This window comes from Mustela nivalis (genome assembly GCF_964662115.1).
Source record: "Mustela nivalis genome assembly, contig: HAP1_SCAFFOLD_1058, whole genome shotgun sequence".
NCBI classification, from domain to species: Eukaryota; Metazoa; Chordata; class Mammalia; order Carnivora; family Mustelidae; genus Mustela; species Mustela nivalis.
This window is the reverse complement of record NW_028135606.1, coordinates 1-72,089: the sequence shown is the minus strand read 5'-3', so window position 1 is coordinate 72,089 and position 72,089 is coordinate 1. Positions and strand designations below refer to the sequence as shown.

At 38.7% G+C, this 72,089-nt stretch overlaps 1 protein-coding gene and 1 pseudogene across 3 annotated transcripts; both read left to right on the top strand.

Annotated features, from left to right (window-relative positions):
- Positions 1-30,320: 30,320 nt before the first annotated feature.
- Positions 30,321-67,581, top strand: LOC309857675 (ankyrin repeat domain-containing protein 26-like). 2 transcript variants are annotated; one of them, XM_082750417.1, is made up of 13 exons: positions 30,321-30,650; positions 32,613-32,727; positions 32,879-33,052; positions 35,606-35,712; positions 37,380-37,517; positions 39,600-39,667; positions 50,145-50,181; positions 55,604-55,679; positions 58,197-58,254; positions 58,362-58,561; positions 63,325-63,448; positions 63,749-63,807; positions 67,201-67,581. In XM_082750417.1, the coding sequence occupies exons 1-13, from the start codon at positions 30,406-30,408 to the stop codon at positions 67,429-67,431; spliced, it is 1,632 nt and encodes a 543-aa protein (XP_082606543.1). In that variant the 5' UTR covers positions 30,321-30,405; the 3' UTR covers positions 67,432-67,581. The 2 variants fall into 2 exon arrangements, with proteins under 2 accessions (XP_082606543.1, XP_082606544.1); XM_082750418.1 differs by lacking the exon at positions 30,321-30,650 and adding an exon at positions 31,119-31,218.
- Positions 50,233-51,617, top strand: LOC309857676 (RAD51-associated protein 1 pseudogene; annotated as a pseudogene). Its single transcript has 2 exons — positions 50,233-50,257; positions 50,524-51,617. The product of its transcript is annotated as an RAD51-associated protein 1 pseudogene (transcript).
- Positions 67,582-72,089: the final 4,508 nt, after the last annotated feature.

The window sequence follows — 72,089 nt, the reverse complement described above, 5'->3', positions numbered from 1 at the left end:
TTTTTAATTTAAAAAAATATGCTTTGATTGATAGCTCAAGTTTGGTCTATAAAAAGATTTGGGAGATAACTGTTCATAAGCATTTCTTAGGCTTATATATTTGGATTTAAATAACCTTCCCTAAAGATCCTGTTTATAACTGTTGCCAAGTATTTAAAATTTATAATAAAAACACAGTATTCTTTTGAAGTAGAATCCCTCCTGTTTTATGGCATCAATTTCTGGCATGAGGCCAACAAATTGCTGTTTGAATATAAATAGATTTCTTCCAATAGCTAAAATTGTCAAAAGTATTTTCATTTTTGGTGGTCTAGCAAATATTATTATATGACAATACTCATAATGTGCCTGATGCTGTAAGATAGTGTAATATTATTCTAACCTATGGAATGAGAGATGAGTTAAACAAGTCTGTAAAATACCATTTGATGTCCTCCAGTGGCCACATGAATTACAACAACATAAGAGATATAATTCTTTTGGCAGAGCATCCTATTTAGTTTCTTTATGGCATGTTATTTTTCCCGGGCCTGATGCAGTTGAGGACAGAACTGAGAACAAGGAAAAGCTAAAGTCTTCACGATACGTATCTGATTGGTTGCTTGAAGAACTCAAACACTGTACATGTGTTGTTACAATCCAGGGCATGGCACAGAGCTGAGTGTACCGCTAATGATCAGAGGATATTAAGGTTGTCTTCTTAATCACAAATGAGAATAATCCATGTAGCTATATTGAAAGCTAAAACATCAATGTGCGATTTAATTTGGGAAATCTTTCTCTTTGTAGATGAGGGACTATATAATTTAATGTGTGCTAACATAAGCCAGAACAAAGTTTCTGGAGGGCTAAGAATATATATATTTTTCTTTTTTCTAACTCACATGTTATTATAAGCAAAGGACCTAATTTTCTCTACTCTGATTCTACATCAAAAAAGTTTTTTTTTAAGTTATATATTTGGATTGCCTTCTATAATCAGTTTGTCTGGCTTTCTTCTTTCCCTCTCATTTCTAGTCCCTCTAGAGAAAAAATAAAGAACACTAAATACAGCCCTCAGGTGCTCCTGTAGTTTTCATGTTTAACTATACAATGCATAAAATTCTATTTTCCCTATGCTGTGGCTTTTATTTCCATGACTTATTTGTTCCATAGCTAGAAGTTTATATCTTCCACTCCCCTTCATACGTTTTTGCCCATCCCTTCACTCCTACTGCCCTGGCAGCCATCAGGTTATTCTCTGTATTTATAGGTCTAATTCTGCATTTTTTCTGTTTATTCATTTGAGATTTTTAGATCCCATATATGTCTTTCTCAGTATGACTTAATTCACTGGGCATATTACCATCCAGGTCCATCCATTTTGTTGTATATGGCAGGATCTCATCCTTTTTAAGGCTGCATAAAATTCCATTTTCTTTCTTTCTTCCTCCCTCCCTTTCTTTCTTCCTCCCTCCCTTCCTTCCTTCTTCTCTTCTTTCCTCCCTCCCTCCCTCCCTCTCTTTCTTTCTTCCTTCCCTCCTTTCTCCCTTCCTTTCTTTTATGTTTTGTTAGTCACCATGCAGTCCATCATTAGTTTCGATTTGGTGTTCCATGATGCACTGTTTGTGTATAACACCCATTGTCCTCCTTAATACCCATCACCATCCCCTCACCCTCCTCTCCTCTAAAACCCTCAGTTTGTTCCATTTTCTATTTCTTCCCTATCCATTTGTCTACTGATAGAAATGTAGGATGCTTTCATATCTTGGCTATTGTCAATAGTGCTGTAATAAATATAGGGATGTATATGTTCAAAATTAGCATTTTCATTTTCTTGGGTAAATAGTCGTGTAATTACTGGGTCATATGGTATTTCTATTTATAATTTTTTGTGGAACCTCCATATTGTTTTCCACAGTGTCTGTAGCAGCGTGCACTCTCACCAACACTGCACAAGAATTCCCTTTTTTTTTTTTTCACATCCTTGCCAACACTTGGTATTGCTTGTGGTTTTGATTATAGCAATTCTGACAAGTATAAGATGATATGTCATTGTTATTTTGATTTGCATTTCCCTGATGATGAGTGATGTTGAGCATCTTTTCATGATCTTTGGTCATCTGTATGTCTTCTTTGAAAAACTGCTTTTCAAGTCTTTTGCCCATTTTGAAACTGGATTTTTTTTAAGTGTTGAGTTATAGAAGTTCAATATGTATTTTAGATATTAACCGTTTATTGGATATGTCTCTTGGAAATATCTTCTCTTATTCTGTAGGTTGTCTTTTTGCTTTGTTTATGGTTTACTTTGCTGTACAAAAGCTCTTTATTTTGATGTAGTCCCATGAGTTTATTTTTGCTTTTGTTTCCCTTGCCCTAGGGAACATATCTAAAACATATCTAAAAAAATGTTGATATGACTGATATCAGAGAAGTAACTGCCTGTGTTTTTTCTAGGATTTTTATGGTTTCAGGTTTCATATCTAGGTCTTTAAGCCATTCTGAGTTTATTTTTGTGTATGGTTTTGGAAGGTGGTCCATTTTTATTCTCTTATATGGCTGTCCTGTTTTCCTATACCATTTATTTAAGAGACTGTCTTTTCCCCATTTTGTAGTCTTGCCTCCTTTAATTGAGCTAATGAGTATAGGCCTATTTCTTAGCTCTCTTCTGTTCCACTGATGTTTTTGTGACAGTACCATAATGTTTTGATTATGGAAATCTGGTATGGTGATATCTCCAGCTTTGTTTTTCTTTCTCAAGATTGCTATGTCTATTTGAGATATTTTTGACCAAGAAAAAAAAGAGAAAGGACCCAAATAAACAAAAACAGAAATGGAAGAGGAAAAGTAACAACTGATACCACATAAATACAAAGTATTATAAGAGAATACTGTGAAAAATAATATGCCAACAATTTGGAAATGGATAAAATCCTAGGAACATATAATCTTCCAAAACTGGATCAGGAAGGAATAGAAGATCATTTCTGATTTTATTTATTTGAGTCTTCTTCTCTTTTCTTCTAATGTAGCTGAAGTTTTGTTTAGATTTTTTATTCTTGTTTTTTTTTTTTGAAAGATTTAACTTATTTTACAGAGAGAGATCAGAAGTATACAGAGATGCAGGCAGAGAGAGAGAGAGGGAAGCAGGCTACATGCCAAGCAGAGAGCCTGATGCTGGACTCGATCCCAGGACCCTGAGATCATGACCTGAGCTGAAGGCAGTGGCCCAACCCACTGAGCCACCCAGGAACCCAGTTTTTTTTTTTTTTTTTTTACAGAGAAAGATGACAAGCAGGCAGAGAGGCAGTCAGAGAGCAGGGGTGGGGGCAGGGGGGACAGGAGCAGACTCCCTGCTGAGCAGAGGGCTGGATGCAAGGCTTGATCCCAGGACCTTAGGATCATGATCTGAGTGGAAGGCAGATGTCTAACCCACTGAGCCACCGAGGTGCCCCTATTTTAGTTTTGTTAATCTTCTTTATTATATTTCTTGTCTCTGTTTTATTTATTTCTGCTCTGGTATTTACTATTGCCCATTTTACCCCAACATTTATTCACTTGTTGGTTTTCTGTCTGGATGGTTTATCTACTATTGAAAATAGGGTATTAAAGTCTTCCACTCTTATGGTATTGTCTGTTTCTCTCTTCAGACTTTTTAAAAAAGATTTATTTATTTTTTTAAGATTTTATTTACTTATTTATTTCACAGACAGAGATTACAAGTAGGCAGAGAGGCAGACAGAGAGAGGAGGAAGCAGGCTCCCTGCTGAGCAGACAGCCTGATGCGAGGCTCTATCCCAGGACCTGAGATCATGACCTGAGTTGAAGGCAGAGGCTTTAACCCACTGAGTCACCCAGGTGCCCCAAGATTTATTTATTTTAGAGAGATTGCATGGGGTAGGGGCAAAGGCAGAGGGGACGGGGGTCTTAAGCAGGCTCTGCATTGAGTACAGATCCTGATGCGGGGCTCCATCTCATGACCCTGATCATGACCTATGCCAAAACCCAAATCTGGATGCTCTACCAACTGTGCCAGCCAGGTGCCCCTCTCTTCAGATCTAGTAGTATTTGCTTAATATATTTCAGTGCTCTCATGTTGGATGCATATATGTATTTATGATTGTTGTATCTTCTTGATCAGTAGATTCTTGCATCATTCTATGATGGCCTTCTTTGTCTTTTGTTACTATTTTTGGCTTAAAGTCTCTTTTGACTAATGTAAGTAAAGCTACTCCTGCTCTCTTTTGGTTTCCACTTGCATGGAATATCTTTTTCCATCCATTCACTTTTAGCGTATGTGTATTAAAGCTGAGGTGAGTCTTTTGTAGGAAGCATATATGTGGTTCTTATATATTTTATCTGTTCAGCCACTCTGTGTTTTGTTCCTGGAAGAATTCAGTGCATTTTCATTTACAGTAATTATTGATAGGTAAAGACTTACTTATGCCATCTCATTGTTTCCTAGCTGTTTTATAGTTCCCTTATACTTTCCTTTGTCTTTGACTTCCTTCCTTTCTGAATTGATAATTTTCTATAGTGGAAGCTTTTTTTTTAAGATTTTTATTTATTTATTTGATAGACAGAGAGAGATCACAAGTAGGCAGAGAGGCAGGCAGAGAGAGAGGGGGAAGCAGGCTCCCCGCTGAGCAGAGAGTCCGATGTGGGGCTTGATCCCAGGACCCTGAGATCATGACCTGAGCCGAAGGCAGAGGCTTAAACCACTGTACCACCAGGCGCCCCAATAGTGGAAGCTTTGATTCTCTTTTACGTATCATTTGTGAATTTATCATAGGTTTCTGCTTTTTGCTTACCATTGGGCTTACAAGAAACTTCTATATGTATAGCAGTCTATTTCATACTGATAACAATTAAACTTCAATCACATGTGAAAACTCTACACTTTTGCTCCCCTTTTGTATTTTTAAGGTCACAGTTTACTTCTTTTTATATTGTGTATCCATTAATAAATCATTGTAGCTGTAGTTTTTAATTTCATTTCATTTTATTTTTTTAGTGTCCCAAAATTCATGGTTTATGCACCATACCCAGTGCTCCAGGCAATACGTAGCTCTAGTTATTTTTAAAAACTTTTGTCCTTTAACTGTTAAACTAGAGTTAAATGGTTAACATACCAGTGTTGTGTATTTATGTGCTTTCATGCTACTAATGATCATACATTCACTTCAGTTTCAAGTACTCCTTTCAGCATTTCTTCTAAGGCAGTTCTAGTGGTAGTGAGCTCCATCAGCTTTTGTTTTTTAGGCTAAGTCTTCATTTTGCCTTCCTTTCTGAAGGCAACTTTGCCAGGTTAAGTATTATTGGTTAGCAGTTTCTTTCTCACAGGATTTTGAATATATCATCCCATTCTCTCCTGGCCTGCAAGGTCCCTGCTCAGAAATCTGCTGTAGCCTTATGCGGCTTACCATGTATGATAGAGTTTTTTCCTCTTCTTGCTTTTGAAATTTCTTTCTTTGTCTTTGATTTAGTGAGTTACATTATAACACATCTTGTAGATCATTTTGGGTTGAAATTTTGTGGTGACTTATTATTACCTTCATTAACTTGGATCTCCAAATCTCTCCTCCCAGGTTTGGGAAGTTCTCAGCCATTATTTCTTTAACTAAGCTCTTTACCACATTTCTCTCTCCTCCTTCTGGGACTCCAGTGATCCTTACATTGTTTTTTGCTTTGTTTTGTTTTGATGGTGCCCCATAATTTTCATAGGTTTTCTTTATTCTTTTTCATTCTTTTCCTTTTTGCTCCCCTATTTGGATAATTTCAGTTAATCTCTCTTTTATGTCACTGATTCCTTATGCTGCTTTGTCAAGTCTGATATTGTAGCTCTCTATTGAACTATTCAGTTACTGTATTCTTCAGGTCCAAAATTTCTCCTTGGTGTTTTTAAAAAATGTTTTCTCGTTTCTGAGCTTTCCATTTTTTTCTTGTATTGTCTTCCCAATTTTGTTGTTTATATGTGTTTTTTTTTAATAGTTTCCTGAACATCTTTAGAACAACTGTTTTGAATTATTTGTTGTGCAATTCTTGGATCTCCATTTCTTTGGGACCGGTTACAGGACATTTACTCTATTCCTTTGGTGGAGTCATGTTTTCCTAATTTTTTGTGATTTCAATAGCCTTTTGAAGTAGTCACCTGAACTTTATGGCCTGACTTGGGTAATATAGGACTTTGACCTCAGAGGGGGGCATGCTGATGCAGGGCACCAAGTTGGGGTGTGGGTGGTATGGTTCTCTTTGGCTAAGGCCACGAGGGTCCACAGCATTGACAACACTGTTGTCCTTGGTAAGCCTTGAAGGGATCCATAGTGGTTTCAAGGGCACCTGGGGTCCTCAGTGACACTTCCTGGTACAATGGTTAGGGACCAGGCATGTAGTGGTGGTGGCCAGAACTTGTGGTGGCATACTTGGCTGCAGAGTCCAGATGCAGGTGCCTGTGTCATGTCATGTATCAGTTGGGCATGTCATGCAGTGGTGAGGTCATGGAAGGCAGCAAAGGACAGGCCCAGCTACAGGCTCACTGGCATGCACTACTGTGGCTGTTGGGTATTACCATGGGTGTACAGCAATGTAGACTCTTGACAGGATTCAAACCTGGGATGTGTGGGTGCACAGCTGGTGGGGCTAGTGACAGAAGACAGGGCCTAATCCAGGCCCACAAGCAATTATAGAATCCCTGGCTTTTGGTGTGCACCCCTATGCCTCCACAATCATACTCCAAGGCCTGAAAACGTCAGCAGAGGCCAGTGACAATTATCAGGCTTGTCAGGGTTGCAGTGTGCAAGTGCACAGCTAGATAGGCTGGCCCTAAGTGCACACATGTTGGTGGGGTCAGTGTCGGGGGTCTAGACTGGCATCTTACACTTGTGCAACAACAGAGGCCTGGGCTGCCTGCTGGTGCAGTTTCCAGGCTCTTTTCACAGCCAAAGAGGAGAATTAATGGGAAGAGACATTACTTCCATGGAGGCTAAGCTGGCAATTGATTTTTTCACTGGCTAAACCTGCCTGGCTTCTCTGCAGTGGGTCCTGCTATGTGGCTGCTATTAGTAGCTACTGTGTTTTTTCTTGTTCCTAGTCAGCTCTGTATATCTTACTTTTGTTGGTCTCTGGGTGGGGTAAAACTGAATCGGGATCTTTGTGTAGTACCCTGAAAGCCTGGAGAAGCTGGTCACTCACTCTGCTTTTCCTTTTTTGGTAAGTGGAACTCTCTCTGGCTGGGGCCCTTGGCACTGAGCAGTTCCAACTTGAGGGGTGAGATGATGCAGGCAAAATGAAACGTTCTTCTTTTCTTGTGTAATTTTCTCAAGTGTTTTTGCTTTACTGTGTTACTAAAATTTCTTAAGAGGACTCCTGAGCTCTCCCAGAGCCATTTATATTCATGGATAGCTTTCTGATTATTGATCTTTGTGCAGGGATGGAGGTCTCCTACATTGATATTTTGGTGATGTCACTCCCAACTTTCCCAGATTTTTAAATTCAGTCCAAAATTTGTGAATCATTGTGCTACATAGTAACAGAGGGAGAAGTCAAGAACGATGTTTTATTGATCCATAGTTAGCACAATTCCTTATATTGACAGTCATTAAAAATTTACATTATTTACTTATTATCACTGTTACCATTATAATTAATTTTGGAAATTAAAGCTATACTATTTTTATTATTTCCTTTATCAAGCTCTAGAAGGCCATACCACAGTCTGAGGAGTCATCAGTGGCATCGCTGTCCATCAAAGTCAGCTAGCTTATCACCAGACCATCTCAGAAGAGCAAGAGAGGCCCCTGCAGAGCATCTATTTGACTCATGTTGACCCATTAAGAGTACAGTACAAGACTCACAGCATGGGGATGTCTGCTGGAGATCCCACTAAAGTGGAGACCTTGGCAAACACCATTGGAAGAAATAAGCAACAGGGGACTCCTGTTCTGAAGGTGGGTCAGTGAAAGGCAGCAGTGGCCACACCGAATCTGCATTGGGAATAGTGGGCCTCATTAAGCTACACTATTTAAAGATCCTTCCATATTTGCACTATTTAGACAGTGCCAGCAGCATAAACACTAAGAGTTTGAATCTGTCCATTCCAGCAAGACTGGAGGCTTGCAAAGAGTCCCAAGAATTTATCAGGGGAGCTAGGGTTAACAATTTTAGATTTGGGGGGAACCAATGTTCATGTTGTCATTAGATGGTTGAAGCAGTAATCTTACGAAGCTAAATGAAACATTTCTACCATCTATAGGTTCAAGGAAGTCCCCATAGCTCCCAATGGAAGACATGGCCAAAGAATTTGGATAGATCCTTAATTGGACATACTTTTATGAAGGTTTGAAAACAACTCCCATAGGTTATCTAAAGTATTGGTTTGGTCAAAAGAATCTCAAGACTTATTTAAAAATTCTTCAGTTGTAGCACAAAAGTAAAAGGGGAAAGTGCAAAGATCTGAGGTAACAAAGAAATATATTTAAAAAAATCAAATATATGGATATATAGTAGAAAATGAAATTGTAAACTAGATCATATAGGGTGCTTTGTAGACTATCTTTAAAAATTTGTGTTTTAAGTATGATAGGACATCACTCAAAGATTATTTTAAGATTTTATTTATTTATTTGAGAGGGAGAGAGAGAGAGAGATCATGAGAGCACAAGCAGAAAGGAGAGTGAGAAGCAGGAAGCCAGAAGTGTGGCTCCATCCCAGGACCCTGGGATCATGACTTGAGCTGAAGTTACACTCTTAATTGACTAAGCCACCCAGTCGCCTGTCATTGAAAGATTTTAAGCAATAGAGTGGCATTATATGAATTTATGTTTTCAAACTTTGCCTTTTGGAACATAAGGAGGCCAGAATGTAAAGTGAAAGATCTTTTAGAAGACAATTGGAATTTTCCAGGTAAGGTATGTTGATAGCTTGGACTAGGGTAGAGATAAGATATCTTTTCAGGTCTGAGTCAACTAGACAGTGCTAGATTGGACTGGGAGGCCCAGGAAAGGGGGAATCAAAGATGACTCCTAGGTTGGGGCTTGAATAGCTGAATATGTAATGGTATCATTTGCTGAGGTGGTGAGGAATAGAAAGGAACATATTGAAATGGGAAAGGGAAAAAGAAAGGGAGTGTTCCATTAGGGACGTAGGAAATTTGAAATGCTCGATAGACAGCCAGTTGGGGGTGTTGAGTAGTTTGGTCCATGAGACTGGAACTTGGATGAAAGTCTGACCCAGAAATATAAGTCAGCGTCTGTATATGGTCTTCCAAGCTATGCAACTAGATGAAGTCATTTGCAGAGAATTTGTATAGGGAAGAGGACCCGACCTGAGCCCTGAATCCCTGAAGCCCCGAAACATTCATTGTTTCAGCAGTAGGGAAGCCAGCCAAGGAGCCAGGAAGAAATTTTCCAAAAGGGAGGAGGAAACCAGGACTATGTGGTGGCAGAAAGACAGTGGGGTCAACATTGAATACAGTTGAGGGCAAGAAAGTCCCCATTGAATCTGGTAACCAGGAGGGTAAAAGCAGTTTCAGTGGCTTGTTGGGGAAAGCTAAGGAGCGACAAGGGAGATGAAGAAGAGACAGTGGGGTTGGAGGCAGGCCCGTGCCTCTCTCCTCTCCTTCAGGACGCTTACAGAAGAGGGAGGGCTGGTTTACCCATCAGTGGAGGGAAGGGAATTTCAAATTATTACTTCAACTGCTTTTCTTACTAGGTGATGGGGAGATGACTCAATTTTTTTTTTAATCCATACATTGATAAACATTGAATGGGGCTGTGTATGTGCATATACGGCATGTTGTACATCATGCTGAGTTTGATTTAGTTTGACCAAATATTCTTTTAACTTTAAAATGTATCTTTATAGACTTCACCATGACAGTAAACATCTATTTAGTGCCTGCTGAGATTTCTTCTAGTTCAGCTAATGCTCTAAATTGAAATTGATCATAGCCCCATCTTGTGAACTTGTTTAGCGAGTGAAGGTACAACTGTGTCCTGTTCTCTGTTCTCTATCACTCTCTCTGGAAGACAGTCAAGGCTTTAGTGAGCTTACTGGCTATCTGGTAAATGAAGACAAATCCAAACATTTGGCCACTTTGCTTTATTTTTGTTTGGCTTATAATTTCAGTGATTCTATGTTAAACCCATAATTTTGTGGGAGAAATAGAGACTCCTGAGCTAACAGTGATACAGTGTGAAATCCAGACTCATTCCAATGTCAGGAGGCTGTAGCAGTTTCTAGGAAGTGTCAGAATTCTAATCATCCCTTGGTTTCTGAAGGTAGAAGCAGGAGGTGTGGCCCTTCCATGACACAGTCAGTTAGGGAATTTTCTGATTGTGTAAATGATTGAAACTTTTATAGAAAAATTTTAGAGATTAAAATTAGAAAATAGAAATCATTCACCATCCAATCACTTGAAGACAGTTGTTATTATCATTTTTGTATATTCTGTTTTGGAGCATAGGATTTTGGTGCTTATTTTTAAAGCCATTGAGATCATTATATAGAGAGAGCTATGTGTTTGATTAAGGTTTGAGGGCTTTGAGGTTATGTAGGAAGTTAGAGATAATCTATCCATTTCTGTTTGTGAATCAGGAACACAATGATATTCAGACTGGTTTCTCTAAAGCCAGGCCATGAGGATTCATATCCTTAGGAGTTTGCAGTGGCCTATTTTGTGCAGTGAGATTGTAATAAGTTTTTGCTTTCTAACTTCTCATGGACCCTGGCAAACACTTAAAGTCTTAGGCAACCTGAGATTTTGACTTTGATGAGTCACTGTGATTTATGGCCACTCTGACCACAGGGAAGTGGTTGTTTTAGATGTTGGTCTTGAACTAACTGGTGGGTGGTCATGGTGCCTAGCAGGGGCTGGCTTTAGAATTTGAATTATGACAGCTTTATTTTGAATGACACTGGTATTTAATAGCTTTACATGGTCTCACTGCCTGCAGACAGGGGGCCATCAGAACCTCAGTAACAAGTGCATCTGAGGCAAGGATTCACTCAAAAGGACAAGAGCATCTTGATTGGGGATAATTATTTGCTGCTTTTACAATCTGATCTTCAACCAGGACCACAGGCCAAGAATTTAATGCAGCTAATCAAGTGTATGAGCTTGATAACTAGCAAGCAAAGGGCTTGTGCAGGTGTGGGTTGGCTGCTCTCCTTTTGTGCTTTTTTTCCCCCTTTAGATTGTATTTGCTAAGATTTTATTTATCTGACAGATGGAGAGCACAAGCAGGTGGAGCTGCAGGCAGAGGGGAAGGGACGGGGAGAAGCTGGCCCTCAGCTGAGCAGGGACTCAAGCTCAGGACCCTGGGATCCTGACCTGAGCCAAAGGCAAAATGCATAACCAACTGAGCCACCCAGGCGCCCCAGTTAATAGTGTTTGAACTGAATTCAGAGCCAAGGGAGGAATCTATGGAGGGACTAAGCCATGGATATGCATGGTTTATAAAAGCCTTTAAGATTCATTCCCCACTTTGACATCCAGAGCCTGTAACATCTCAAACCCTAGAATGCGGGGTCTCCCGTAGAAATGACACAGGGATTTGTCCCACAAGGCCTCTAGAGGCACACTTCACCAATAGCCCCTTTATTTCAGGAACTTGCTGAAAGTGGTTCTCCTGCTGAAATAGTTCTGGCCATGAACATTCCCTGGGAAGCTGAGTTCACAGACCTAAGATGTTCCATACCAAGGGGCAGTCTCCACTGTGGCTCGGGACTAAAAACACCGGTTCCTGGGAGAGAGTGCAGGCCCTGTCACCACGTGGGAGCCCACACTGATGCAGAAAGATGGCCCTCAAGGGAAAGTGGAAACTGAACGGGAAGAGCTGCTTCTCAGGGTCTGATGCCAACTGCTTCCCTTGCCAGTTTAAAGGAAAAAGAGAGAGAGAGAGAGGATTATCTCAAATGACAATCCCTGAGAAAAGAAATGAGTGACTCCCAGCCCCTACCACATCCTTGTCCCACAAAAGTGGTAAATCTCATAGTATCAAATCTAACCTCTTTTGAGATATTCTCTCAAGAGTTTTAAAAATTGAGATATAAAAGGACTCGTTTACAAAAACCAGGCTCTGAACTGTAGAGAGCAGATGGTTACCAGAGGGGGGATGGGTGGGGGCATGGGTGAAATAGATGAAGGGGATACGAATACATTTATAAAATTAAAACAAAAAAAGAAAAGAGAGAGTGCACTTATGATGAGCACTGAGTAATGTATGGAAGTGTTGAATCATTATCTTATACACCTGAAACTAATTTAACACTATGTTAATTACACTGGAATTAAAATTAAAACAATAAAATGATTGAAATTAAAAATGACTGCGCCCCAATTAAAAATGAATGAATGAATAAATAAATAAATATAAATAAAATTCATGGTTTAAAAATGCACATATCAGTAATTTTTAGTATATTAACTATCACTATTGCCAGTTTACCATTAACTAAAACCAGTAACAAATTCCAGAATATTTCCATCACACCAAAAAGAAACCCCACATCTATTAGCAGTCCGTCATATTTCTCTCTACCTCCACCACCTGGTAATCATTAGTCTACTTTTTATCTCTACAGATTTGCCAATTCTGGATAGTTCATATAAAAGGAATCATATAGGGTGTAGCCTTTGTGACTGACTTCTTTCACTTCAGCATAATGTTTTCAAAGTTCATCCATACTGTAACATGTAGCAACTCCCATTGGTTTTTAGAAGAATAATTTTTCGTTGCATAGATGAGCCACATTTGTTTATCCATTCATCAGTCGATGGCATTGGATTCTTTACATTTATTTTTAGACATTTATTTATTTATTTATTTATTTATTTATTTGAGAAAAAGAGAGACTGCAGTGGGGAGGTACAGAGGGCAAAGGGGAAGGAGAGAAGCAGACTCCCTGCTGAGCACTGAGCCTAGCTGAGCTCAGTGTAGTGACCCTGAGACCAGGACCTTAGGTGAAAGCAAGAGTTGGGTACTCAACTGAGCCACCCAGGTACCCCTGGATTGTTTTTGTTAATGTGTAGGTATGAAAAACAATTGCTGTGTAATTTTATATGCTTTAGATCCTTCATAGTGAGGCTGCTGAGCTGTGTGGCAAGCAAACAGACACAAAATCTGAGGTCCTGAAGTGCAGCCAGTCTAGAGAAGGACAGTCCAGGCTGCAGCGGCTTAAAGAATGAAGACATGGAAAATTCATCTAACCGAAATTGAGCAAATGAGCAGTTAAAGAGAATGATTACTTAGACTTTAAACTGAAATTGGGGACTTTAATTTTTGGATTCGTAATGCACATGGACAGCAGAATTTTTTCACACTTTACCCCTTTGGGACTTCAACTAAAAGATTTTGGATTTTAATATTTTAAGATTTATATCTTTTAATTATATCACTGTGAAATTAACAATGGGAGGTTTTTTTTAATTGAATTTAGGAGTATCATGGTATGTTGATATATGATTTTTGGAATATTTTAATTCAATTTGGAATATTTGATTTCATTTTAATGTTTTAGTGCTGTTATCTGACCTCATTGCAGAAACTCTGAGAGGCTACGTTGGACCATATAGCTGGGCAAAATTTGGAATGGGAAATAGAAAAGAAGTGAACATTCATGTTTAAATTCAGAACAGCCACTGAGATCATTCAATTAATATACCATTCTGTCCCATTTCAGAGCCTAGAGAAAAATCCAATTCTATTAGCAGTAAGAAAGGTCCTAGAAAGTCCCAGAGAGATCCACAAATGAGTATGGAAGGGCAGTTATTTTCTTATAACAAAGATTTTCTTCACTATGATAACTGCGTATTAGTTCTATGCTAATAATAACTCATTGACTAATTTTTAGAAGAAATCTAAAAAAAAAAAACAACAGAGAACTACATTTAGAATACAATTTTTAAAAAACACAGCGAAGTTAACTCTTCTATCCAAAGGTAAAGGAAAACTACAAGGAATGATGATTGTATTATCACTTACTCTTCCATCTGGGAAATGGAAAATTTCTTTTGCTGTAGTTTTTTAAGCAGTTAGATTACAGAGACATTCAAATGTGAAAAAAATAGTTCTGGATTTTCCTCTCCTAGCTGAATCACTGCTACTTCCACTGCCAGGAGTGTAAAAACAGTGATTGGACTTTGGCCCTTCAGTTTTTTCTCCTTGGGCCAAAGTGGAAGGTAAATTTGGCCATTCTTACAAGCATAGGCCTTGAGCCCTTTCCTGCCAGCATGGGAAAGAGGATGGAAACCAGCTATGCTCTTTCTGCCCCTGAGCTTTAGCACTGTGGGTTTTCCAGAATTTACCCATTTACTGCTCCTTTGCATACTCTTCTCTGGAAAGGAAGTCAGTTTTCCATTCCTGACATTATATCTTAATTTGGTGCAAGGTTGTGGTATAAGATTGGACCTTTTGTTTGTTTGTTTGTTTCATCATGAAAGACCTGTTCTTTACTGTTTTTATTTTTTAACTTCATGTCATTCACTTTTGAGAGTGATTTCAAAAGGGATTTCAAGAAGGGCACCTGGGTGGCTCAGCTGGTTAAGCATCTGACTCTTGATTTCGGCTCAGGTGGTCATCACATGGGTCATGATCTCATGGGTTGTGGAATTGGACCCCATGTCAGGCTCCATGCTCAGTGGGAAGTCTTCTTGAGATTCACTCTCTCCTTCCCTCTCCTTCTCCCCCCCCCCCTTGCATGCCTGCTTGCTCTCTCTCTATTTATTATTAAATAAATAAATTTTAAAGAAAGAGAGAGATTTCAAAAATGTATGCGTATATGGCCATTTTATCCTGAACTTAGGACACTTAAAAATGTTTCAAATCTCCTTTAAAAAAAGTCTGGAATATTTGTTTAGTTAATGTATGGACACCATGCAAGGTTCTGAAGCAGAATGTCATATACATTAAAAGCCATCTCTGGAATTTTGAAGTTAGAGAAAAATTCTGCAAAATATCCCACGTAGCTGTCTAATTCAAGTAGTGTTAGGAAGCTCACCTACTTTTTTTTTTCTTTTTCAAAGATGATTAAATATAACACAGTCAGAATTTCACATTCTACCTGGCATATGGTGAGTGTTCAACAAATGTTGGCTTTTATTGTTACTACTCTTTAATTTGCTCAGACACATGTGATCATCACACAACAATTTTACCCTATGCTTATGTAATACTTTTTTGCTTTGCTTCACTCTCCCCAACCTGGCTCTTTCATTCTTCACTTTTTTTCTTTTCTTCTTGCTCTGGTCAGTTCCACAATCATCCTCTAAGTCTGCTACTATTTCTATTCTCATTGTTCCTGTCAATAACTCCCATCAGGCAAATAGTGCAGATTTGTGTGTTTACTTAAAAAAAAGATTCTATTTATTTATTTGAGAGAGAGAAAGAGAGCACATGAGTGGTGGGGGTTGGTTCAAGGGAGAGGGAGAAGCAGGCTCCTGTACTTTATAGAAGCTAGTCCTATAACGTAAAAATGTGTTTCTTCTTTTTTTTTTTTTTTTAAGATTTTATTTATTTATTTATTTGACGGAGAGAGACAGCAAGAGCAGGAACACAAGCAGGCAAAGTAGGAGAGGGAGAAGCAGGCTTCCCAAAGAGCAGGGAGCCCTAAGAGGGACTCCATTCCAGGACCCTGGATTCATGACCTGAGCCAAAGGCAGATGCTTAATGACTGAGCCACCCGGGCACCCACGAACATGTTGAGGTATATTATTAAATTTAAACATGAACTATTTAAATTACTGTATCAACTTATACTAGGAGGTCCTATAAGTTTAAATGCAGACCACCCAAATATTATTGCTTATGGGCATATCCCTTTAGTCTTCATGGACAGATGTGAAGTAGCAGAATGCCTTTACAATGCAAAAGGTCTGCTTCTGCTTTCCATGGCACATTTTGTATTCAAAGTAAGGATGCTTGTTAGTTAGCTCATGGCATTTTCCTTTAGTCTATAAGATGTGCAGCATTTGGGAGGACGTCTTAGCTCATGCTCATCTTATGCCTTTGGTCAACCCAGACATTTCTGGGAAGAAGGATTTTAACACTTTTTATAGCATTACGTTTTCTGGAAGTCAACCTATACTTTCATGGACTCTTAAAAAATCCAGTCATGTGTTGTTTCCAGTGCTTGGAATCATCTCTCAAAGACATTTGCTGATTACCATTTTAATGCCTAAAAAATGTCGTAGAGTAGAATCATGGAAACTATTTTTTCAGGAAATTAGATTTTCCTGGCTGAGATAGCAATAAGTCTGATTGACAAGGAAAACTCTCCACATGAACAATATTCTAAAGGAGGAGTATGAGGTTTTATCTGGGAATTTCAGAACACTGAGAGAAATGATTGTTTAAGGTGGGTCTGATTTTGGCAATGCTTCTTTAATATATTGAAAAAGTGAGATAAAATTTTTATTTTTACTTCTTTGTAACCACAAGATGGCACCAGTTTTCTATTTTTAAACGCTTGGCATTGCTATTTTTCATTTTTTTTTTTTTTTTACATTTTTTAAAGATTACAAGCTGTTTAGGGACATTTGGTTATAACTTTCCCTCAAATACGGGCTCATAGACTATAAGGCTAAAGTTACGGTATTAAATAAGAATTTGTAGGTAGAATAAGGTTTATAATATGCATCGCATATGCATGGGATTGATTGGTTTAAATGGTTGAAATCTCAGCCCAAGGGAAAGGAGTTTCTCTGGGGGTTTTGTAAGTGAAAGGGCATTGGGCAACTTAAACTGGGTTACACCACGAGAAGTCAGATGTAAAGTGGTCTTGGCCAGGAGTTCCCTGTCTGATCCAAGGGTATGAGCTGGCAGAGAATATAGGCAGGAGGAGAAGGAGGCTAAGAATGTCAGCTGTGCTGAGAGTTGAACTCTCCTAGAAATGATATTTTGAAGTGAGGGGAGTACTGAGGTTGTGTTTGAGGAAGAAGAAGGAAGAGATCAGTGTGCCTAAGCGTGCCTAAAGCAGAAGCAAAAAGTAGAAGGCAATTCCACTCACTTTTCAGCTCTGACCTAACTCTGTTAACATATTCTGGTTTAGCAAATTGTCCTGGGCCTACAAAAGACAAATGAAGGGAACCAATGGGGAACCAGCTACCTTCCTGTCATAAATGCTGTTGTAAGGCTGTTGTCTAGCTATAGTTCTAAGACCTTCCTGTCCTCACCGTCCCTTCATTCCCTGTTTTCCTTCTCTTCATCAGTCCAATTTCTTTTGGATATAAGTCGTAGAAACCCAGTGCAAAGTAGCTTAAACACAAGGGAATTTATCCACACATGAGACTTAAAAGTTCAGGGTTTGAATAACTTCCAACAGCTGCATGTAGATGTTCCACTGTTGGTTCTGTTGTTGTTGTTTATCCCCTGTTGTCTTCATTCTTCCTCACATCTGTCCAGGTTACAGGATAGACTGCCCCAACTGCACTAGACGTTCACGATTTTCATAGCCATCAATCTCAGAAGCCATTAGTTTTTCTCCCAGTATTCCTACAAAGACCCTCATTGATGGGTCTGGGTTGTGTGTCCACTTAGCACAAGAATTATATGGACCACACAAGGTGCAATACTCAAAAGAAAAGGTTTATGGACAGATTATAAATGTAACCCATGCCCATTATATCGTCCTAAGAAAGTATCTGGATAGGTACATGGCCCCAGGCCAATGTTCCCAATGTAGTAAGAACTAATCTACTAAATGCAGGGAAAACGCACAGCTTATAATTATGGATAAGGACTAGATCTAAGTTTGGAGATCTTCAACCTAGGAGGAAAGTCTCTTAGAGAGAATTAAAGGTTTGATCTGTTGTTACCCTCTAGTATTTCCTGTTCTTTTTAGTCATTTACTTCTCTGGTAAGTGTAACGGTGGGCAGGTTGACTTGAGAAGAATTTCTGGTCTCAGAGTCTCCTGAACTAAAATCAGTCTTTTCCCCTCTCCCTCCTTCTATCCCTCCCTCTGTACCTTCCCACCCCATCACCAAATGTGACTGGATTTCCTTTGACCCATTGTATGTAGGACTCGTTCGGAATCCTGGAATGAGACATCCAACAGAAATCTTGGGACTAAAATTTTTGTGTTCAAAGCAGGGAATTGGAGATGTTTCCTTATGCTGATGTGTGGTCATTGTGTCAATAATGAAAGCTCTAGATGTAGTTACTTTCATTAATTTCTATCTCACAAAGTTGTGTAGTAAGTGTTCTGTAGTGAGTGTCTGGGAAGATGGCTCCTGCCAAATCTGGAGAATATAAGAAAAGAAGTGTTCTTCTGGGTAAACATTCTTAGTGCCGGGTATTAGAAGCTTTTGTAGAGCTCAACAGAATACTTAGACGTTTAATTATATAGTCATATATTTTAGGTTAATTTTATTTTATAATGGGTTGACCCATTATATTAACATGATGACTGTGTTTTCTTGTGGAAAACTTGGAAACAGACTTATAATAAAATGTCCCCCTGCCTCCCCCTCACTATGAAAACTAGATTGCTTAGTTTGAAAGAATTGATCATAGTCTTACAATGATAGTTTCTACACTATTTTACACAGCATTCTCAGAGTATTTAACATTTACTCTGACAGCAAAGCTGTGGAAAGCTTCTATCTGAGTGGTATGAACCAAAAAGCAGGTAAGAAGCCTGACTTTAAGGACTAATTTCTACCCTGTTAATTGTCCTATTGGTCTTAAGGAAATGAGATAGACAATCATCCATTTTTAGTGGACTAAGAAGGCACAATGTCTGAAAAGTTGGCATGTATATTAGAAATTCCTTCATTAGGAATGATGTCCAACATCTTTTCAAGTACCTGTTGGCCATCTGTATGTCTTCTTTGGAAAAATGCCTATTCAGAGCCTCTACTCATTGTAAAATCAGACTGTGTTTTGTTTTGTTTGTCTATTGAGTTGTATGAGATCTTCATGTATTTTTGATATCCGCTCTACTCCAAGTCCTGTTTCTATGTTCCCTTTTCATTGACTGGCACCACCATTCATTTGGACAGGCTAGTTTTTCACTCATCCTATCGACGACTTAATTATATAATTTTTACTTTCGAAACATCTTTGGAATTCTTCTGTCAGTTTCTACCATAGTCTGAATAACAATTTTTTTTAATGTGGAATACTGCATTATTAGCCTTAAAAATGGCTTTCTTGGATGCAATCTGACCTTCACCCTGGCAGAATAACCCTTTCAAATATGAATCTGTTGATACCACCGCTTAGAATTTCCCCTTTACATTGAAGATAAAGACTCAGTTTCTAAACATAAGTCACCAGTGCCTATATGATCTGGCCCCTCCCTTACACTCTGGCTTTCTCCGGCACCACCTCCCTCACTCCTCTATGCTCCAACCTCTCTGGCCATGCTCTCTCTTCCCAGAGAGTCTTCTCATATGAGGCTTTTCTGTCTGGATCACTCTTCTACCTCTCCACTACTTACCAGGTGGATTCCTATCTTCCGTGATATAAGCTCAAGCTTTAGCTCCTCAAGTCTGCCTTTGTGGACTTGCCTTGCAGCTCTTTCTTGGTGCTTATCACTGATAATTTTACATTTGCTTCTATTATTGTTGTTGGCCAATAATGCCTGTCTTCCCTACTCAATTCAAGCTCTACAAGGTCATGACTTATGTCTGCCAATCATTAATTCCATAGTCCCAGGCAAGAGAATGTAATAGGAGCTCAATAAATAGTTAGATGAAAAATTTCTTATATTGCTTTACACTTACTTTTCTATCTAAAAGAAAGCAGTGTGTGATTACTGTTAGGTTTGGGCTGTCTTGAGCATTGTTGTGAAGTGGTCAGCAGAACCTTCAATGGCATACATGAAAGGGATGTAGCAGGCTACTGGGTATGTTCTTCCAGAAGAGGTTGTGGGCAGAGTAGCCCAATTTCTCAGAAGAAATAGATGTTGCTCCCACCTTATTTCCTCTCTAGCCATGTAAAAAGCAGACTAAATGGAGCAAGTTAATTTAGCATAGTTTTAGATGAAGCCTCACACTATTCCTGGGATGGGATAGCATTATAGGATAGTCAAGGTGGTCTGAGATTGGCTGTGGACAGTTGCAATTAGTGTTCTTTCCATACACATTGGGAAGCATGTCGAAGTTTCCAGAAGTGTTACCCAAAATAAAAATCTTGTTTGCCTACTTAAAAGCTGTTCCCACCTTTTCTGGGGATGTAGAGCCTTTATTGCATTCCAGTGTGTAACCCTAACTCATGTGCCTTGAGAAAGATACAGTATCCAGATCCCAGCAAGAAATTCTAATCGATCTAAGCCAGTCACTGTGACCCGGTTTCCTTGTGAGTTATTGAATCTGATGCGGGCATGCCACTGCATGTGAGAGGCCTTCGTGTTCTTGGAGAAAAGGCTCTTCACTTGTTATCAGAGGCACCTGGATAAGCAGTCCCCCTCCTTCTGCTCAATGCTGTTGTGTGTGAATGGGGTCCTGAGAAGGCTACATCCAGCTTGTGACGTGGGAAATAGTCTGCAGATGAGAGACATGCTGAGCATGGCAGAGAGGCAGGGTAAAAAGCTCTGAGCTGCAGCCTAGTTCTCCAGACTCCAGCCTCCAGACTGCCACCAACCCACCATCTGTCTAAAATGTTTTAATGTAATAATTGTATTCTTCTGCTTTCTTTTTCTTTTTTATTTTTTATAAACATATAATATATTTTTATCCCCAGGGGTACAGGTCTGTGAATCGCCAGGTTTACACACTTCACAGCACTCACCATAGCACATACCTCCCTAATATTCATAACCTCACTTCCCTTCTCCCAACTCCCCTCCCCCCAAAGCAAAGGAGTTTGTTTTGTGAGATTATGAGTCACTTGTGTTTTGTCTCCCTCCCAATCCCATCTTGTTTCATTTATTCTTCTCCTAGCCCCTTTCCTGCTTTCTTGTCAGTTTCTTGCTGTAGTATCCAGTTGGCCTCTGCCAACCATTTTTCTGTTCTCATCTTTAAATATGGCACCCCCTCTGATCCTCTGCTCCGCTTGTTTCTTGGCATTTAAAGTCCTGTCATACAAGATCGCTTGCCATTCCTGACTGCTAAGGCCTGTTATTTCATGACTCTGTCACAGTGTTTATGCTTTGTGTTCCCTGTGGTTTAGAAATCCTATTCTCTGTGATGCCTCTCTTGACTTCTGAGGTAGCATTTACTTTACCACCAGACCTAGAACCTCTTTTTTCTTTTCTTTTTAAGATCTTCTTTACTTGAGAGAGGGAATGCATGCAATCAGAGGAGGAGCAAAGTGGGGGAGGGAAAGAGAGGGGAAAGAATCTTCAGCAGACTCCTTGCTGAGAGCTCAGAGCCTAATGTTGGGCTTGACCCCATGACTCTTAGATGATGACCTGACCTAAAACCAAAAGTCGAATGCTTAACTGACTGAGCCACCCAGGTGCTCCCAGACCTAGAATTTCTTTTCTTCTCTTTTCTTTTTTTTTTCTGTTTTTTAGACCTTGAATTTCTAACATAATATCAAAATGATTTCAAAAAATTAGTTATTTGTTTATCTCTCCCCAGTAGACTGAAAACATTCTGATCATTGGTTATTTATCTTTACATTTTCACAACCTATACAAGTCCAAGTTTGTAAAAGGTACTCAATAAACATTTAATAAATTAATGAGGCTTTTCCTCTAGTAGAGATAAAGGAGTGTGAACATCAAACCATTGGAACCCTGAGTCCACAGGTGACCTATTGTTTTCAATATCGTTTTCTTACAGAGAGTTTCTTTCTTAATTGACTGATGGAAGGGTAAGTTCCAGGGTTAGTTTCCTTGCCGTTGATTAGGTAATTTATTTTTAACTCTTAGTGTAATTCTTCTGATGGTCAACAAAAACTAGAAATTCTAGATTTTTTGAAGGGATTTTTATTGCAAGTGATCATTATATTATAGGGCAGTGTTATTTATATAGTAAGTCAGTACTGATGCCTTGTTTGTGTATTTAGGGGTTCCTACTGTTGGACAGGGGATCAGGTGTTGAAAGTTTGGACAAACTCATGAAAACCAAAAATATACCTGAAGCTCACCAAGATGCATTTAAAACTGGTTTTGCAGAGGGTTTTCTGAAAGCTCAAGCCCTAAGGAAAAAACCAATGGTAAGTTGATTAGACACCATCCATATTGGGGAAGAATACCTAAAAGGAAGTCAGAGTCCTACCTTTAAATGGTTACACATACTTTTTCCAACACATATGTACCTTTTCATTGGTTATATTCCATTATATTTGTAACTTAAGCTGTGTCAAAATGGAAACCTGTTGACACTCTCCCTTTTCTCAAATGAGAACCAGAGTCAAGGACAGAAGCATGAGTTCCTTCATGAGGTTTTTGATAACAGGGTGCTGAAAGGAAATCATGGCAACTATATAAAAGAATGTCAGGTTCCAAAATTGCATATGATGGAATATGATTACCATCAATAACCATATTCTTGCTTTTCGTCAAGGTGTCATTTGTCATTGTTGTTATTTGATTTAATTTTTTTTTTCTTTTCCTCCTCCAGATTCTCTGAGATGAACTCATCCGATTCTCTTCGTTCTGCTGCTGTTTGGCATTTATGGACTCTTAAAAAATCCATTTTTATCTGGTAAAGTCTCTTTTTATTTATCTGACTTTTATTTTTAATCTTTTAAATACTCAACATTTTTTTTTTCATTTTCTGCCTGAGACAGGAGAGAAGAAGTATTTTCTGTTTTGTTTTTGTTTTTTAAAGATTTTATTTATTTATTTGACAAAGAGAGAGAAAGATCACAAGTAGTCAGAGAGGCAGGCAGAGGTAGCGGGGAAAGCAGTCTCCCTGCTAAGCGGAGAGCCTGATAGCCTTGATCTCAGAGCCCTGAGACCATGACTTGAGCCTGATGTGGGGCTTGATCCCAGGACCCTGAAATCATGACTTGAGCTGAAGGCAAAGGCTTCAGGTGTCCCAGCACCTGGGTGCCCCAACATTTACTGTTCTGGTGCCACCCGTGTGCCCCAGCATTTACTGTTCTGGTGTCTAGGCCTTTCTTTCCTAAGTCAACACTTCACAGATTGGTTCAAATTGAGGTGATTTTTGCATTGAAGTAGAAAAGTTTTAATCTGTTATGGTTACATGCCAAGTGCATTATTAGGGCTCATTATACAAGAAAAGTTCCTTTAGACACTGTACGAATTTCAAGTTTTATTTTGAGAAAATAATTAATATTTTGTTAATGTTCCAAGGATTATGTTAGAGCAAAAATGTTAGCTTAGTGGTTGGTTTTCCAGACTTCTAGAAAGTTAAACCTGTCCAATTATAAAACTTAAAAACATGTAGAATAATTGTATAATAAGAATACAAAGACATACTAATAAATTTATGAAAAATTTATATATAATACATAAGTATATAAAAATTTGGGGCTCCTCGGTGGCTCTGTTGGTTAAGCATCTGCCTTCAGTTCAGGTCATGATCTCAGGGTCTTGGATCGAGATGTCTGCACCTTCCCCCACTTGTGTGCTTTCTCTCTCCCCATCTCAAATAAAATCTTAAAAAAAAATATGTATCTATATATATACACACACACACATATATAAATTTAGTATATAATTAAGAATTGCCTCAAGTGATTCTCCTAGTTCTCACTTTACCAGTCTAAAATGAAGTAATAATGCCCATCCGAAGTAGTTCCTGTTGCTTTCTCAGCTATTCAGTTTTTACCTCGTGTTTTCTATGTTCTTTATGATTGGTTACCTTGAGAGAAAAAACTGATAACAATTAAAGAATAACAGTTGGTCTGGATCAGGACTTCATCCCAGAACTTGCATGTTACCCCAGATATTTTAAGTTTTTGTGGCATCAAAACTTAGATGAGATTTTAACATCCAGGAATATTCTTTTTTTTTCTTAAGATTTTATTTATTTGACAGAGAGTGAGTGCAAACATGGGGAGCACCAGGAACAGGGAGAAGCAGGATCCCTATTGAGCAGGGAGCCGGATGTGGGGCTCAGTTTCAGGATCCTGAGGTCATGCTTAACCGACTGAGCCATCCAGGCACCCCAAGAATATTCTTTTCATAGCTAGTCACCTTTTGTCTCCTCATTTTCAAAACACAACCAGTGTAGGGACACCATATGATCGATATTGGAGGGGTGGGGTTAGTTCTGGCTATTGTTTTATGTTTCTTAATATCTTATATTAAATCAAAATATATATCAAAATATGAAGTGCACTGCCTTATAATTTCTTATAAGGTTCACGTGGTTTGGCTATAAATTTAATTTGCATAACTTATAAAGTCTCACTGTGTAGATCCTTAAATAAACAATGTAGTGGGCTAAAACTGTTAGTGTCCAGTGTATATTTGCTCTGACAACTTGTGTAATTTTGGTATGTTAAGTGTTTTCAGCAAAACTCTAGTTTTGCTTACTGATCTTTTTTTTTTTTTTTTTTTTGCATCTAAATTTCTGTCTTAAAGACAATATTTTTGTCTTTTTCTCAGGAAATTAGAAATTGCTCTATTTACTCACTTACATCTGTTCAGTAGGGAAGTTTAACCAAAGGGGAGAGGTTTTAAGATAGTTTTGTAATAGTTCCCTGTAGTTGATCTGAAGTGTTTTACTGTCTTTCCAAGTTTTCACTGTCATTCTTAATGATATTATTACTGATATATATCATCTGAGGGCAAGTAATAACAGTTGCTAGAGGAGGAGGCTGCATGAAAAGTGAAATAATCTTTTAAGGTATACACTTAAAAAAATATGCTAGTGCTAGCTTTTATATTGGGTTTAAGGCAGTGTATCTCGTGGTGTACATCCCTGACCAGTTGTATCAGGATAATTTAGGGTGACGGTTAAAAATGCAAACAGTCCTGGACCTTTTTCTAGAACTACAAACCAGAATTCTAGGCCATGGCCTGGGAACTTGCATTTATACATTTCTCAAGTGATTTTTATGCAGAGTTGAGTCTGAGAATGATTGGTTTAAATTTCTCTTGTTAGATATGATGAGGGAAGAGGGAAATAATTTTTCATTTTAAAATATTTATTTATTTGACAGAGAGAGAGAAATAACAAGTAGACAGAGAGGCAGGCAGAGGGGGAGGGGAGGCAGGCTCCCTTTCTGGGCAGAGAGCCTGATGCGGGTCTCAATCCTAGGACCCTGAGATCATGACCTGAGCCGAAGGCAGAGGCTTAACCCACTGAGCCACACAGGTGCCTCAAATTTTTGATTGGAAGGTGTAAAGATGTTATTTAAGGGGTCCCTGGGTGGCTCAGTTGTTAAGTGTCTGCCTTCAGCTCAGGTCATGATCCCAGAGTCCTGGGATGGAGCCCGCATCAGAAGCCCTGCTTGGCGGAAGCCTGTTTCTCCTCTCCCACTCCCCCTACTTGTGTTCTCTCTCTTGCTGTGTCTCTCTCTGTCAAATAAATAAAATCTTAAAAAAAAAGATGTAACTTTAATGTGAGTCATTTGTTCCTTCAACATGGTCTAGAAATCTGGAAGATGTAGTTTCTTTTCTTCACTATGAATTAATGTATGTAAACTTAGATATAATTTTCTGTACTTTCTTACATCTGAATAATAGGGTGGTTGAAATTTTAGGAAACTAACAAATATATAAAGAATTACTTTTGTTCTCTTTAGTCTGCTTCTGGATAACAGGGATTGATTCTGCAGTAGATCCCGTCCACATGAAAAATGTCACCTTTGAACATATTAAAGGAGTCAGTTAAAATGTTTACCCTGCACTCTTCAAATATTATCTAATTATATAAGACCAATATTTGATTTTAAAGGTATAAAATAGAAAATATATTTATTGGTCTCTACCTCCAGTTTGAGGCACTAAAACTCTTGTTATTCCCTAAATGACAAGAGTACTAAGTGCATCTTTGCTTCTGCAGTTTGGTCTTTGATGCTGATGTCTGACACAGGGCTTCCTGGGTGATGGCAGTGTCATTTGTATGAGGCCACTCTGGTGGACTCCTGGGTAGGGCTGGACCCTAGAAAAAATGAAGCCGTGATTAGAACCTTGGAAGTTTTAGCTTCGCTGCATATACTCCAGCCCTCTTTTAGGTATTGGGGCAGAAGAAATAAGTCTCTGCTGTCATTTATAACAGAAACTAAACCATGATATTGCATATGAGGAAATAATAATAGAGTGTGCTCAAATGTGATGAAGCATTATAGGAAAAATATGGAGCAGCATGAAGAAGACTGGGAGTTTTGAGGGAAAGATCACAATTTTATTTTTATTTATTTATTTTTAAATATTTTATTTATTAGAAATGCAGCTTGCATTTTCATGGTCTTTTTGTTTGTTTGTTTTAAACACCATCATTCTTACTAATGAACTTTATTTCAGAGCAGCAAATATTTTGTTAAATAAAAAGTGAGTCACTTCAAAATCTGAATAACTATAAAAGTATGCTTAGTATTAAAAGAAAGATTAACCCCAAATCTCAATCCTTTCAAAGTGAACTTTGAATTACCCTCCTGGTTATGGAAAGTCATATTTGCTTTTCATTCAGATTTTGTGAATATGAACATGTTGTTACAGGATTTACAGATGACTTTATTTAACTGAAGAGAATTATTTTAGAGCTCATTGTATTGGCCTTACAACCAGATTATATTCTTGAAGTGATTTTATTAAAATTACCTACAGTTTTCTAATAACTTTTAAGCTGTATATGGTCTTCATTGAAGAAGTTGATAGAGGGAGTTTGCTATACCGTATCTTGCCTCTTTTTTTGGGGGGGGGTAGCTTTAAATCTTGATCTAATTTCAAACTTGATCTAAATTCCAAACTTTGGTCCAGATTCATTATCCCATTTTTTAATTGGCCACTTCCCTTTCCCCTTTCTCTCCTCTTTCATCCTTCCCTGTCCCTCTCTCCTTCCTTCCTTCTCCCTGTGTGTATACATGTCTTTGTGTGGATGCATGTTTTTATTTTTCCTAGACAGACTTCTCAGGTAGAAATTGCTGGGTCATGTAGTAAGTTTCTGTTTACCTTTTTACGGACCTGATGAAATGCATCATTCTCCGTATCTTCTACAGCATATTCTTAGAGTCATTTTGGTAAAAATGTCATTCTTAGAGTCATTCTGGTGTGAATGAAATAATATCTCATGGATTAACATACGGTTATCTACACTAGTGATATCCTCTCCTGTTTTATTGGCCGTGTGTATATTTTCTTTGGAGAAACATCCACTCAGAGCACCCTCACTGTCCCTTTTGGGTTGCCTTTTTTTTTTTTTGAAAATTATAAACATATATTTTTATCCCCAGGGGTACAGGTCTGTGAATCACCAGGTTTACACACTTCACAGCACTCACCAAAACACATACCTTTTGGGTTGTCTTATTATGTGGTGTGAGAGATCATATATTCTGAACACAAGTTCTTTATCAATCTTGGTTTTTTTTAAATCCAATTGACAATCTCTGTTGAGTGGAGTGTTTAGTTAATCAGATTTAGTTTTGATATACTTGTTTCTACACTTCCCATTTTGCTTTTTCTTTCCTGTTTTTCTCATATCTCAAGAGATCCTTCTGTTCCTCCTTTTTTGAGTTACGTCTTAGTGATTGATCTAGGTATGACTGTGTGCATCTTGTCAGTCTACTCTAATTCTGGTCAAATGTAGGAACTTTGTTTCAGTAGATCTCATTTTCTTCTCTGTGCTCCTAGTGCCATATGTTATATCTGTGCATGTTACAGCAGCTCAACAATACAGTGACATAACTAGTGCTTTATAGACTCTTATTTCCACAGTCTTTCTCTGGAAATGTCATTTATTTTTGCCTTTGTTTTTTTAAGAATAGTTTTACTGGATATAGAATACATGGTTACCTTTTTAAAATCTTTAATCATTTAGATTATGTTATCCCATAGACTCCTAGCTTCCATTATTTTTTTAAATTTTGATTTATGTTATCCCATAGACTCCTAGCTCCCCTTATTTTTTGTAAGAAGTCAGCTGTTAATCATAATTTTGGTCTCCTTTTGTGATAGATTGGTTTTTTTCTCTTGCAGATTTCAAGGTTTTGTTTTTGTTTACTTATCCTTGATTTTAGCAGTTTGAACCCATGATGACATGTTTAGGTGTGGATGTGCTTTTCTATTTCCTAGTTCAGATTTACTGGGCTTCAAGGATCTGCAAATTAGATTTTCATCAAATTTAAGCAATTTTTGGCAATTACTTCTTCAAATATATTAATCCTTTTCTGTCTTCCTTCTGGGGGTCTCCTTACATATGTGTTGGTACACTTATCGTTGATCTGGTCTCAGGCTTTGTTCATTTTATTCATTGTTTTTTACCTCCCTCTCTGCTTGAGATTAATTTCTGATTCTTCAAGTTCACTGATTCTTCTGTCATCTCAAATCAGTTGAATTTTTGATTGCAGGTGCTGTATTTTTCAGCTATAATTCCCATTCAATTCTTTACTTTGTATTTTATTTTTTTATAACTTTTTTTTTATTTGACAGAAAGATCATAAGTAGGCATATAAACAGGCAGAGAGAGAGGGGGAAGCAGGCTCCCTGCGGAGCAGGAGGCTGAATGTGGGCCTGGATCCCAGGATCCTGAGATCATGACCTGAGCTGAAGGCAGAGGCTTAACCCACTGAGCCACCCAGGCACCCCTGTATATCTTTTTATTGAGACTCTTCATGTGTTGTGTCATTTTCATCATGGTTTTCAAACTATTTCCATTAGTCTTTGACCATGTCCATGTAGCTGCTTTTCAATCTTTTAAATCTTTGCTGAATCTACCATCTGGAAATACTTAGATGGGTTTCTCCTTAATGCTTTTTGTAGGAAGGGCCACCTTTCTTGTCTTTTTATAATCTTGTTAAATTTCAGGTGATGTAGCAATTAGGGGTTCTGATTTCCACCCCAGGGGGTTGTCTTGTTTTGCTTAATAACTTGCCTCCAGGAAATTTATGAAGTCTGTCTCTCCTGCAGTGTGCAGCCATTGATGTCTCTGTTCATTTCTTAAATTTTTAAGTCTTGCTTCCTACATGTTGCTGCTGTGCCTGCATCCTTTCACATTTAGCCAAAGATTGGGCAGATGTTGTTTGCACACCCCATTATTCATGCTTTCTCCTCTGCTGATGGATCTGTGTGGGCTTCTAAGTCCATTCAACATTTGGGTCATTTTCAAGGCTCCCTGGTTTTTGCTTACTAACAAGCTTTTTGCTTCTTTGTGTGTATGCGCATGGCTTGGCAACCATGGGTATGTGGGTGGCTTGAACCAGCTTCAGTTTCCACTGCATGCCCTGGGTAAACCTGGAGCTTCTGTCAAGTGCTTATCACATTCAGATGGCTCTCTGACCTCTCAGAGCTTACAGTTAAGTACCTTGCTACTCTTACCTTGTTTTCCCCAAACAGCATTGCAACCTCAGGCTAGAGAACCCTGTCTGCTTAGCATGGAGGCCACCTCTTTGACTTACTCTGCCTCAGGTCAGGAAAGTCCCTTCTCTAAGTGACAGGTTTCTGGCATGGGAACTGAGAGCGCAGCACAGACTCACAAAACTCTAATCAAACTTCAATAATTTTCATGAATAAACACTTCTTAGTTTGTTGTAGGTGTTCAGAGTCTTTAAAATATTATTATCCAGATTTATAGCCCCTGAGCGGCGAGCCGAGCGGCGGCACCGCCGCCCCAAGCGGCGAGCCCAGCGGCGGCCCCGGCGCCCCTAGCGGCGAGCCGAGCGGCGGCCCCGCCGCCCCAAGCGGCGAGCCCAGCGGCGGCCCCGGCGCCCCAAGCGGCGAGCCCAGCGGCGGCCCCGGCGCCCCTAGCGGCGAGCCGAGCGGCGGCCCCGCCGCCCCTAGCGGCGAGCCGAGCGGCGGCCCCGCCGCCCCTAGCGGCGAGCCGAGCGGCGGCCCCGCCGCCCCTAGCGGCGAGCCGAGCGGCGGCCCCGCCGCCCCTAGCGGCGAGCCGAGCGGCGGCCCCGCCGCCCCTAGCCGCGAGCCGGGCGGCGGCCCCGCCGCCCCTAGCCGCGAGCCGGGCGGCGGCCCCGCCGCCCCTAGCGGCGAGCCGGGCGGCGGCCCCGCCGCCCCTAGCGGCGAGCCGTGCGGAGGCCCCGCCGCCCCAAGCCGCGAGCCGGGCGGAGGCCCCGCCGCCCCTAGCCGCGAGCCGGGCGGAGGCCCCGCCGCCCCTAGCCGCGAGCCAAGCGGAGGCCCTGCCACTATGTGATCTTAGAGGCTTGGGCTTCGCACATGCGCTTTGGGCACCTTTAGGCGCTGCCCTTTATGCGCAGGCGCAGACACGCGGGATTCAGAGGTGCGCAAGCGCATTTGTGCTTGGCGTCATGGTTACGGTTGTTAGGTGCTCCAAGATTCCTAACTGTTGCTCCCTACGTTTGGCTTATCTCTAGCACTGGTGCTGGTGTCTAGAAGCGGCGAAGAGCCGAGCGGAAAGTGGAGTGTTGGTTAAGCCTGTAGGCTTTGCAATGAAGAAGTTTTTTGGTTTCCGGACTGCGAAGGTGCGTTCATCCCCGACCTTAGACATGGAGCTGATGAATGACTTGAGGGCATCGGTTCACAAGGAGGAAGTCACGGAGACCCAGCCCCGGTATAACATCCGCGTGAAAGAGCTCAAAAAGATCCACAAAGTTGCTGTCATGGACAACATATTCAAAATGCAGCGGTTGCTCTTGCGTGGGAAGAATGTGAATAAAAGAGACAAGAGGAAAAGGTAATAGGCATTAAGGGCCTGCTTAGCCAGAGGGAGTCATTTTGTGTTTATGTAGTGAACTTAGATTGACCCCGCCCCTCCCAGAGGAAATTACTTGCAAAGGCTAGATAAAGGGGCAGGTCTGGCCAGGTGAAGACATCCAATCAGTAGGGTGCGCATATATCTACTAGGGTAAATTGAAATTCAGTTGGTCATCCATATATCTACTAGGGTAAATTGAAATTCAGTTGGCCATCCGTATATTTACTAGGGTAAATTGAAATTCAATTGGTCACACATAGAAAGCCCGGGCAGTTTTCTCTGTGTGTGGCAGACCTAGCATGATTGTTCAGTTTTCTCTGTGTATCACAATCTCATTGGTCACCTGTGTATAGCCCGGCTAAACGATCTCTAGAAAAGTCTGTCAGGCTGGGAGGGGTCTTCTCTTTGCAAGAGATAGCCCTGAGCGGTCAGTTTGATCCTGTCTATCTGGTTGTGGAGCTCCAGGGTATGGCCCACCGGGGAGAAGCTGGAGCAGCCACGCTCCCCAGGGCTAGAGTGGATGCGGGGACGCCCCTTCCCTCCACTGGTAGGTCGCCAGGGGGTTTGTGTCCCCATAGGCAGCCAGGGGGTTTGAGTCCCCCTAGGTGTCCAGGGGCTTCAAGTCCCCCTAGAAAATCCCCACCTGTGTCAGGACCACAGGCCTGCAGTTGTCTTTGTCTTGTTTTGTTGTTGTTGTTGCAGTAGCAGAAATATCTGCTATTTATTTATTTATTTATAATGGTATTAAATACTAATATTGATAATTGGTAATTCTTGATTTTCATATGATCTATAAATCTAAATATCTAATAAAATGAAAAATAATTTCGTTTATTATTTAATATAATGTATATGAAAATATGTCATATATAAATATATATTTATGTATAAGATATATAAAATATATATTATTTCATATATAAAATATATATAAAATACATAGTGTACAAAAATAAAACTGTTCCTGTTTATTTGAATCCTGAGCTTCCTTTGGCTTAAAGTTTCTTGAACATCAGATTGTAGATTTACTTAAAAAGAATTCTTCGTTATTTTAGTCCTCTTTTCCCATAGTGCTTTCAAGAACTAAAATTTATTTAAATGCCAACCATGTGACTAGAACTGCAGTAGAGCTGTTGTATGTATATACCATTATTTCATTTAACGTAAGGCACATTGATTGTGTGATGCCCCACCATATTGTATACCAATAAGAAATCTTTAAAAATTCTGCCAATTATAGTTGTAAGACAGTTTGAATTATAAATCCCATTCCAGTGTCAGAGATACTAAAAGGCGACAAAATGAGCCTCCTAGAATCATTGATATATAGTATTCTTGTGAATATTTAAAACATACCTGAGAAATAGGCATAATTGTATCACTTTACCTAATGGGAGTGTTGTCTTTGTACAATAGTAGCAATAGTAACAGTCATAAAAATAATATGAAACAAACTTTGCATAGATCCTCATTTAAGCATGGTGATGAGGTCTTGTGAGATAACTATCCTTTACTTTATTTTTATTAGTTTTTAGTAATCTCTGTAGCCAACGTGAGGCTTGAATTCATGACCCTTGAGGTCAAGAGTCACATGACCTTCAAACTGAGCAAGGCAGGGAACATGAGATAACTGTTTTTCTCTCCACTATTTTGATGAGGAAATTGAGGATAAGGCTGAGCCATAACTATTAAGTTTAAATCCTATTAAACCCAGGTTGAGCTGAATCCTGAGGTCAAGCTCTACCTCGTCAGATAGCCTGCTCTTTTATTAGTATGGTGAATGATCACTAATAAATACTGTACTTTCTTCAAAAGAAAATGAAATCTTTGTTTTTGAGTCAAAGGAATAAGATGCTACTTAAAGTTTACAATTACATGAATTAATTGCATGTTTTGAAATCGTGCACTATAATTTCCTAAAACATTCTTTCACTCTCATAGGACGCCTCTCCATCTGGCCTGTACCATCGGCCATGCTGACATGGTAGATTTTCTTGTAGAGAGGAAATGCAAGCTTGACCTCTATGATGGAGACTGTAGGACTCCTCTAATGAAGGTGTGTGGTAGCAGCTGTGTCTGCCTGAGATGGATTTGATTTAATTACTTAGTATGAAAATCTATTGCAATTAAGTGTAACTAATTGTTTGTAGCATGCTTGCTTTAAATTCCCAGAATTTACACTCTGTTTCTTGGGATACTACTGACAGGCTATACAATACCAGGAAGAGGCATGTGTAACTATTCTTTTAGAACATGGTGCTAATCCACATCTTACGGATAAGTTTGGCAATACTGCCCTCCACTATGCTGTTGCTGGTGAGAACACATCAATAGTAGAGAAGCTGATTTTATTCCATGCAAATATTGAAGCAAGAAACAAGGTACATCAACATTATTTATAAAGTATTTGAAATTTTAAAACATATATATATAAATTTTTTAGCTACAAAACATTTATTTACATATTTATTCGTATATGTAATAAATAATAAATACTGAATTCTATACATCAAGTCCTGTACCAGGGAAACAACTCCAAAGCCAGGGCAGGGAGGACTAGAGAACGATGAAGCCCACGGAAAGGGCAGAGTTCTGTTTCCCAGCCGCCCTTCCACCCCAGGAGGAGAATCTTCCCATTAGTGCTTGGGAGTGGATGGTGGGCTCAGAGCCCACAAAGGCTTGAAGGCCTGATGGGGAATGAGATGATGATGGAGGCTGGGTGCTGTGCAGGGGCTTAGGAAATGGGTGCTGCTGGGAAGGGGTGGGAGACCATGACCTAGTGGGGTAACTTGGGTGAGTGCGAGTGGGAGGAGAAAGCAGCAGGTTGCAATCCCCGGGCACTCCAGGCCCCAAGGTTCTGAAGATGAGAGCACGGGGATCGGGTCCTGACATCCTCCAGGGGCATCTACTTGTGCTCATAGCCACTCTGCCTGCCATGTCCCGCACTGGGGTCTCCCATTTCACAGAGTAGTTCCTGCTCAGCATTGTGTAGGTTTTCAGGGTTAGTAGCTGTGCATGGGGAGTCGAGGGGGACCACACTCACTCTTCCATTTGTTATTTCTTTGACATGCCTTACCTCCTACCACTGCCCTTAAGGAAGCACTGTTGGTTGACATAGGGTCAATTTTTCATACGTACAAGCTCAAGCATTCCCTCAATGAAAATATTTTGAAATAACTTCATTGTCTAAGATTTCACTTTATTTTTATTTTTTGATTTTTTTTTCTCGAGTGCACTTTTTGGAAATACATTTTTGTAGGGACTGTAAAGAAAGAAAGCAGGAAGAAAGCACATATACAGACTTATAAGAAGAGAAGCATGTTCTTCACATAGCAAGAATTTTTATGCCTCTATGCTTCTAACTCAAGTAGTAATTCTGAGTAATTTTACATGGAATATGCCTTATTCTGCTCTAAGACTATGATCTAGTTATAGGGATAGAGAAGTGATCTATGTTTCTATCATTCAGTTGATATTCATACTAGTCTTTGATACATTTTCATTCTTAAATGCAGCAATTATCTACAATTGATTATAGTTATTAAGTTTTTGTTGACCCAAGTGTTGGTTTTCTTCAAGTTTTGAAAGAGGCCGGCTTTGGCTAACAGTGCTGTAAACTGTCAGTCAATTATTCGAAGTTTTAAGATTTCACTTTAACGAACTTTTTTTTAAAGAAAGATTTTATGTATTTGAGAGAGAGCATGAGAGCAAACACACATGAGTAGGGAGGAAGGGCATAGGGAGAGGGAAAAGTAGGGGAGCCTGATGCAGCGCTGGATCCCAGAACCCCAAGAACATGACCTGAGCCAAAGGCAGATGCTTAACTGACTGATCCACCCAGATGCCCAAGAGCTGCTCTTTTAATTTAGAGCCCATCTCCTTAGTGACCCATTTGGAGCAAGAGAGCCTTATGTTGACATCTGGGATCCTGATACCATTGATAGAAGAGAATCAAGCATGTTGGTATAACCTGGAAAAAAGCTTCACCTTTATTGGAAAGCTCTCGACACTGTATCCCTGAAACTAATTTCTGAAATGTTAATGTTTGCCATGAAAGTATTGTCAAATGGGGATAAGCAAATTTAAACCGGTTTCTTTTGCACTAGAGATAATGTGCAGTTCTGTAATATTTCTCAAACATAAAGGAACATTGAATCTTTCTATTGAGGCACAATCCTCACCTTCCTGCAAAGTATATGTTCTTTGGAATATAATTTAAGAAACACTACACCAGAGATAATCATTTAGGCTGTTAACTCAGTAAAAATACTTTAAGCTTTTACAGCTATGTTTTAGAGTTTGGAGATATAGAGATAAAAAATAGTCCCTTCCTTCAATAAGCTCTTGGTTTCGATGGGTGCAATAAAATAAGTAGTGTATACAGTGATAAATACTGTGAGAGAAGCCGAGATTCTTGGAACCGGTCAATGTTTGAAGTAAGATTTGGAGAATGACTACAGTTAATCTGTTGAAGAGGTAGAGGAGGACTATTTAACTGAATTTATTTTATTTTTCTCAAAAATATTTATTTATTTGAAAGAGTGAGAGTGGGAGAGAGAAGTGAGCATAGGGGTGGGGCAGAGGGAGAAGGAGAAGCTGACTCCCCACTGAACAGGGAGCCTGACGTGAGGCTGGATCCCAGAACCCTGGGCTCATGACCTGACCTGAAGGCAGACCCTCAGATTGAGCCACCCAGGTCCCCTGTGGAGGGCTATTGCAAAGAGAAGGAGCAGCTGATGAAAGGGGGTGGTGAGGGGTGGGGGGGGAGGGTAGGGGTAGTCGCAGGGGGTGGGGAAGATGGAGGGCTGGGGAAGGTGGGGGGTTGAGAGTACTTATATATGTGTTTAAGGTTAGAGGATACTTTATAGGTTTTAAAATTCAGTATGGAAGTATGTAATTTTGTAAATTACAAATTGTTTTTTTCACTTTTACAGGTCGAATTCACACCATTTTTACTTGCTGTAATTGAAAACAATCATGAAATGGTGGAATTGTTAATTAGAAAAAAAGCAGATGTACATGTGGTTGATAAGTTTAAAAGGTACAGTAGTTGTGTTTTTTTTTTTAACCGTATATTGTCCTAGGGTGGTATAATTAAGTCAGAAAGAGTAACATAATAAGAAGAGGATTAATTTATAATTATATAGTGAAAATGTCAACATGTCATCAGTTAGGCAGAAAGCAATTATTCTGATGGGGCAACATGAAGAACAGTATACACAGAATTTATATTCCTTCCTATTATTGACTGATGTGATCTGTAGTCCTTTTTTTTCTGCCATATGATTTTATGTTACCTAAAAGGGTTTCATATTAGTTTTATTATAAAGTGTGCACTCCTTTTATTTTATGACACAATATTAAACTTCTTAACCCTTTTATAGTATTTTTTAGAAACTTCTACTTAATATAAATTCTCCTTAAAAGATGCATATTAAACATAAATAGGAGTTGTTTTATCTTTTGGATGACTCCTTGCTTTAAATTTTTTTTTTAAAGAATACTGATGTTAGGTGATCCCTAAGTGATTATTAATTACTATTACCAGATAGGGTGGGCTTATCATCCTTTTTCATGTCATATATATATATATATACAGAGAGAGAGAGAGAGAGAGTTTTCATTGGTAAGGGTAGAAGGATGAAAGATAACTTTCATCAAATAGATTTTTCTTTTTGTGAGTACAAATCATAGGTTGATGATAAAGAGAAAAGAGATGGACTTTAGATAGACACAAGACTAGGTTTAATTCCTTTCCTACTTGCTGGATATGTGACTCTGATACGTTCTCTGATATGAAAAGAAGGATAATATATCCTTCAAGGGTTGTGTGTAAATAATATTTTATATATATAGTATTTAATTTACTGCCTAACCATGCTTATTTTAGTACCATTAACTGCAACTATGACTCTTTTATTACTGTTAGTATGAATGCTGTTATTTTAAGCCTTCAAGTAGCGTTTTTGTTTTTTTTTATTTTTAAAGATTTTTTTTTTTTGAGAGAGAGAGAGATAATATGAGCAGGGGAAGGGGTTAGAGCAGGGAGCCAGACATGGGGCTCACTTCTAGGACCCCAAGTTCATGACTGAGCTGAAGGCAGACGTTTAAATGACTGAACCACCCAATCACCCCTGCATATAACTTTTTTTAAAAAAGATTTTATTTATTTATCTGACAGGCAGGGATCATAGGTAGCCAGAGAGGCAGGCAGAGAGGGAGGGAAAGCAGGCTCCACACTGAGCAGAGAGGCCAATGTGGGGCTCGATCCCAGGACCCTAAGATCATGACCTGAACTGAAGGCAGAGGCTTAACCCACTGAGCCACCCAGGCACCCCTGCAAATAACTTTTTATACAGACCTGTCCTCTAGAAGACTTGGAAATACACCGAATCAGCTTAAGGAAAAAAAATGGGGAATTCTTTTTTAAAATCTTCACTCGTTCAGTTAAGTGACCTCAGCATAGTTTCTTGTTCATCAAATGACTTTAAACTAGCAACTTCTACTGTCATACCCAGGTGGGACAAGAGGCTTCTCTTTTGCCTTTTAATTTTAGCCATGGAGGTAATTTACAAAGATAAACACTTGAAGTTGTTAATGGTCAATTCTGTACTGACAGGAAAGATATTAACCTGGTAAAGTATATGAAATTTGCTGTTTAGATAACCCTAAGTTCCTAAGGGTGAAGTTATGTCTCTGTTATTTTAGAACAGCCCTCATGCTTGCTGCACCCTCTACATCTCCAGATGTAGTCAGGCTTCTTCTTCAGCAAGGTGTTAATACCTCTTCTCGAGATGAACGTGGATGGACGGCAGGAGACTATGCTCTTTTTAGTGGATTTGATGGGTAAGTGTTTACATTAAAATGTTAGTTATTATTAAAGTGAAGTTTAAAATAATTGAACTCTTAGTTCTTATGTAACAGATGAGCGTTCGTAGTTTGATTCCGGCAATTTGGGGACTGTAGTGAGTTAGCCCATGTCACTTGCCAGAAACCAAGACAAAGGCTAGACTAGTCAGCATTAAAAATGAGTGTGGGATTTTTTTTTTTTTAATCTCAGGACTATCGAGACCTTTATCTTTAGGGACCCTAACTGTATCTGTTTCATTCCAAGGATAACTGTTATGCATGGGGTACAAAGAATGTTACATTTGTGTGTTTACTCCTTCCTGCCTCCCTCCCTTCCTCCCTCTCCTCCCTCCCTCTCCTCCTTTCCTTTCTTTGTAGATTTCAGTTATAATTATTTCAGAGAGGGGCAGAGTAGGGACAGAGGAAGAAGCAGATTTCCTGCTGAGCAGGGAGCCTGATGTGGGTCTCAATCCCAGGACCCCAAGACTGTGACCCGAGCTGAATGCAAATGCTTAACCAAGTGCCAAGTGAGCCACCTAGGTACCCCAACATCACGCCCCCCCAACTAGTTACTTGGGTCCTGAGATGCTCAGTTTAGTAGAAAGCCCTATCCTTTTCCTTGAGGGTTATCTCCTATTCTTTCCCCTTTGAATTTTCCAAGAACCTAAAGAGTTCCCAAAGACCAAAGAGACCATCCTCTTTCTTCAAGTCATTTGGAGGGAAAAAAGGACATTCTTATCATTGCCTTGTTTCCTTTGATTCTATTGCTGCAATATTGCTGTGTGGTGCCTTCTTGACTCAGTTGGTTAAGCGACTGTCTTTGGCTCAGGTCATGATCCTGAAGTCCCAGGATTGAGTCCCCCCAGGTGGGCTCCCTGCTCAGAGGGGAGTCTGCTTCTCCTCCTGACCCTCCCCCCTCTCATCTTCTCTCTCTCCCTCTCTCATTTTCTCTCTCAAATAAATAAATAAATATCTTAAAAAAAGAAAGAAAGAAAAATATAGAATTAATTATTTGTGAGAGAGAGAGAACAAGAGCATGAGCATGAGCAGGGGGAGAGGTTGAGTAGGGAGCCAGATGTGGGGCTCAATTCCAGGACCCCAAGATCATGATGGAGCTGAAGGCAGACACTTAAATGACTGAGCCACCCTGGCACCCCTGCAAATAACTTTTTATACAGACCTGTTCTCTAGAAGGCAATTTTTTCCACCTGCAGTCTGGTTATGATTGACCTTTGCTCCCAGGAAGCCCTTGCTGATCCACATTCCCCAGTCTCCATGGTGACCCACAATGAGACTTCAAAGTCACAACATTTTTTAGTTTACGACATATGCTTATATGCTCAGCTGTTATTCCAAGGCACCAGCACCCTGTTCTGGCTGCCGGGCTCCCTGGCTTTAGCCACAAATACCCTTCCCTTCACACTCAAAAGTCTTACGTGAAGCCCATATGTTTGTGCTGACCTTCATAATGAAGTACCACTTGAGGATTTTGCTTGTCTATCCTGCTAGCAGATGATAGTTGGGACCCTTCTAAGCTGTTAAAGAGGTTCAAATAATGCTACAGGAAGAGCCTGGGCTTTCCTTTCTCCTTTGTTACTAGGCCTGTATCTCAAGCCTGATTTAAATCCTGCAGAGCGCCTTTTCTTATGAGGTGATGAAAGGTGTCATACTGACCTTCTTGGAGTGGTGGGCATCATCTTTCCCAAGAGGCCATGTTTTGGGTAAAATATTTCATTAAATCCTCTTAACAACATTGTGAAATAAGGCAGTAAGATGCCTGTTTTATAGAGGAAGACTTGAGATAGAGAGAAGTGGCTCCTCCAAGAGCAAATAGCTGTGGTTAGAGAGTTAGGACCACTGAGTTCAAAACACGTTCCATTATGGCAAGCTAACACTACTAATTGCTAAATTACTACTTCATGACTAGTTCACCTTACTTTGAAGTATATGGGGTATTTTAAGTTTTGATATTAGCTCTGATATTATTTCAAATACACTTATGAATTTGATATATTTGGTAAATATTTTTCATATCAGTATTAAAATAGTAACGTTGTCTATCACCCTTTTTATATGTAGCAATCACCAAACAATTGCCAAACATACAGAAGAAAGACTTAAAAATTTTTCGCAAAATAACAACCCAGGTAAGACTTTTCAGAGTGAAGTACTTTTGGTGGTCACATAGATGAAGTCAGAGTAAAAAAGTTTTGATAAAGAAAGAACAGTGGGGGAAAAAAAAAAAAACCTGAATGTGTAAATTGTATAAGTTCACTTTCTTGCTTTCTTTCTCTTTCTCTCCCTCACCTCTCAATTTTACTTATTTGACAGAGAGAGAGAAAAGTGAGAGAGCACAGGCAGAGGGACAGGGAGAAGCAGGTTTCCCACTGAGCAGGGAGCGCAATGGGGGGCTCAATCCCAGGGTCCAGGGATTTTGACCTGAGCTGAAGGAGGATGCTTACCCAACTGAGCCACCCAGGAGCCCCTATTTTTTTTTTCTTTCTTAATATCTTTCTATTGTTTTTTAAATTTCTTTTCAGTGTAACAGAATTCATTGTGTATGCACTCTACCCAGTGCTTCATGTAATACGTGCCTTCTATAATACCCACCACCTGGATCCCCCAACCTCCTACTCCCCACCCCTTCAAAAGCCTCAGATTGTTTTTCAGAGTCCATAGTCTCTCATGGTTCATTTCCCCCTCCAATTTCCCTCAACTCCCTTCTCCTCTCTGTATCCCCATGTCTTCCATGTTATTTGTTATGCTCTAGAAATAAGTGAAACCATATGATAATTGACTCTCTCTGCTTGACTTATTTCACTTAGCATAATCTCTTCTAGTCCGGTCCATGTTGCTACAAAAGGTGGGTATTCATCCTTTCTGATGGAGGCATAATACTCCATAGTGAATATGGACCGCTTCTTCTTTATCCATTCATCCATTGAAGGGCATCTTGGTTGTTTCCAGTGTTTGGTGACTGTGGCCATTTGTGCTATGAACATTGGGGTATAGATGGCCCTTCTTTTCACTACACCTATATCTTTGGGGTAAATACCCAGGAGTGCAATTGCAGGGTCATGGGGAGGCTCTATTTTTGATTTCTTAAGTAAACTCCACACCATTTTCCAAAGTGGCTGCACCTACTTGCATTCCCACCAACAGTGTAAGAAGGTTCCCCTTCCTCCACATGCTCTCCAACACATGTTGTTTCTTGTCTTGCTAATTTTGGCCATTCTAACTGGTGTAAGGTGGTATCACAATGTGGTTTTAATTTGCATCTCCCTGATGGCTAGTGCTGATGAATATTTTTTCATGTGTATGATAGCCATCTGTATGTCTTCATCGGAGAAGTGTCTGTTTATATCTTCTGCACATTTTTTGACATGGTTATCTGTTTTGTCTGTGCTGAGTTTGAGAAGTTCTTTATAGATCCTGGGTACTGTCATTTGCAAATATCTTCTCCCATTCCATGGGTTGCCTCTCTGTTTTGTTGACTCTTTTCTTTGCTGTGCAGAAGCTTTTGATCTTGATGAAGTCCCAAAATTTCATTTGCACTTTTGTTTCCTTTGCCTTTGGAGACATCTTGAAAGAAGTTGCTGTGGCCAATGTTGAAGACATTACTGCTTATGTTCTCCTCTAGGATTCTGATGGATTCCTGTCTCATGTTGAGGTCTTTTGTCCACTTTGAGTTTATCTTTGTGTACGATGTAAGAGAATGGTTGAGTTTCATTCTTCTACATATAGCTGTCCAATTTTCCCAGCACCATTTATTGAAGAGACTGTCTCTAAGCCAGCATTAACCAGATCCCCAAAGCCAGCAAAGACCCCACCAAAAAGGAGAATTTCAGACTGATATCACTGATGATTATGGGTGCTAAGATTCTCAACAAGATCCTAGCAAATAGGATCCAACAGCACATTAAAAAGATTATCTACCATGACCAGGTGGGATTCATCCCTGGGTTGGAAGGATGATTCATCATTTGCAAATCAATCAATGTGATAGAGCAAATCAATAATAGAAGAGGTCCTCACAGTTGATGCAGGAAAAAGCATTTGAAAAAACTCAGCATCCATTCCTGATTAAGATGCTTAAAGTATAGGGAGAGAGGGAACATTCCTCAACTTCATAAAATCTGTCTATGGAAAACCCACAGTAGATATCATCCTCAATGGGAAAAAGCTTGCAGCCTTCCCGTTGAGATCAGGAACATGAAAAGGAGGCCCACTCTCCCCACTCATGTACAACATAGTATTAGAAGTCCTAGCAACAGCAATCAGACAACAAAGAGAAATAAAAGGTATCCAAATTGGCAGTGAGGAAGTCAAACTCTCTCTCTTCGCAGATGACATAATACTTTATATGGAAAACCCAAAAGACTCCATCCCCAAACTACTAGAACTCATTCGGCAATTCTGTAACATGGCAGGATACAAAGTTAATGTACAGAAATCAGGGGCTTTCTTATACACTAACAATGAAAACACAGAAAGGGAAATTAGAGAATCAATTGCATTTACTATAGCACCAAGAACCATAAGATACCTGGGAATAAACCTAACCAAAAAGGCAAAGGATCTGTACTCAAGGAACTGCAGAACACTCATGAAAGAACTCGAAGACACAGAAAGATGGAAGACCATTCCATGCTCTTGGATCAGAAGAATAAACATTGTTAAAATGTGTATACTGTCTAGAGCAATCAGAAGGCCATTCTGATCAAAATTCCATCAGTATTTTTCAAAGAGCTGAAGCAAATAATCCTAAAATTTGTATGGAATCAGAAGAGACCCCAAATTGCTAAGGAAATGTTGAAAAAGAAAAACAAAACTGGCTGCATCACATTTGATTTCAAGCTTTACTACAAAGCTGTGATCACCAAGGCAGCATGGTACTGGCATAAAAACAGACACATAGACCAGTAGAACAGAGTAGAGAGCCCAGATATGGACCCTCAACTCTATGGTCAATTAATCTTCGACAAAGCAGGAAAAAATACACAGTGGAAAAAAGACACTCTTTTTTTTAAAAATTTTTTTAGTTTATTTTCAGAAAAACAGTATTCATTATTTTTTCACCACATCCAGTGTTCCATGTAATCCGTGCCCTCTATAATACCCACCACCTGGTACCCCAACCTCCCACCTCCTTAATATCTTTCTTAATAATCCAGTATTCAGAATTATTTAAGAATTTAAATACTGTCATGAACAATAAGAACAAATCCATGAGAGAGACTGGACTCCAGGAAATAAACTGAGGGTTACGGAAGGGAGGGGATTGGGGTATGCGGGTACTGGGTGATGAGTATTAAGGAGGGCACGTATCGTGATGAGCACTGGGTGTTATACGCAGCTAATTAATCATTGAACACTACATCCGAAACTTACGATGTAGTATATGCTGGCTACTGAACATAATTTTTTTAAAAAGTACCTCAGTGTGGACAACAACAAAAAAGGAAGTTAACTTTAGGCAATTTAAAATACAAGACATTATTGTTTGAAAAGAAATTCATTATTATAGTCATGACCCCTAAAATCCCTTATATCTTTGTGTCAATAAGAGAAAGATTTTTAAGTTAGTATGTTTTATACTTCCTCTTTAGGCATATTAAAACAAATTGAACTTGTTATGTAAATGGATCTTTTAATTTTTTCAAGTGGATTACATTTAGTAAATATTATTACATAGTGATTTGTCTCATTAAAAAAGGAGCTATCCTTAAAAACTGGGAACTCTACAATACATTCGTGGTACCATAAACAAATGGCAAAAAATATGAACTGGAAAACTTAGCTAGTATGCAGCAATACCAGGATCCTGGAATCATGACCCGAGCCGAAGGCAGAGGCTTTAACCCACTGAGCCACCCAGGCACCCCGGGATAGTGTAATTTTGTTAGAACATGATACTCTGTTGCCATTAGTAAAGAGATTATCATAATAAAAATTCAAATGGGGCAGCTGAGGCTCAACAGATTATACTAAAAGCAGAAAAATGATTCACAATAACAAAAATGCTACCATTTGTCCCTAAAAATGGCACCTAGTGTTGTACAATCTGAAATGCATGAAGAAACATTTAATTTAGTAGACTTTTATCAAAGAAAATCTGTAGGTTGGTTCGGTTTTGCAATTTACTCATTTTCATTTGTTCACTTAGCAAATAACTATCAAGTGTATTTTAGCTACTGTCACTCTGATGTAGAATACAGACATTCAAAAAACACAATCCTTGCCCTCCAGGAGTTTGTTATTATCATTGTCATTTTTATTATCTACTCCATTTTTACTACTTTATTTTAATTATTTAGTTTATTCCGTGCTTACTATGTGCCAGAGCCCCTTCGTGTTTATAATTCTCATTGTTAGGTTTTTATTCGTATTTAATATGTAAGTCAATAGTATGCAGACTGAGTAGTAAGTTTGCCAGGTAAATAAGCAGAAGAACCATGTTTAACAGGAGGAACGTCCATCAAGATTACATGTTTTGCAGAGGGAACAGCAGTGCAGACGCTCAGATGTATGAGTGAACTTTGGAGCACTTATGAGCAGTTCAGTTTTGCTGGTGCAAAAAGTGTGCTATGGGAATGGTTGGAATGAGTGAATACTTAGCTAAGGCAAGCTAATGAAAGTTTTTCAGTACCATAGAAAGGTGTAGATCTTACCATGTAGACCTTGGGAAATTTATCAGGTTGAATGCTTTAAGCTGCAAATAACAGGTGACTTATAATAGTGACTAAAACAGGGCCACCTGGATGGCTTAGTCAGTTACACGTTGACTCTTAGTTTTAGCTCAGGTCACAGTCTCATGGGTCATGAGATCAAGCCCCACATCCCACAGGGCTCCATGCTCAGCATGGAGTCTGCTTGACGATTCTCTTCCTCTGCCATTCCTCCCATTTGTGCACTCTCTCTTGCATGCGTTCACTCTCTGTCAAATAAACAAATCTAAAAAAAGCAAACCTAACCAAACAGTGACTAAAACGGTCAGAACCAGAATTCTTTTGATGGTTCAGTGATGTCTCCAGGATGCCAGTTGTCTCTTTTTAGCTTTTAGGTTGGCATTATTTTATATGTCCTTTCCTGATTGGCTAATTAGCAACAATATCCAGTGACTGGAAGGACTGTTTTTCTTTATATGTTTCTTTTCTTTTTTTTTTTAAGATTTTTTTTATTTATTTGACAGAGAGAGACAGACAGAGAGGGAATACAAGCAGGGGGAAGTCGCAGAGGGAGAAGCAGGCCTCTTTCTGAGCAGGGAGCCTGATGTGGGGCTGGATCCCAGGACCCTGAAATCATGACCCGAGCTGAAGGCTGACACTTAACAACTGAACCACCCAGGCTCCGCTATATGTTTCTTAAAATAGGAAGAAAACTCCGAGGCTTGCAGCAACTTTCCTCTAACATCTTATAAGCTAGGTTATATCACATGCTTGTTCCTAAACCAGCCACTGGTAAACCAGGTACAGTGATTAGCTTAGAATAATCTTTTTTTCTTTTGAAGCTACGGTATGGCGGCTTCGTGTTTGGGACAATAAATATCCAAATAAAGTTGTGGTTTTCCAGCAAGAATGAAGACTATGGCATGGTTATTGGGGAGGGAGCCAGCAGTACTTGATGGAGCAGTACTTCACTGGAGAATGTGAAGCAGAAGGGTAACAAGATTAGATTTGAATTAGGGTCTTCTGGTTGTGGCACAAAATAGTGATCACCAAGATTTTTCTCTAAAGGGCCAGATAGTGAATATTTTAGGCCCTGTGGTTTTTCAACTACAACTACCACTATAGTGTGAAAGCAGCTGTAGCAACACGTAGGTGAATAGCAAGAGCCAACCATCTGGTTCTGTAAATAAAGTTTTATGGGGGCACAGGCACATGACTGGTCTGACTTGGCCTGTGGCCATAGTTTGGTCAACCCTCATGTGGAGGATAGATTGGAAAAAAACCATGTAAAGAGACTGGAAGATAAAGGACGCTTATATTTCCTTAGTCTAGTATCAGTCCATTATGAAATGTTCACTCCTCTATACTCAAAAAGTCAGGAGGCTCAATTTATTCAATTTACAATGTTGTTCTTTTCTAGGCCTTATATCTTTCTCATTTTTTAAAAATTTAAAACTTTTCAAAAGATTTTATTTATTTGAGAGAGAGCACAAGTGGGGCAGAGGGGCAGAGGGAGAGGGAGAAGCAGACTCCCCATTGAGCAGGGAGCCTGGAATGGGACTTGATCCCAGGACCCTGAGACCGTGACTTGAGGGGAAGGCAGATGCTTAACTGAGTCACCCAGGTGCTGCCTTTCCCATTTGTTTTGCTTAAAAACTTTTTATTCATTTAATAAATAGCAATACTAGTTGGTGGGGTTATTTTTTTTCCCCTTCTGGAAGTCCTCAATTAAGAGCTCATGTTTGTGTAGGGCAGTGGCAGGGGAAATATAAAGCAATGTTAGAAAAGAAGTATAGTTAATACAGTTTCATGATTATTGAATGTAGAAAGAGGAGAGAGGGGGATGCCTGGGTGGCTCAGTCATTAAGTAGCTGCCTTCAGCTCAGGTCATGATCCCAAGGTCCTGGGATGAAGCCCCACATTGGGGTCCCTGTTCCATGGGAAACTTGCTTCTCCCTCTCCCACTCCCCCTGCTTGTGTTCCCCCTCTCGCTGTCTCTCTGTCAAATAAAATCTTAAAAAAGGGGAGGGGGAAGAAGAAATCGTAGAAGAGTCATATCTTTCCAGGTTGTGCACTAACATTTAAACTTGCCCATGAAAAATGAGTAGGACTTTATCGGAGTGCAGTGGGAATAGGGAAGACCAGGGATTTTCTGTATATGTTGAATTTGATGGACTATCCATGTAGAATATTTTTAGTAACTGGATAATTGAATACTAGGAGTTTCTAGCTGGAGACAGAGCCTCAAGTTTGTAGGTGCTGATTTGAAATAAATTGATTAGAATTATTAGGCTAAGTCATAGCTTGGACAAAGATTGAGCTTGTCCATGATGGAAAACATATAGAAATAGACGAAGGCCAGTGAACAAAGCCTGGCAATACCAGTATATAAAGTGTGGATGGAGGTGTAAGACTTGGTAGAGAAGACTGGGAAGTGGCTGGGGAAACTTAGGAGAGGAATTAGAGGAAATGTTGTTGAAAAATTTGAAAAAAAATATTTCATGGAGTATTAATTGTATCAAAATCACTAAAAAAAGTTGGATTTAACTTTTAAAAGTTCTTTGGTGGTAACCTTTTCAAAAGAACCATTTTTGAGTTGTAAGGTCTGTTATTTATGTGACTGGACTATTCTGTGTTCAAATATGGAAAAATAACACAACAAGTGTTATTTTTTCTAACTGCAGTATCTACCTGGACAGGGTCAAGGGGATATGGTCTGGCCTGGTGAGTAGACTGGCCAACATTTTTCCATAATTGTCAAAACCTAGGGGTCAAGTGTGAGGAAAAGTGTTCTCTTTCTTACCTGTTTTGTGTAGAGATACTTGAGCTTTTCTTCAAGTCCCTGATACACTCTCGTGGATGAATACTAGGACAAAAATCTGGAAGCAATAGGCAGGAAGCCGCTGTCAGGCCCTATCTCTGAAATGGAATCACGATGCAGCTGTCTTTTGACAGTTTTAAATTTGATCAGAAATACTTTATACAGACCTGCAGTTTGGGAGAAACTGACCTCTGTTAAGTATTTTATTGCAGAAAACTAGTATAATATCAAGGAGGAAATATAAGGTGATATGCTGAATATACCAGTTGTCACTTGCTAGGGATTCTGTGTCAGTAAAAAACGTCAGTACTGGACTATTTTTGTTAGTGCTGTCTCTCTCCATCCTCTTTAATTTGCCTTCCTCTTATATCTTTACTTTTACTGCTTCTTTCTGAATTTCATCTGTAAAGAAAGCACTAAGGAAAACTGTCTTGGAATCTATCACTATTGGAACACATTTCTACTATATGTATATTTCCTCCTAAGGTAACAGGCTACCCCATCTAAAATGTATTTCATATTTTGTTGTTTCTTGTGCTTAACTTCTTTGTACCTGTACCACAGTGACAGAGTTAGTGATGATGTTTAGCCAAGATTGAAAGCATTTTCTGGATTATCGGAAATTTTTACCTGATAACAGTTTTAATGTGACATGCTTTTGTACTTTTTCAGAAATTGGTAAACTATGGCTTAACAAGAATATGTGGCCAAATAGATTGACAAGTTTTTAACCATCTATGTATATAAGATAACTCACTTTGTTTTCCCCCAAATGAATTCTGTTGATCTCTAACGATCAAATCCACTATTTTCAGGCTGGAGTGGATAACTCATCCTACATTTCGAATGTAGTATTTCTGAGTTTTTGAGCAGATTGTCAACAACTGCCTTTAATAGGTGAACTGTTTCTAATTCTATAATAAATTAATAAAATGAGTGGAAACAAAAAACCTCTAGAACCAATAGTGTGTTATTATACTGTGTATGATATTTTTCTATATATTTTTATATATTTTATATATATATAATATATATATTTTTTTCTATAATTATCCCTTATCGATTCATAACTACAATAGAAGTGAATTAAGCCCTATTTAGTTGCAGAAAATTTATGTGACCTTTTAGTTTTTTTATAGGAACTTTTATACTGTAGGACATATTGGTAATCAGCAGAATTCTCTTTTTTTCCCCAATTAAAATACGATTGTTGCTTGTTTCATATTATTTTCTGACATTATTTCATCTATTCCTTTTATGCCTTTATTCAAATGGATATAGAAATACAGTAGTCCCCCAGGCAAATTCTAAGAAAAACAGATTCAAGGAAAGGTATTCTGTGAAATAACCTTCTAACTGTAATCGTGTCTTAAAACATCAACCTTAATCATAAAAATTGCATATGATGCATTGGTATTAGAGGCTCCCAAAATGACACCCAGGTTTGGTTATTCACTGGAGGAACTCGCACGTCTCAATATATTTGTACGCATGCCTGCGGTTATTACAGTGAAATGATACAAAGCAAAATCAGCAGAGAAAAGGTGCATGGAGTGAAGTCTAGAGGAAGCCAAGTGCAGGCTTCTAAGAATCCTCGGCCTATGGGTGTGCTTAATTCCTCCAGCATTAAATCACGACAACTCGTGTGAGATGTCGTCTGCCAATACAAGAATCTTATAGATACTCAGTGCCTTCAGTTTTCTTTAAGTGATAATCATGTAGGCATCTTCTCCCTAGCATATATCAAAATTATGGTTCCCGGAAGGAAATCAAATAGTAAATGCTTGATAAATCACCTGGTTTGTACCAACACTTAACAGTCTCAATGGATACCTTTTGTTTTTTTCCTTCACAGTAAATAGACCTTATTTTTTACAGCATTTTCAAGTCCATTGCAAAATATCGCAGAAAGTACAGAGAGTTTCCATTTACCGCATGTTCCTCTACACGCGTAGCCTTCTTGTTGTCAACATCCTGAACCACAGTGGTACATTGTTATATTTATATTAGCTCATCTTTATCATCCACAGTCCATAATTTACATCAGGGTTCATTCTTGGTGTTGTACATTCTATGGGTTTTAACAAATGTGTGATGACATGTATCTACCATGTGGTATCACATAGAATAGTTTCACTGCCTTAAAAGTTCTCTGTGCTGTGCCTGTTCCCCTTGTCACAACCCTTGTCTCCTAACTTAAAAAGTTTTACTTTTACCAGAATGTCATATAGTTGCAATCATACAGTGGATATCTTCTCGAATGTTTAAAAAATTAAAATTCCGAGGTAATTGAATATAGTGATTCAAGATAATCTTTGTCCTTTGTTATGTTCATCAGTGTAGGATCTGATGACATATGCCTTACAGACTGAAAAAGTGTGATTTCTACAGATGTTTGTCACATAGTGGGGAAGGTTGAGAACAATGACATCATATCCTGCTACCTAGCACTAATCTTTGGTACCATTCTGGTCTAAGAGTTGGATCCAGATAGACTCTCCAGCAATGAAAGTAGGTCGACTCAAGAGGTTATACTTTATAGAACCAGAATCACTAAAATCACTAAAAGCTTTCATACTTACCTTGCAATTGGAAATAAGGCCAGAGAGAGTCTGTTTGCTATGTTTTGCCATGCTGCAAAGTAGAGTGTCTGTAGACCAAACTTTGTGATGAGGTGTTTCACCCTAAACTTAACAGCCCCTGCTGGAGATCTGGAGAAGTTCTGTTGTGTTACAGCAAAATAATTATAGTCTCTTTTAACTGTACCTCATAGTGAAAGTCCTGAAGAATCCAGAAGAATCCTGACTTTGTCAGTCTATGAGGATGATTCTGCTAATGACACCATTTTCTGTTAGTCTCAAGGGTTTGGTTAAAATTGTGGTCATTATAAACATCCACTTGTAGGTATCAAATTCCAATAAATACCATTCTTTTCTTCCATTTGGTAAATGTGGAGGAGAAAGTAACATTTTTTAGCGAGTTTACTGCCTACCAATAGTATAATTAATATTCACTCCAGTGTGGTTGCCAGGTTTGGTCCCGAAGAATACTTTTTAATACAACATCAGTCTCACAATTTGAATATTCTGTATTTTTCTGTTGTTGATTTAAAATGTACTTTGCTTTTTTCTTTAGTGGCGAATAAGACTTCTGAAGAAGACTCTTTAAGCAGGTAGGATTTTTGTGGATTTTTTTTTTTAACAAATTCTGTGTTAACAAGGGAATGCAGAGAAAAGCATTTGTTGAGAGTCCTACTGTGTGTTAGGCACTATATTATGTGCTTGACATTTATTATTATATAGTCATTACAATAGCATCACAAAGTAGATGTGCTGTTACAGCCTATTTTTTTATTATTTAGTCAGCTGTGGTTCAGGAACATTGATTAATTGACCTATGATTCTATAGTTAAAGAGTAGCAGACCCAGAAACCGCCACTGCTGCTAACAAGAGCTTGAACACTGTGAATTTTTGGTCTTGGAGGGGGCCATGGTGCCCCCCCATGAGGCCTAAGAAACTAGTCAGTTACTCAGTTTGAAAATTCTTCAAATTTTCAAATGTGATGATGACTTTGTTTCTGCAACCACACCTTTGAATTAGAAGCCCAGAACAATACCAAAAGAGTTAATACTAGAAACAAGAAAACCTAAACTGAAGAATGTCCAGAAAGAAGATATCCCACTACAAGAGAAAACACCTAAAAAAGGATGGCTTTAGGTGACGAACTTTACCAGCGAGACTTAGAAGTGGCGCTAGCTTTATCAGTGAAGGAACTTCCAGGGGTCACCATTGATGTGGGAGAGGCTCGAGATACAAGCACCAAAAAATGTGGCAGCAGCGAAATTGGGATAATGACTAAGGCTCCCCATCTCTCCGATTGCAGTGTAGCCAGTGATGATTTAGATTGAGATAAGCTTACCGAGGGAGATGATGTGTGCGGTGCTCAAGGGAAAAGAAAAGCAGCATCAAAAGCTGTGGTACAGCAGAGGAAGAGTCTTTAGGAAGGCAGTCATGGCGGTAGTGCTGACGACTCTGAACCAACCCCCTGGTGGAGAGTCTGAGGATGAGTCTGATTTTAGGGAGAGTGAAGATGATGATGCAAACTTCACTGTGGGAGAAAATAAAGTGGAAGAAATTAAAAAGAAAGAAGTGAAAGTAAAATCCCCACTTGAAAAAAAGGAGAAGAAACCTCAATCCAAACATGATCCAAAGTCACTTTGGAAGTGACTTCAAGAGACTGTGCTCCAGTTGCCCTGAAATCAGAATCTCAGCCTTCACCAAAAAAGGCTTTATCAGTGAAGAGGCCACTCGGAAACCATTACAAATATGCAAACCTTCAGCTGGAAGCAGAAAACCTAAGTAGATGCCACCAGCGCTGTCTGGAAGTAGCAACAGCAGCAGCAACAGCAGCAGGAGCCCACTGGCAGGGGTGTCTGTTAAGTCTCCAAATCAGAGTCTCTGCTTTGGCTTGTCTAGATTAAAACAAGTGAAACCTTTGCATCCAAATGCTGCTAGTAGCTAAGTGTGGTAGTCAACAAAGGTTTGATTAAGAGAATAAGAGTTTTACAAGTGTGTTTATATTTGAATTGTGTTTCTGTTGAAGAAGTATCATAACATTTCTGCAAAGAAGACATCCAGATGGCCAACAGACACATGAAAAAGGGCTCCATATCACTCGGCATCAGGGAAATACAAATCAAAACCACAATGCGATATCACCTCACACCAGTCAGAATGGCTAAAATAAACAAGTCAGGAAATGATAGATGCTGGCGAGGATGCAGAGAAAGGGGAACACTCCTACACTGTTGGTGGGAATGCAAGCTGGTGCAGCCACTCTGGAAAACAGCATGGAGGTTCCTCAAAATGTTGAAAATAGAACTGCCCTATGACCCAGCAATTGCACTATTGGGTATTTACCCTAAAGATACAAACGTAGTGATCCAAAGGGGCACGTTCACCCGAATGTTTATAGCAGCAATGTCCACAATAGCCAAACTATGGAAAGAACCTAGATGTCCATCAACAGATGAATGGATCAAGAAGAAGTGGTATATATACACAATGGAATACTATGCAGCCATCAAAAGAAATGAAATCTTGCCATTTGCGACAACATGGATGGAACTAGAGCGTATCATGCTTAGCGAAATAAGTCAAGCAGAGAAAGACAACTATCATATGATCTCGCTGATATGAGGAAGTGGTGATGCAACATGGGGGCTTAAGTGGGTAGGAGAAGAATCAATGAAACAAGATGGGATTGGGAGGGAGACAAACCATAAGTGACTCTTAATCTCACAAAACAAACTGAGGGTTGCTGGGGGGGGGGGTTGGGAGAAGGGGGTAGGATTATGGACATTGGGGAGGGTATGTGCTTTGGTGAGTGCTGTGAAGTGTGTAAACCTGGTGATTCACAGACCTGTACCCCTGGGGATAAAAATATATGTTTATAAAAAATAAAAAATTAAAAAAAAATAAAAAAATTAAAAAATAAAAAAGCAAACAAACAAAAAAGAAGTATCATAATATAAACAAATCATTTAATGTTAAAAAAAAAAAGAGTAGTAGACCCACGAATTGACTGTCAGCCTGCATGACTCCCACATCAATTCTTTTGTCCCTCAGCAGCACTGAGGTTAAGGAACAGATCCCAGTCAGATCAGCTCAGAAAGTCAGATTTAGTTATGTGTTTGCTGATTTAGAGTTTTCCTAAGAAACCAGGTTAGTCCAAGCATTTGTTCTATTATATTTGACAACTAGTGATAACTAGGGGTAATTAGTGCAGTGGCAACTAGTCTCTTGTTTTTACTGTCCAAGATTTTAGAATGGCTCTCATTACCTATGGCCATAGTACATAGCTTTTACATAAGCATGACCTAATCAGGCAAGTTCTTAGATAAAGAGATGTCTGCTCTCCTTGAGATGAATGCTTTTTCCAGAAGTGATGGATATGTAATCTAGGTGTAGGCCATGATACGTTAATTAATTTTATCATCTATTTAGAGGATATTTCTAAATGATTCCTGTTTACTGACTTCCCCGTCTAGTTTTCCCTTTAGACTAGTCCCTTGACCAGTTCCTTGAAGCCTTTTCTTTTTTTGTAGATTTTTTTCCTTTTCTCTCTTGACTTTTCTATAATCTTTTCTTGTATTTTTCTTTTTTCTTTCTTCTCTGCTTTTCTTGGTGTTTCTTTTATTCCATTAATTTTTTCCCTTTCTGCCAGCTAAGTATTCTCTGTTTTTCTGTAGACAAAATCAAAAGCACATAGAATTTCATGATTTTAGGGCATCTTAGAGATGAATTAATCAAAATACCCTCTGGTTCTACAACCTGTGTTTAACATCCTCACCAAGTGATTATTTAAATGGAGAATTTGAAATGCAGAAGAGACTAAAGTGACTTACTTGGATATGATAAGTGACAGAAATGATATTTACATTCAGGTTTTTTCCTTTTTTCCTCATCTTAATAGGTGAATGTTTTAATAATAGAAAGATGGGGAGTGGGTCTAGTGAACACAGTGAAGGTGCGTAAGGAAGGAATTGGCAGGAGAGCTCGAGTTTCAAGAATAACGACACTGGGTTGGATGGGAATAAGAGTTTTAGAAAAGATGTCAGAATATTTGGGCTTATAAGTTAGATCAAGATGGCTTACAGAAATGAGGGACACACACACACAGAAAGGAATGAAGGATATGGGATATTGGGAGTTTAGAAAAGCACATTAAAATAGAGGGTTCAAGAGAGTCATGAGCAGTTTTTTTGTTGGTTGGTTGAATTGAATGAACTAGCATACTTCAGGTTTTCTGTTGAGAGGTATTAAAATCATTTGAGCCACAGGGAAGGCTTTTTACAGCATATAGGAATGCTGTACTAGTACTACTTCCAGCCCAATCTTGGATTAGATCCTCTCGAGTAATGGGGGAATGGAGATTCTGAAGCACACAGATATATGGCCCAAGGTAGGGGTCTCCTCACTCCACCTCTTTTTCTAATACTCTGATGTCCTTCCCATGTACTTGTACAGTTTGGTGGGCTAAGACTGGCTGTCAAATCAGTAACAGAGCTTCATTTGGGTAGTTGGTAACATGTCTACATTGCGATGATTACAAGGATGACTTTCAGTTTAGCAGGAAATGGCTTCTACTCTTGATCATTTGATGCTGTGCTTGTTTTGGGAATCTGCTTTCATAGGCTAAAGATTTAAAAGTTTGGAGGGTACCACTGAGCCCTGCACTTGTTGTAGGGCTATGCTGTACTTGTATCCCTGTGACTTACTGTAACTGGAATCCTGAACCTTCCATTCCCCTTTACCCATTTTGTCCATCTTCCCACCCCATTCTCTTCTGGTGATACAGAATTCTCTGTATTTCTGGGTCTGTTTCTGTTTATTTTTGCTTTTACTGCTCTTGCCTCAGGAGCAGTAAAAGCAAAGCAAACTGTGGGGACTACATCAAAATCAAAAGCTTTTACACAGTGAAGGGATCAGTCCACACAATGAAAAGGCAACCTATGGAATAGGAGCAGATATTTGCCAATGACATAGCCAATAAAGGGTTAGTATACAAATAAAAAGAACTGATAGAACTCAGCACCAAAAACACAACCCAATTTAAAAATTATCAGAAGACATGAACAGACATTTTTCCAAAGAAAACACACAATGACCAACAGGCACCTAAGAAGATTCTCAGCATCACTCAGCATCAGGGAAATGGAAATCAAAACTACAACGAGATAGCACTGCCTACCTGTCAGAATGGCTAAAATAAAAAACATAAATAACAATGTTGGCATGCATGTGGAGAAAAAGTTATCCCCTTGGATTATCGGTGCGAATGCAAACTAATGCAGCCACTGTGGAAACAGTATGGCGTTTCCTCCAAAAGGTAAAAACTGAACTACCCTACAATCCAGTAATCACACTATTGGGTATTTATGCCCCAAAATAGGAAAATACCAATTTGAATGGATACATGTACCCCTATGGTTACTACAGCATTAGTTATAATAGTCAGCCTGAGTGTCCATTGAGAGATGAATGGATAAAGAAGTGGCACATATATATACAATGGAATATTCAGCCATAGAAAAGAATGAAGTTTTGCCATTTCAGTGAAATAGAGGGAACTAGAGAGTATTGTGCTAAGTGGAGTTAAGTCAGAGAAAGACAAATACCATATGATTTTACTCATATGTGGAATTTAAGAAACAATAGAAATGAGCAAAGAAAAATAAAACAACAAAAAGCGAGAGACAGACAACGAAGAAACTGACTCTTAACCATAGTGAACAAGTTGATGGTTACCAGAGGGGAGATGGGTAGGGCAACAGGTGAAATAGGAGCTAAGGGTTAAGGAATGCACTTGTCGTGCTGAGCGCTGGGTGATGGAATTACCAAATCATTATATTGTATACATGAAACTAATACAGCACTGTGTGATACTGGAATTAAAATAAAAACTTAATAACAAAAACAGAGGCTAAAGTTCAATTACATCAAGAAACTTTATTCAATAAATAAATAGATGACCTTTCACTTGATTTTTCTTTTTCATTAACTTGTTTTTGTTGTATATTTTTGCTCTAAAGTATTTCTGTTAAACCTGGTGATGATAATGCTTCATGGCCTACATCAGATGATGAAGACTTAAGTTTCAATATGAAGGTAATATACTCTCTTGTGAAATTAATTTTTCTGCTCTGAATTTAGTTTTGTGTATTATTTTCTCTTAAAACTTAGCAGTGGCCTGCCTATCATCATTTTATGTTTGAAGTGGAAAGTTGGTCAGGACAAACCACTTTATAGAAATATGACAAGTTGAATTTTTTTTAACTCTGTTAAATATCAAAGTTAGAAAAAATGGGCTGGAAATATATAATGACAGGAAAATTATATTGGGAAAAGCTTTCCCATGATGGAGGAAATATGACATTTGGTCAAGGATAAGGATTCTTACTGTGAGTTTTAAATTATCTTATCATGACTTTTCTTTCTTTTCCTTTCTCTTTTTCTCTTTATCTCTCTTTCTCTTTTCTTCTAACATGACTTTTATAATACTCATTCCTAAATGAATCTTTAGTGGACCCAGTTATTTATTACAGATAGTTTTTTCTTGGACATTTTTTATTTTGGTAGCATACAGTTTTATGAAAGGTTTTTTTTTTTTTTTTTTTTTTTTTTTTTTTTTTTTTTGCTATTTCTTTCCCTTGTTCTACATTTAGACCAAAATAAGATTGGAAATTGTGGAAATTTAGAAATTTAAATTCTACTTAACACATTCTACTGTGTTTTCAAAATAATTCCATAAAGAGTTTAGTTAAAACTCTTTATCTAAGTGAAGAATACACGTTTTGCCTAAAAAAATAATTAACACTAGAAGCAGAGGCTTTTCATACCCATATGGTAAAATGTCTAATTTCAGAAATCTTTTATATTACAGTTTTTCAAAAATATCTACTCATAATCTTTGTATCAGATTCTAAGATTCAAACTTTTAGTCACTTTATATTTATTTAAATATTCATGATAAAGCTCCTGCATCATGGGACACCTGGGTGGCTCAGTTGGTTAAGCAGCTGCTTTCAGCTCAGGTCATGATCCCAGCGTCCTGGGATCGAGTCCCACATCGGGCTCCTTGCTCTGCAGGGAGCCTGCTTCTCCCTCTGACTCTGCCTGCCACGCTGTCTTCCTGTGCTCGCTCTCGCCCTCTCTCTCTCTCTGACAAATAAATAAATAAAATCTTTAAAATAAAATAAAATAAAATAAAAAGCTCCTGCATCATTATAAGCTATTGGATTTTAGGAAACATAATTGTGCATCTCCTGGAACACCTAGAGTAAAAGCTTGCTTGAAGAATTAATTTTAATATTTTTTGAATGTGAATTAATGAGCAGACAGATGGAATTCTGTATAATGGAATGTTATATAAATAATGTAATGTGCATAATATGTCATAATTAAATATAAAAAATTTTTCAAATACATAATTTAAAAATTTATATTCCCTCTTCATGTTTAGGATTTATAAGTGCAAATGAATTATGTTGGGGAAATAAATGAGAAAGAAGGTTACAATCTATTTTTTACTATTCTTTAATTGTGAGCTTAGAATTTTAGATAGAGAGTCTTTTTTCTCCTGTATTTTTTTTTCCTGCTTTGTTGAAGATTATTTGACCATAGAGTCGAGGGTCCATATATGGACTCTATTCTGTTCCACTGGTCTATGTGTCTCTTTTTGTGCCAGTTCCATGTGTTCATCATCATTAGACATCAGAGAGATTCAAAGCAAAAACACATTGAGATACCACCTTCCACCAGTTAGAATGGCCAAAATCAAGAAGACAGTAAACAACAAGTGTTGGAGAAGATGTGGAGAAAGGGGAAACTTCTTACAGTGTTGGTGGGAATGCAAGTTGGTGCAGCCACATTGGAAAACTGTGCTACCCGATGACCCTGCAGTTGCACTGCTGGATATTTACCCCAAAGATACAGATGTAGTGAACAGAAGGGCCATCTGTACCCCAATGTTCATAGCAGCAATGGCCACAGTCGCCAAACTGTGGAAAGAACCAAGATGCCCTTCAACGGTTGAATGGATAAAGAAGATGTGGTCCATATACAAGATGGAGTATTATGCCTCCATCAGAAAGGATGTGTACCCAACTTTTGTATGAACATGGATGGGACTAGAGGAGATTATTCTGCATGAAATAAATCAAGCAGAGAGAGTCAATTATCATATGGTTTCACTTACTTGTGGAGCATAAGAACTAACATGGAGGACATAGAGAGATGGAGAGGAGAAGGGAGTTGAGAGAAATTGGAAGGGGAGAAGAACCATGAGAGACTATGGACTCTGAAAAACAATTGGAGGGTTTTGTAGGGGCTGGCATGGGAGGTTGGTTGAGCTTGGTGGTGGGTTTTAAAGAGGGCACGTATTGCATGGAGCACTGGGTGTGGTGCATAAACAATGAATTTTGGAACACACGCATCTCTCATAATCCTAACCCCAGGAGAAAATGTAGGCTAGTAAATGGCAGAACTGAGATTTGAATCTACATTTGAATGATTCCAAAACCCATGTTCTTTGTGTAATGGTGCTCATTTGACAATGGTGAATATTATAATTATTTTACCAAATGTGTTATTTGTAATCCTTAATACTATTAATTTCTTTTCTAGAACACCTCAAAACCAAACTTAAGAAAATTAATGAATGCTTCTCAGCTTTTCAAGAAATGTAAGCTGTTTGAAGACTTGTTATGCACTGATTTTTGTCCATTCTTGTGTTAGTAACTTGAAATTACAGATATTTTCATATACTCTTTATTTTGTTTTTTTACTAAGTGGAAATAGAACTTGGCCTTCTATCACCAGGAGATAAAACTTTATCTGAGCATGATAATTCTGAAAACAAATGTGAAGATACAGTTGGTGTTTTTTCCAAACCATCTGCTGACATCTGTGACTCTTCTCCTCCTGCTTTGCCATCGCCTGATTCTATTCTAAAACCTCCTTTCACATCGTTAGGCCTTGGTCTTACAAAGGTAAGTTGTTTCATTTTAAACTTTTTCCCCGTTCATATTTTATCGTCTTGATCCTTCTAATGAAAAGAATCTTAGGAAGAAAGGGAAGTCCTCAAGATCATAAGAGAAAGCAGTGTCATACTGGAAGAGAGGTAATTGGATTGAGATTTATAAAGTCTGGTGGGAGTGAACAGTTCTTAGGTATGCCATTATGGGAGGAAAGAATTACAGAGCAACTGGAAAGAACAGCTATAGATGGAATATGAAGATGAGGGAGGAGGTGAAGGGAAAGAATTCATTTAAGAAGGGCTATATGACTGTAAAGCTTGCAGAGTTGAGAGAGATTATTATAAAAACACAATAGCAGTTGTGGGGCTACGGGACAGCAGATACTCTACATTATAAAATATGGTAGAAATTATTTTAAGTGCGAATTAAGAAAACGGAGTCAGGTAATTAAAAAAAATGCTCACTCATCTGAATGATTACAGCTTATTTCTATGAAGAAGTGGAAGAAAATTTTATTCTTTTAAGTTGATAAAGTGTGATATTGTATATGTAATTTAGCAAAACCTGTGTTTATAGATAATGCAAAGTGAAATCTGTTTTAGGCCTTAATCAGACTTATTATAAATTTTGAATTTTGGCCATTATCCTATTTTTAAAAATTTTTTCAATTTATTTATTTTCAGAAAAACAGTATTCATTATTTTTTTTACCAACCCAGTGCTCTATGCAATCCGTGCCCTCTATAATACCCACCACCTGGTACCCCAACCTCCCACACCCCCCTGCCACTTTAATCCCTCAGATTGTTTTTCAGAGTCCATAGTCTCTCATGATTCACCTCCCCTTCCAATTTACCCCAACTCCCTTCTCCTCTCTAACACTCCTTGTCCTCCATGATATTTGTTATGCTCCACAAATAAGTGAAACCATATGATAATTGACTCTCTCTGCTTGATTTATTTCACTCAGCATAATCTCTTCCAGTCCTGTCCATGTTGCTACAAAAGTCGGGTATTCATCCTTTCTGATGGAGGCATAATACTCCATAATGTATATGGACCACAACTTCCTTATCCATTCATCCGTTGAAGGGCATCTTGGATTTTATTTATTTTTCTGTGTGTGTGAGAGAGAGTACAAGAGCAGGGGGAGGGGAAGTGGAGAAGCAGACTCCCTACTGAGTAGGGAGCCTGATGAAGGACTTGATCCCATGAGCCTGGGATCATGACCTTCATGAGCTGAGGGCAGATGCTTAACCAACTGAGCCAACCAGGTGCTCTTTCTTGTGGCTTCTAATTTATGTACTGTGTGGTGTAATCTTGGAAATTTTTAGATCTTTTTGAGAATAAAGAGAGGAGAGAAGTAAACACCTTACGTAGTCTTTTCATTACTCAAAACTGAAATTTATGACTATGTAAGTGAGGTTCTTAATCTTTATCCATTAAATGAAATAAATTTTAAGGTGCAACACTCTTAAAGAAAAAATATAATTTTTTAAAGATTTTATTTATTTATTTGACAGACAGAGATCACAAGTAGGCAGAGAGGCAGGCAGAGAGAGTAGCGGGGGGAAGCAGGCTCCCTGCTCAGCAGAGAGCCTGAAGTGGGGCTCAATCCCAGGACCCTGGGATCATGAGCTTAGTTGAAGGCATAGGCTTTAACCCACTAAGCCACCCAGGTGCCCCTAACATCTTGTTTTTTGATTCTGATTTATTTTTAATTGTATCTGCAATAGACACATGCACACAGATCAAATGAATAAACTAACAATTTATAGTTTTTTTCCTAATATGAACTAGTTGTCATTATAGAATCATAAGGAAGCAAAGGTTGCTAACAGAGTATACAGAATTATTTCTGGAAGATGATTTTTACTTTTTCAAATATCTCCAACAGTGGATACATTTTATATTATCAGGAAACGTTAGTATTCATAGCTATTAGTTTTGGGGGGTTCTTTTTAAATTTAAAAAATTTTAAGTAATCTCTATACCCAGCATGGAGATCAAGAGTCACACTCTCTTCCCACTGAGCCAGCCAGGAGCTCCATAGTTGTTAAATTTATCATGTGAATTCTTTCATATCTGAAATCCAGAAATGCTGGTGATTTTTTTTTATTTATTTATGTCCCTTTCTTCTTTCCTCATGTGAATATTGGGTCCTGCTTGATAATGACACATGTATTTGGAGACTTTAAAACCTTCAACTTGGATGATCATAATTATTATTATTTGTTAAAGATTTTATTTATTTATTTGACAGATGGAGATCACAGAGAAGCAGGCAGAGAGAGAGAGAGGAAGGGAACCATGCTCCCTGCCGAGCAGAGAGCCCGATGCGGGGCTCTATCCCAGGACCCTGAGACCATGACCTGAGCCAAAGGCAGAGGCTTAACCCACTGAACCACCCAGGCGCCCCGATCATGATTTTTTTTAATATTAGATTCTTTCTCTGGTCATTACCTACTGGTGAAATATGCTGTTCACAGTGGAATAAGAAAATGATGTGAATTTTAAAATAGAGTTTTATATTTTTCTCATATATCATAGTAGTACTTAAAAATGCCTCAGAATTTTAAAATCCTATTATTTCTTTTATATAATAGAAATCTTTTAAGATTAATTTTCAAAAATGAGTATTCCTACAAAATCTTGGTGTTTTGCAGTTAAATCTTTATTAATCTTTTTAATAAAATTTTATTTATTTATTTGACAGACAGAGATCACAAGTAGGCAGAGAGGCAGGCAGAGAGAGAGTGGAGGCAGGCTCTCTGCTGAGCAGAGAGCCCAATGCGAGGCTCGATCCCAGAACCCTGGGATCGTGACCTGAGCTGAAGGCAGAGGCTCAACCCACTGAGCTACCCAGGCACCCAATATTTATCTTTTTAACATCATGAGTAATGTCATTTTTCCTACTCCAAATGTATTTGTCTAGAAATTTCTTCATAAGTCTTCTGGGTGCTTCAGGATGTCTGGGTGGCTCAGTTAGTTAAGCATCTATCTTTGGTTCAAGTTTTGATCCCAGGGTGCTGGGATTGAGTCCTGCATTGGGCTTCTTGTTCAGCGGGTAGCCTGCTTCTCTCTCTGCCTGCCCCTCCCTCTACTTGTACTCCCTGTCTCCAACAAACAAATAAATAAAATCTTAAAAAAAAAAAGGCTCTGGGGTGCTTCAAATTTGGTATGTCCCAGATTGAAGACATTGTTTCTGATGCTTTCTTCTTCCCTGGCTTTCTGTAATTTGCTCTGTCATTTGTTTTCCCCTTCCTAGTAGATAGCACCACTGAAACACTGAAGTAGGAAAAATCCTGGACTCCAAACTTCCCTGAAATTACTACATCCAGGGACACTTCGGTGGCTTGCTCGGTTAAGCATCTGACTGTTGGTGTTGCTCTGGTTATGATCTCAGGGTCCTGGTATGAAGCCCCTGGTCGGCCCCCATACTGAGTAGGGAGTCTACTTGAGGTTTCTCTGTGTTTCTCTTCCTCTGCCCCTCCACCTGCATGCACACCCTCTCCTTCTAAATATAAATAAATTAAATCTTTTAGAAAAAAACATCACATCTCTACCTTTGAATCCAATAATACATTATATGTTAATTAATTGAATTTAAATTAGAAAAAGGGGCACCTGGGTGGCTTAGTCAGTTAAGCATCTGCCTTCAGCTCAGGTCAGGATCTCAGGGCTCTGGGCTTGAGTCCCTCATTGGGCTCCTTGCTCAGCGAGGAGTCTGCTTCTCTCTCTGCCTGCTTCTCTTCCTGCTTGTGCTCTCTCTCTCTGACAAATAAATATAAAACCTTTAAAAAATATTAAAAAGCAAAAAAAGAAAAAATCACCACATTCAGTCACTCTCTCCATGCACTATTTTGTATCTGCTTCCCATTTTTCATATCTTAATATAATTCCCTCTCTCTCTGTCCTATAATTTGAAATCCTCTTCTGGCTTGGGTTCCTTTTTTTTTAATTCAAAGATTTTATTTATTTACTTGACAGACAGATCACAAGTAGGCAGAGCGAAGAAGAGAAAGCAGGCTCCTCGCTGAGCAGAAAGCCTGATGCGGGGTTCGATCACCCGCATCAGGGATCATGACCTGATGATCCCTGAGCCAAAGGCAGAGGCTTTAACCCACTGAGCCACCCAAGTGCCCCTTGGGTTCCTTTATGTTCATCTCTACATTGCTATGAGAGTGACCTTTCTAGAATATATTTGTGGTGATGTAACTCCTCTGCTTCTTTAGTGGATGCCCATTACCTGAAGGAGAAAGTTTATATTCCAGCATCACACTTGCCTTTTTTGTTTCAGTCCTGGTTTTCCAATTCTGTCTCTCTATCCCACTCCCAAAAATTGTGTTCCAGTTTTTCCACCTTCTGTAGCTATAGTCACTTACTGTGTTATTCCATACGTCATCCTTTTGCTCATTCTACCTTTTCTAGAATGCCCTTCACACTGTCTTTGTGTAGTCTCTCTCTCCAGATACAGCCCTACCTTTGCAGCATTTCCTGAGCTTCCCATATACAACTGTTTTCCCCTTTGTGCCTTCACTGTGCTTTATTCACTTCACCTGTAGAACTAGTAAATGATACTCTTCTGTTCTCGTTTTTGTCCATCTCTACCCCTACTAGGATACATGACAGTCTCTTTTATTTATATTTCCAGCTTCTCCCAGGATAGTGCCTATGACTTGATGGACGCATTTGTCTTTCTGAGTGAGTGGGTGAGCACGTGAATTGATATGATGTTTTCTGAAGTCGGGCTTTTGTTTTGTATTGTTTTTATAGGAAGGAGAGGAGCGGCCAGGGATTGGAACAAAGGACGATGGTATCACTGAAAGTGTTCCACAAGCACAAACAATTAATGACTGTTTGACTTCTGCTGACAGGGCAGGTAAAAATGATAGACATGGTAAGTTAGTGAACATCTCCACATTTTTTTCTAGGCCTAAATGCTAGTATAAGAAATATCACAGTATGTAGATCCAGTTATGTTCCCCCATTTCATTAAGATATTTTTTTTTTCTTTTTGCTGTCTTTCTTTTTAAGTATACCAGCTTTTGGTTCCTGAAAATTCTTCAACCCTCTGAAAATCTTTACTGCTTTTACTTTTATTTTATTGAAGTATTCATGAAGGGGGCATAGGCTTGTATATACGTTTAAAATTCATAATACACGTTCTCATTAATGTATCTGTGACTGTATTTTATAGTTATGCTGTCAGCATTAGGATTTGCAGAACAAAATGAAGAATCACCTTGGGATTCTGAGGTACCGTTTTATTATTATTTTAAAATAAAAGCAAGGAGTGATTTTCAAACGTAAAAGGGATGCTTAGACTTTACACTCTCATCTCTGCATTTGTCTATAAAAACTATTTCCTTATACTTTTTACCTGTAATTGATAAAATATTTCTGTGCTAAATATAATAATCCAGCAAATATAGTTCTATTAATTTACAAACTTAACCTAATGAAAACTGTGTAGTAGTAGTATTGCAGAAAACGGAGGCTTAGACATGATTAGGAATTAGTTTGTGTTTTGAAATTAAGTTATCTAAATAACCAAAGAATTACTCCAGGCCAGCTTACGGCCAGATATATGATTCTGTGGTGTATATGGATGTGCAAAACTCCTAATGAGATCTAGAAAGAGTTTAGATTTTAGTTTTTCACAAGTTGGAATTTGAAAAGATAATACCTGGGACTTGAAAGTGTATCTATCTATCTGTCTGTCTATCTATCTATCTGTATGTATGTATATGCATATGTGTGTATCTATGTAGTTGAGAGAGAGAGTTAGTGAGTGGGAGGGAGAGGGAGAATCTGAAGCAGACTCCAGTCTGAGCACAGAGCTCAACTGAACCATGGGGGGCCCCTGAAACTATTATATTTGGATTGTTAAGTAGATTTACAAGGAGCATTGTGATTATAATAAAAATTATAGTAATATAATGGTATTAGTGGTATTATTACCACTGGTTTAGTGGTGTTTTATTTATTTTTTAAAAGATTTTATTTATTTATTTGAGAGAGAGAGAGAGAAAGGGAGCATGAGTGGGGGAGGGGCAGAGGGCAAGGGAGAAGCAGGCTCTCCACTCCCCATTTCTGGGGCTCTATCCCAGAAATGCCTAGGCATCCCTGGTTTAGTGGTGCTTTCAATAGGTAAAAACTATTTCAGATAGTTAAAATAGTATGCCTTGAGTATCTTTGTGGCAGCCTTACTTACAGAAACGTAAGTGTAAGGTAACGATGACCTTTTCTAAGGTGACAGACTATGGAGGGAGCTTAAAAGGGCCTGATCTCTTAGGACAGGTAGGTGCTATACAGTACGGCAAGCACTGTGTTTGAAGTCAAAAGATACAGTGGCATCCAGATTCTGTCACTTGGTAGCTGTGGGATCCCAGAAAAACTTGTTTAACCTGTTTGAATGTCACAGACCTCATTCATAAAAATGGTTCTAATACCTACCTCTCAGGTATGTGTAATGAACAAGTATGGAAACACTTTGTAAACTGTTAAGGGCACTATAGAAACATGAGACAAAAATGATCACAGCAGTATTAGTGATTTACTAAATATCGAGGACCCTTTTTTGAAATGTGAAGATTTCTGAAGGGCAATAAAATAAATAGCAGTAGTGTTAAGAAAAGAAGGGGAAAGTTAGAATGGGCAGGTGGATTTCTAATTTGGGCTATGTTAAATTTCAGTGACATTGTGTTAGGTATACAGTTGACCCTTGAACAAGATGGGTTTGAATTGTTTGTCCACTTACACTCAGATTTTTTTGATACAGTACAGTACTGTTAATGTATTTTCCTCTTCCTTATGATTTTCTTCATAACCTCTACTTTAGTTTATATTGTAGGAGTACAGTATATAATATATAGGACATACAAAATGTGTTCATTGACTTTACGTTATTGATAAGGTCAGCATTAGGTTATAATTTACTCTGACCTTCCGTGCTTAGTTTACAGAGTCAATATTCAAATGAGGATTAAGAAGTAGATGAGATCTACAGATCTAATGATCTCTACTCTAGAGATCTAAGGTCTTCTATTTAAATATTTTGGTTTTTAATATACACTTTTGCTATTTTTAAGTCTAATTGCTTTTGAAGTAGGAAGTTCAATAGGAGATGAGTAAAGTTTTGGGGGAATCCAAAGTTATATGTGAAGTTTGGACTGCACGGCTATCAATGCCCTTAACCCTTGCATTGTGCTAGGGTCGATACCTAGTATAGTGACTTGGTACTTGAGACCTCCTCAGTGAGCTTGTTGTTGTTACTTTTAGAGAAAAAGAAAGAGAGAGCATGTGAGAGGGGTGAGGAGGGGCAGAAGAAGAGAAACAGAAAGATTCCCAAGTAGGCTTTGTGCACATGATGGAGCCCAACATGGGGCTTAATCTCCCAACCCAGAGATCATGAACTGAACTGAAATCAACAGTCAGTTGCTTAACTGACTGAGCCATATAGGTGACTCCTCAGTGAGATTATTTTAGGTGTTTTGAACTTAAATATATTTGTTATTGAATACCAGCTATATACCAGGCTGTACAAGTTGAGGGGTTAGGCTGTAGTGGTTGATGCAGAAAAATGAAGAATAACAACCCACTGTAAGTCACTGTTAGTGGTTCATATAAGAAAATAGGAATGTTAGGTTAGGGAACAGTGGGGGAGTTTGCAGTTAGAATGGGGATGAGAATACAAGCAGAATTTTGTTGGTCAGAAACAATCTCTCTGAGTGTGGCAAGAGCTGTCAAGTAAAGGATGAGAAGGACCAGTTGTGTGAAGGTCTTGGAGACCTTCTAGACATTCTAGACAGACAGAACCGTGGATCACACCTGTTCATCATTTCACTCTAATGTCTTGGAATGACCAGGAAGCAGGAAGATCCACCCCATTGTCATAACCATTGGTATTATTGTTGTTTGTAGAAAAGAAAATGGGTATACTAAAATAAGTGCCTGGTACCTTTTAGGTAATTAATAAATAAATGTTCTTATTATTCCCTTATGAAAGCTTATTATACTTTTTGGAGAGTTTCATACCTATATCTAAAACTTTTTACTATTATTTAAACATAATTTCATGAAAAGTTTTTCTTCCTACTTTGGCATTGCATTTAACCATTATCCTGTCAATAAAGTTTCCAAGCCTTTGTTTATACAAATGAAGCAGCAGTTACCACACTGTATTCTTTATACTCAACATGATCTACTCCAAGGTTTCTTATGTCAGGTGTCCTATTTTTACATGGAAAAAGGTTCTGCTGTTCGGAACAGCTTAAATTTGTAGCAAATATACTTACTAAAGAATTTATTTAAATACATATTTTTAATATCCTTTAATTTGGTGGGGAATGCAAAGGAGAGTTAGGTGTTTTGTTAGTTCCTGTGGAAATGTACATATAAGTCAGTGTTCTGTCCAAGAAAATATTTACTCTAGCATTTGATGCTCAGTTTACAGCCGGTGGCCAAATGAAGATTAAACATTATATTTAATTTAGAAAGCATATATGAGTTTTTAAAATGTTTTGGTTTTCAGTATATGCTTTTCTTATTTGTGAGTCTGATTACTATGAAAGTAGGAAGTTCAGATATTTTCTTAGAAAAGGATTAGGAAATCTTTATGCAACTCATTTTTGTTGTTCATTTTAACAGAGTAATTCTGAGAGTCTCCCAGAGACATACCTTGATCATTTATCTGGGCATGCAGATCAGAAAGGGGAAAGTACATTAAATGAGCAAGTAGAAGGTAAGACTTGTATTTTATTAAAAAGTCATTTGATAAAATATTGGTGTAAAATGGGAGCACTGACATATTTCAATATCCAAAGAAAATCATCTATTGAATTAGAGATAAAGAGAAAGATTGAAAAGGTGATAAGTTGAAGTCTTATCAGGTGTCAGTGTCGGTAACACATGAAATTGAGGGTGCCACAAAGGAGCTTACTTAGTGGTTCCATGTCAAGGTACTCTAAGACCAAAGGAACGCCAGGAAATAAGTGGAAAGGATAAAAAGGGTGACTGACGAGAAAGTCAAGAATACAGGGAGTAAATGAAGGACAATAAGCAGCTGTCAGAGTGGAAGGTGGTAAAGTAGAACAATTCTTTATTTTTTATTTTCTTTTTAAAATTTTTTTATTTTTTATTAACATATAATATGTTCTTAGCTACAGGGGTACAGGTCTGTGAATCTCCAGGTTTACACACTGCACAGCATTGGCCAAAGCACATATTCTCCCCAATGTCCATAACCCCACCAAAATAATTCTTTTAAATGAGGAGCAGACTATTTGAAATGCAGGAATAATATCAGGTGAGCTTCCAGTACCAAAACCTGTCAGAGTAGGATACCGAAATTTTCCTGCTCTTACTGCTTTCCTCATGGTTGGGAAGACATTCAGGACTGCCCTAGTTGATGATGCAGAGCGATGTTCTAGTCACCAATAAGTGTGTGTATCTTAATGGCATAAAAATGATGGTACTTCATAAATAGTATCATTGAGTGCAAAGTAAGAGTATTGGAAGGAAGAAGGGAGGAGGGTCAGTTCGGGGGAAATCAAGGAAACTTTAGCCATGATAAGAAGTCCATTAGAAAGCTTACGACTTTTAAGACATTTCCAGTTTCGAAGAATTGATAGTGATGCACATAAGGCTTGCTTCTAGAAGGTGAAGTTAAGGTAAAGGAATGTGGTAGCAGATACAGTATGGACTAGAATTTCTCCAACTTTAGTAATCAGAGACCTTGCTAAAAATGCAGATTGTGAGCAGCAGGTCTGGGATTCTGCATTCTGACCTCTCAGGTGATGCCAGTGTCTGTGGTCCCTGTGTCATGTGCTCTGTAGCAAGGGGTTTCTGCAGAAAAGTCTGGAAGGGCCAGTGGATAGTTCAAGACACCATGGGATCAAGGAAAAGCATTATTTTGTTTTTATTTGTGAGCATGTTTTTAGCTAGGGGGGAGCAAGGAGATGCAGAAAGAGAGGTAATAGATGTGAGATACTAGTGCTGAATAAAGAGGAAAGAAGTGGTGAAGATAAGCCCTAGTAAAATGGGTGTAAAAGCAGAACAATCAAGACCATAGATCCAGAAATAACTCTGTTTTAAAGATTTATTTTAGGGAGAGAGAATGAGAGAGACAGTGAGTGATTAGGGGGACGGGCAAAGGGAGAGGGAGAGAGATACCTCAAACAGGTTCACTTCTGAGACTAGAGCCCGATGCGGGGCTCAATCCCAAGATGGTGCCATCATGACTTGAGCCAAAATCAACAGCTGGATGACCAATTCGCTGCTCCACCCAGGCGCCCCCTGAATTACTTTACTTAATGGCTTATAAAACAGTGGTACTTCCTAAGTAGTATCATTGAGTGCAAAGTAAGAGAATTGGAAGGAGAAAGAGAGCAGGGTCAGTTCGTGGGGATCAGGGAAGCTTAGAAAGTTAATGACTTTTAATACATTTCCAGTTTTGAAGAATTGATAGTGACGAACATGAGGCTTGCTCTAGAAGTTGAAGTTAAGGTAACAGAATGTGGCAGTGACTCAGTATGGGCCAGAATTTCTCCAATTTTACTGAATCCTCGGAGACCTTATTAAAAATGCACATGGTGAGGGGCGCGTGTGTGGCTCAGTGGCTTAATCCTCTGCCTTGGGCTCAGGTCATAATCTCAGGATCCTGGTATTGAGCCCCACATCTGGCTCTCTGCTCCGCAGGGAGCCTGCTTCCACCTCTCTCTCTGCCTGCCTTTCTGACTACTTGAGATCTCTGTCTGTCAAAGAAATAAATAAAATCTTTCAAAAAATAATGAACAGTATGACCACAGGTCTGGGATCCTGCATTCTGACCTGTCAGGTGATGCGAATGCCAGTGGTCCTTGGGCCATGTGCTGCATCGCAAGGGTGTAGACTACCACCTACAGACACCTGGAAAGGCCCTGGATACTTCAAAGCACCACAGGATGAAGGAAATCATTATTTTCTTTTTATTTGTAAGCATGTTTTCAGCTTGAGAGGAGCAAGGGGATGTAGAAGGAGTTGTCATAAATGTAAAATATCAGTGCTAAATAAGGAGGAGAGAAATGGTGGAAGTAATCCATAATAAAAGGGGTGTAAAAGCAGAAAAATCAATACCATAGTTCCAGCAGTAACTCTGTTGTAAGGATTTCTGTATTTATTCTATGGAGAGAGAATGAGAAAGGCAGAGAGTGATCAGGGGAGGGGCAATGAGAAGGGTAGGGATTCCTCAAGGAGACTGGCTTCCAAGCCTGGAGGCAGATGTGCGACTGTATCCAGGGACCTTTCGATCATGATGGGAGCTGAAATCAAGAGCCGGATGTGCAATCTGAGGCTCGATTCACGTGTCCTCAGAAACTACTTTTTTTTTCTTTTTTTCAGAAATTATTTTTGAGGAAGGGGACAGTGATGGGAAAAGGGAAAAAGAAAGGCACGTTAGCTGAGAAGTTTTGGAGTTGAGCAGGAAACGCCAGAGAATTCACTTGTGATGGCCTCAGGGTATTTGCACTAGAACAGATTTAATCACAGCAGCACCACAAAGAATACTGAAAGCAGATGGAGTGCTAGACATGGGGTAAATCATAGCCACATATTCATCCTCCTCAGGTCTATTGGACATCAAAGATAGAGGTTATGTTGGTATTTATTATTCATTGCGATTTGGAAGCTATGGCTTTTTTTCTGTAAAGATATTTAATTTTTTGATAGGATAGCTGTTTCCAAAAAACCTTGAAAGACTGATATGATCTACCAAACCAAACTCCTTTTGGAAACTATAGAATTACAGGATTATTCCCTAAATGTTAAAATTTTTATTATCAGTAAGTGTGACACTAATTCTGAAATACCTATTTTTTAAATTTTAATAAATAGAATATTTTTTAAGAAAAGAATTAGGAGAAAATAATTTCTTTTAGGCTTTTTTTAGCATTCACTTGAGAGTGGGTGGCAGGATTATATTTAGATGTTTGTGCCCAGCTGGGAATACTAGGTAGAGGTCTAAAGATTGCTTATTGAAAATAAAGTTTCTTAGCCTTATATTTATAGCTTTAAATTTACAAGTATTGGTCAAATTATATTCAATGTTACTAGAAAAAGCATCTTCCCAAGCCAAATATTAAAATATTTCCTATATTCTCTACAACTTTATTTAGAGTTGGCTTTCCCAGCAATAATGGGAATCACTGAGAATTTAGTATACAGTACCATCTTCTCAACTATGTACGCATTGTCTATCTCCTTGTTTTATTATTTTTATTTTTTTTTTTAGAGGGCAAGAAATTGGGGAGGCAGGGAGGGAAGGCAGAAAGAGAGGGAGTGAGAGAACCCTAAGCAGCAGGCTTCATGCTTATCATGAGGTCTGATGCGGGGCTCGATCTCATGACCCTGAGATCATGACCTGAGCTGACATCCAGAGTCAGACACTTAACTCACTGAGCCACCCAGATGCCCCTTTATTATTGTTGTTGTTGTTGTTGTTATTATTTTTAATTATTTTATTGATTTGAAAGAGATTGAGAGAAAAAGTGGGAGAAGCAGACTCCTCACTGACGTGTGAGCCCGATGCAGGACTCCATCCCAGGACCCAGTCATGCCCTGAGCTGAAAGCAGCCGTTTAACTGACTGAGCCACCCAGGCGCCCCCCTTCATTAATTTTGATGAATAGGTGGAATATTGGTTTTCAGGAGTACTATATCATTTAAAAATAATATTCTCCTGATATTCTCCTATTGATTAACCATATCTAATTTGTGCTCTACTTAATGTACCAGTTAACTCAGGGCCTTTCATCAGTCATATGATCAGATTGGTACTAATAAATTGTACAGTATTTTTTTCACCCCTGTAGTTTTATGTTCTTTCTTTACTTGTAGAACTAACACTATATTTTCAAAAGATTTTCAATTATCTCCTAGAGTAGTGAATACAGACAATAAAGTCAAACTTATTTACTTATACAAGTGACATGTTCCTGTTACTTCCTCATGAGCTTTGTGGATCCAAGAAGCAGGACTTTTTTTTTTTTTTTTAATTTATTTTTTATTTTCAGCATAACAGTATTCATTATTTTTCACCACACCCAGTGCTCCATGCAATTCGTGCCCTTTATAATACCCACCACCTAGTACCCCCAAACTCCCACCCCCCACCCCTTCAAAATCCTCAGATTGTTTTTCAGAGTCCATAGTCTCTCATGGTTCACCTCCCCTTCCAATTTCCCCCAACTCCCTTCTCCTCTCTAACTCCCCATGTCCTCCATGCTATTTGTTAGCAGGACTTTTAAAACAAAGCACCTACAGGAAGATATGGAACAGAAAAACTATAAAATAAATACATGCAACTTAAAACAGTTCATGTAGAATAATTCCCACTTGATGCCTTTTGTAAAGTAATGAGCAGAGTTGGTTGCTAGGGACCCAAGATTGTTTGTTTATTCATTTAATATAGATTTATTCTGTACTGGCTCTGATAATTTTATAGCCTCAATATTTCTAGAACGATTCTGTCAGTTCAGGTGTGCTTCATCTTTATTTTGCATC

Bases quoted from the DNA above. Each gene is read 5' to 3' on its own strand.
- LOC309857675 (XM_082750417.1), top strand. From the start codon at position 30,406: ATGAAGAAGTTTTTTGGTTTCCGGACTGCGAAGGTGCGTTCATCCCCG. The intron at 39,668-50,144 runs GTAAGACTTTTC...TTTTTTCTTTAG, and splicing joins TTCGCAAAATAACAACCCAG to TGGCGAATAAGACTTCTGAA. The intron at 50,182-55,603 runs GTAGGATTTTTG...TTTGCTCTAAAG, and splicing joins GAAGAAGACTCTTTAAGCAG to TATTTCTGTTAAACCTGGTG.